General features: G+C 47.7%; 1 protein-coding gene and 1 long non-coding RNA gene across 2 annotated transcripts; both read right to left on the bottom strand.

The window, feature by feature from the left end:
* Nucleotides 1-51018: 51018 nt before the first annotated feature.
* LOC127347928 (uncharacterized) lies at nt 51019-55032 on the bottom strand. The gene is made up of 3 exons (XR_007879655.2): nt 54521-55032; nt 51230-54382; nt 51019-51153 (listed from the first exon to the last, which is right to left on the bottom strand). It is a non-coding gene; the product is annotated as an uncharacterized lncRNA (long non-coding RNA).
* Nucleotides 55033-60219: 5187 nt separating this feature from the next.
* On the bottom strand, nt 60220-62318 carry LOC127347916 (probable F-box protein At4g22165). The gene has a single exon (XM_051374053.2). The coding sequence runs from the start codon at nt 61915-61917 to the stop codon at nt 60400-60402; it is 1518 nt and encodes a 505-aa protein (XP_051230013.1). The 5' UTR covers nt 61918-62318; the 3' UTR covers nt 60220-60399.
* Between the last annotated feature and the right edge of the window lie 9771 nt (nt 62319-72089).

Raw genomic sequence — 72089 nt, 5'->3', positions numbered from 1 at the left:
ATTATCCTACTCATGATCTCGAGCTTGCAGTTGTGATACATGCTCTTAAGCAATGGCGACCTTATCTTTATGGTAATCGTTGCGAGTTATACTCAGATCATCAAAGTCTGAAGTATATTTTCACCCAGCCGGATCTGAATCTCAGACAGAGAAGATGGTTGGAAGTCATCAAAGATTATGACTTGGGTCTCAACTATAAACCCGGCAAAGCCAATGTCGTTGCTGATGCGCTAAGTCGGAAGTCCTATTGCAACAATCTGATGGATAAGCAAGCGCAACCTTCTCTCTATGAGGAACTTGCAAAACTCAACCTTGAGATTGTTCCTAGTGGATACCTTGCTAATCTAGAGGTGAAGCCCTCTCTTGAAGACCAGATCAATAAGACTCAGAAGCAAGATTCTGGCATTACCGAGATCAAGAAGAACATTGCTAGCGGAGTTGCTAAATGTTTCTCCATTGATGATCAAGGTACCGTTTATTTCGGTAAGCGTCTAGTCGTGCCGGATAAATCGGATCTCAAAGAGCTAATCCTTAAAGAAGCTCATGAATCACCACTCTCCATCCATCCTGGTAGTACCAAGATGTATCGGGATCTTCGCCAAAGATTCTGGTGGTCTGGGATGAAGCAAGAGATCGCTAAGTTTGTTGCTGAATGCGATGTTTGTCGTCGTGTAAAAGCTGAACATCAAAGACCTGCTGGCACTCTGCAACCTCTATCAATTCCAGAGTGGAAATGGGATGAAATTGGCATGGATTTCATTACCGGTCTCCCCAAGACCAAAAATGGAAAGGATGCTATATGGGTAGTGGTTGACCGTCTATCCAAGGTTGCTCATTTCCTTCCTATTCGGGAAGATATTCGTGCTAATCAACTGGCCGATCTATACATGTCCCGGATAGTCACTCTTCATGGTGTTCCCAAGAAGATCATCTCTGATCGTGGAAGCTTGTTTACTTCCAAATTTTGGGAAAGTTTTCAGAAAGCTATGGGAACTCGTCTTTCCTTCAGCACCGCCTATCATCCTCAAACCGGTGGTCAAACCGAAAGAGTGAATCAAATTCTTGAAGACATGCTCAGGGCTTGTGTTATATCCTTCGGTAAAGATTGGAAAAAGTGCCTTCCATTTGCCGAGTTCACCTATAACAACAGCTTCCAATCTAGCCTGGGCATGGCACCTTTTGAAGCTTTGTATGGCAGAAGGTGTAGAACTCCTTTGAACTGGTCCGAAACTGGAGAAAGAAAGTTCTTTGGACCAGATATAATCAATGAAGCAGAAGATCAAGTTTGCATCATTCGCGAGCGTCTGAAAACTGCTCAGTCACGTCAAAAGAGCTATTATGATCGCCATCATCAATAAGTGAAGTATGAAATTGGTGATCAAGATTATCTTCGGGTCACTCCTCTCAAGGGTGTCCGTCGCTTCGGTATCAAAGGCAAACTAGCACCTCGCTATGTTGGTCCTTTCCGCGTCCTTGCCAAGCGTGGTAATGTTTCCTACAAGTTGGAGTTACCTTCCAACTTTCCTGAAGTTCATGATGTCTTCCATGTGTCTCAACTCAAGCGTTGCTTCAAAGATCCTATTCGTGGTGTTGATCACGAGACTCTTGACCTTCAAGAGGATCTAACTTATCGAGAACATCCTGTTCGTATCCTTGATGAAGCCGAGCGTAAAACTCGACGTCAGAGCATCAAGTTCCTGAAAGTTCAGTGGTCTAATCATTCTGAGCAAGAAGCAACCTGGGAACGAGAAGATCATTTACGATCTGAGTACCCTTCCTTCTTTTCTAAAATCTAGGAATCTCGAGGACGAGATTCTTGTAAGGGGGGTAGAGTTGTAACATCCCAACCTTGTCTTTATGAATAAATGAGTGTTCATGTGCATTTCATGCATATAGTTTGCATTTGAGTAAAATTTGCATCAAAGTTGAATTGTTTTCCAATTATGCAAATCCCTCTCTATTTCTTCTCCATTCAAAATCTCTCAAGATTTTATAAAATAGACAACATGGCTTTGTTATTGTTCAATGAGCCATGTGTGTTTATTATTCTTGGACAATCTTTGAGTTTTCAAACTCTATTCAAAAACAGATTTGAAAATAGAATTTTGAAAAGAGAAAGAAAATCAGAAAAAGAAAACCAGAAAAAAATAGAGGGAGAAAACCCCCTCTCTCCCTCTCCCTGGGCGCAGCCCACCCCCAGCCCAAGTTTCCCCAGGGGGGTTTTTGGAAAATTGCCGTCTTCCCCGCCGACCGAAGCAGCTCGGTGGAGAGCTGCCGGCCGAGCGATGGCGCCGGCGGCCACGATGCACCCCGCCGCCCTCCGACGGCTATAAAGCCTCTCCGGCCGCCGCCCCAAGCCCTAGCCCCATTCTCCCCCTTCCCCGTGCTCTCCCGACGCCCCCAAATCCCTAACCTAGCTCGCAGTAACCGGCCGGCCGCCGTCCGATTCGCCGCCGGCGAGCCCTCCCCTGCGTCGCCGACCCCTGCCTCGTGCTCGCGGTGAGCTCCGCTCCCTCCTGGTGCCCTCAGCTCTCTCCCTAACCCCCTCTAGCTCCGCCCCCCGCACGCACCTGCCCCCGGCCGCCGCTCGAGCTCGCCGCCGGCCGTGCTCCGGCGGCCAATAATGGGCGGCGCCACCACCAATCGCCTCAGCGCATCGCCCCGCGCCGATTCCCCCTCACGCGAGCCCCAGCAGCCCTCCCAATCAGCCGATTGAGCTCAGCCCGAGCTCAATTTTGAGCTCATGGCGGCTGACATCAGCATGACGTCAGCATGACGCCATAAGTCTTTTTCTTTTATTTCTGTTTTATTTTCTATAATTAATAACTAACTCATATTAATTCAGAAAAATATAAAATTATATATCAAAATGATCAGAAAAACATTTCCTAATTGTTTATCCATGTTTCATACATGTTTGACCCAATTAAATGTGGACCCTTAATGAAACCCTAAATCGACCCCCCTTATGTCGGGATCGATGCCGAACCCCTCTAAATTCCGTCGATGCACCTAGGGTTAACCGAATCTCTTTAATATGACATGTCATCATATTGTATGTGCATTGCATTGTACCTTGTCTTGATCGTGCTATTCTTTTCCGGTGTTTGGTTCTTCACGATAGGGACCGAACGCCAGCCTGAGATCAACGCCCCCGAAGAACAGCACCAGAACAACGAGGGACAAGGCAAGCCCTAACCTAGTTCATATATGGTTTCAAAATGCTTTTACTTCTGGTTCTTACATATTGCATCCGCTTCAAATATGTTTTATCGGCAGTGGTAGATATCCTATGTGTGCATATTCCATCTTTGTAGCCCAAAGTTCCTGATCCACCGCTCCCAGCAAAACTAGGTTGAGCTTTGTTTGCATCGCTAGAGCCATATATATAATATGCTTAGCCATGCTTAGCTGTTGAAGTCTGGTCCATCCGGTTGATGAATTAGAGCTACGAATGAACCTAGTTTGACAGGATGACGTGGTAAGATCAGTGATGATGTTAATAAACATGCTAAAGGCTTGGATGGGCCGCCACATGGGGATGTGGTGATTTGACTCGTTCTCGCCGATACTAGGACCTGAGTTCTTGCCTCTGGAACCAAGACTGAGCGTACAGCCACACGGGGCCCATGGGAACCCCTTGGCCCGAACTTACCTAGCTTACCCATGAGTCAATTAGTTTGCGAGTTCCATTTGCCATACGCATGGGGGGAAGATGGAAAAGGTTTTCAAAGTGCATCATACAGGGCGTGGCCGGGGTGAAGGATGCTGGAGGCATTGAACTGGATCCCCTGCGCACAATGACCGAGACCGCCTCGGAGAATGGCTACCTACGATGATGGAGCTCCCCAGTTAGTTTGACTCATGGAATAGGCGAAGTAAGGGAAAGGTTTTGGTCGACCACCCTCTGCCGGCACACCAAGGAAGTGTGCTAACGTTCTGGCATTAAGAGTCGGTCGGCGCGTGTGGGTAAAGTTGTACACCCCTGCAGGGTAAATCTTTTCGAAAAGCCGTGTCCACGGTTAAGGACGACTTGGGAAAGGACGTGATGATCATAGACAACTTGAACCTGATCGTAAAACTTGATATCTATGTGTGAATAAGGATCCCTTCTCAGGGTGTCGAGGGGTGATCCTAGGTGATAGGTTCAGGTAATGATGAAGATTCGGTGGATTCAACATGATGATCTTAGAGCTAGAGTTGATATCGCGCTCTTACCCCTTTTGAAAATGGTCTGAATAGACGAGCTTCTGCTCCCTCCTGTTTACAAAGGAAAACTGGCTTTCCGCAAAATAAGCTCCACATAAAGCCTCGCATACCCGCTTTGCTAACAGGTTGTACTAAGTCTTGCTGAGTCCCTGTACTCAGCCTTGCATGCTTTGTTTCGGACGAAGTTCTTCCAACTGATGGTGGCTTCTACCTTGACGTCGACGAGTAGTTCGGAGTTCCTCAGGCGGCAGCCTGAGACTTATGGGCTGGGACGTCGCCTTATGTTATGGCCTCTTAGGCCCTTTGCAGTCTTGTTATCTAGATAACATAATTTGCTTTCCGTTGCTTGTTGGATTGTGGTCAGTGACCTCTGCGTGTAATAAATTTGGATCTTAACTCTGCTAAGAGTTGTAATATATTTGTTTTCAGTCGTAGAGTCACTGTTGTGTTACCGATTCTCACCCTGTAGGCCCTAGAGATCTAGGTTAGGCTTATGCCAGATGTGATATCTGGGTTTGTCTAGCCCTGACCTCCGGGGTCGCGACAAGAACAAGTATTGCAGTAGATTGTATTCGATTAAAAGAATAGACCGGGGTCCACAGTTCACTAGAGGTGTCTCTCCCATAAGATAAATAGCATGTTGGGTGAACAAATTACAGTTGGGCAATTGACAAATAGAGAGGGCATGACAATGCACATACATGATATGATGAGTATTGTGAGATTTAATTGGGCATTACGACAAAGTACATAGACCGCTATCCAGCATGCATCTATGCCTAAAAATCCACCTTCAGGTTATCATCTGAACCCCTTCCAGTATTAAGTTGAAAACAACAGACAATTGCATTAAGTATGGTGCGTAATGTAATCAATAACTACATCCTCGGACATAGCATCAATGTTTTATCCCTATTGGCAACAGCACATCCACAACCTTAGAACTTTCTGTCACTGTCCCAGATTTAATGGAGGCATGAACCCACTATCGAGCATAAATACTCCCTCTTGGAGTTAAGAGTAAAAACTTGGCCAGAGCCTCTACCAATAACGGAGAGCATGCAAGATCATAAACAACACATAGGTAATAGATTGATAATCAACATAACATAGGATTCTCTATCCATCGGATCCCAACAAACACAACATATAGCATTACAGATAGATGATCTTGATCATGTTAGGCAGCTCACAAGATCCGACAATGAAGCATAATGAGGAGAAGACAACCATCTAGCTACTGCTATGGACCCATAGTCCAGGGGTGAACTACTCACTCATCACTCCGTAGGCGACCATGGCAGTGAAGAGTCCTCCGGGAGATGATTCCCCTCTCCGGCAGGGTGCCGGAGGAGATCTCCTGAATCCCCCGAGATGGGATTGGCGGCGGCGGCGTCTCTGGAAGGTTTTCCGTATCGTGGCTCTCGGTACTGGGGGTTTCGCGACGAAGACTATATGTAGGCGGAAGGGCAGGTCAGGGGGCCACACGGGGGCCCCACACGCTAGGCTGGCGTGGGCCCCCCTGGGCCGCGCCGCCCTAGTGTGGCGGTGCCCCGTGGCCCCACTTCGTCTTCCCTTCGGTCTTCTGGAAGCTTCGTGGCAAAATAGGCCCCTGGGCGTTGATTATCATCGCAATGCATATGTTTTAAGCAAGTGTCACAAAGGGGTACCTCTATGCCGCCTGTACAAAGGTCTAAGGAGAAAGCTCGCATCGGATTTCTCGCTATTGATTATTCTCAACTTAGACATCCATACCGGGACAACATAGACAACAGATAATGGACTCCTCTTTAATGCTTAAGCATTCAACAATAATTAATTTTCTCATATGAGATTGAGGATGTTTGTCCAAAACTGAAACTTCCACCATGGATCATGGCTTTAGTTAGCGGCCCAATGTTCTTCTCTAACATTATGCATGCTCTAACCATTCTAGCGGTAAATCTCCCTTAATTCAGACAAGACGGACATGCATAGCAACTCACATGATATTCAACAAAGATTAGTTGATGGCGTCCCCAGGAACATGGTTATCGCACAACAAGCAACTTAATAAGAGATAAAGTGCATAAGTACATATTCAATACCACAATAGTTTTTAGGCTATTTATCCCATGAGCTATATATTGCAAAGGTGAAGGATAGAAATTTAAAGGTAGCACTCAAGCAATTTACTTTGGAATAGCGGAGGAATACCATGTAGTAGGTAGGTATGGTGGACACAAATGGCATAGTGGTTGGCTCAAGGATTTTGGATGCATGAGAAGTATTCCCTCTCGATACAAGGCTTAGGCTAGCAAGGTTTATTTGAAACAAACACAAGGATGAACCGGTGCAGCAAAACTCACATAAAAGACATATTGTAAACATTATAAGACTCTACACCATCTTCCTTGTTGTTCAAACTCTTTACTAGAAATTATCTAGACCTTAGAGAGACCAATTATGCAAACCAAATTTTAGCAAGCTCTATGTATTTCTTCATTAATAGGTGCAAAGTATATGATGCAAGAGCTTAAACATGAGCACAACAATTGCCAAGTATCACATTACCCAAGACATTTTAGCAATTACTACATGTATCATTTTCCAATTCCAACCATATAACAATTTAACGAAGAAGAAACTTCGCCATGAATACTATGAGTATAGCCTAAGGACATATTTGTCCATATGCTACAGCGGAGCGTGTCTCTCTCCCACACAAAGAATGCTAGGATCCATTTTATTCAAACAAAACAAAAACAAAAACAAACCGACGCTCCAAGAAAAGCACATAAGATGTGATGGAATAAAAATATAGTTTCAGGGAAGGAACCTGATAATGTTGTCGATGAAGAAGGGAATGCCTTGGGCATCCCCAAGCTTAGACACTTGAGTCTTCTTAGAATATGCAGGGGTGAACCACCGGGGCATCCCCAAGCTTAGAGCTTTCACTCTCCTTGATCATGTTGCATCATCTTCCTCTCTTGATCCTTGAAAACTTCCTCCACACCAAACTCTAAACAACTCATTAGAGGGTTAGTGCACAATCAAAATTTACATGTTCAGAGGTGACGTAATCATTCTTAACACTTCTGGACATTGCACAAAGCTACTGAAAGTTAATGGAATCAAAAAATCCATTAAGCATAGCAAAATAGGCAATGCGAAATAAAAGGCAGAATCTGTCAAAACAGAACAGTTCGTAAAGACGAATTTTATTGAGGCACCAGACTTGCTCAAATGAAAATGCTCAAATTGAATGAAAGTTGCTTACATATCTGAGGATCACGCACGTAAATTGGCATAATTTTCTGAGTTACCTACAGAGAATTTTGCCCAGATTCGTGACAGCAAAGAAATCTGTTTCTGCGCAGTAATCCAAATCTAGTATGAACCTTACTATCAACGACTTTACTTGGCACAACAATGCACAAAACTAAGATAAGGAGAGGTTGCTACAGTAGTAACAACTTCCAAGACTCAAATATAAAATGAAGGTACTGTAGTAAAAACATGGATTGTCTCCCATAAGCGCTTTTCTTTAACGCCTTTCAGCTAGGCGCAGAAAGTGTATATCAAGTATTATCAAGAGACGAAGTGTCAACATCATAACTTGTTCTAATAATAGAATGAAAAGGTAACTTCATTCTCTTTCTAGGGAAGTGTTCCATACCTTTCTTGAGAGGAAATTGATATTAATATTACCTTCCTTCATATCAATGATAGCACCAACAGTTCGAAGAAAAGGTCTTCCCAATATAATGGGACAAGATGCATTGCATTCAATATCCAAGACAACAAAATCAACGGGGACAAGGTTATTGTTAACAGTAATGCGAACATTATCAACTCTCCCTAAAGGTTTCTTTGTAGAATTATCAGCAAGATTAACATCCAAATAACAATTTTTCAATGGTGGCAAGTCAAGCATATTATAGATCTTTCTAGGCATAACGGAAATACTTGCACCAAGATCACATAAAGCATTACAATCAAAGTCATTGACCTTCATCTTAATGATGGGGTCCCAACCATCCTCTAGCTTCCTAGGAATAGAAGTTTCGCGTTCTAGTTTCTCTTCTCTAGCTTTTATGAGAGCATTTGTAATATGTTTCGTGAAAGCCAAATTTATAGCACTAGCATTAGGACTCTTAGAAAGTTTTTGTAAGAACTTTATAACTTCAGAGATGTGGCAATCATCAAAATCCAAACCATTATGATCTAAAGCAATGGGATCATTATCCCCAATGTTGGAAAAAATTTCAGCAGTTTTATCACAAGCAGTTTCAGCAGTTTTAGCAGTTTCAGGCAATTTTTCGCGCTTTGCATTAGAAGTGGAAACATTGCCAACACCAATTCTCTTACCATTAATAATAGGAGGTGCAGCAACATGTGAAGCTTTAGCATTGCTAGTGGTGGTAATAGTCCAAACTTTAGCTATATTATCTTCTTTCTCATTTTCTTCTTTTTCCCACCTAGCACGCAATTCGGCCATCAATCTTATATTCTCATTAATTCTAACTTGGATGGCATTTGCTGTAGTAACAATTTTATTATCTATATCCTCAGGTTTAGCAGCCATTTTATTAATTAAAGAAGATTGTGACGCAGACATGTATGAGATTCGGTTTTCAGCATTTGCAAGTTTAGTTTGTAACCCAGAGATTTCCATATTCAGTTTTTCAAGTTGATTTCCTATATTCTTCAACAAGGTAGATTGCTCATTCATAGTTTTAGTAAACAATTTATTTTGCTCATATTGTGATTGCATAAAGTTCTTGGTGGATCTTTCAATTTCTAACATCTTTTCCTCATTAGGTGAAGCATATCTACCATAAGAGTTACCATTAGCAGGATATGGCCTAGAATTATCATAATTGTTATTTTTAATGAAATTCACATCAACATATTCTTTTTGAGTAACTAATGAAGCTAACGGAACATTATTAGGATCAACATTTGTCCTACCATTCACAAGCATAGACATAATAGCATCAATCTTATCACTCAAGGAAGAGGTTTCTTCGACAGAATTTACCTTCTTACCTTGTGGAGCTCTTTCCGTGTGCCATTCAGAGTAATTAATCATCATATTATCAAGAAGCTTTGTTGCTTCACCAAGATTGATGGACATAAAGGTACCTCCAGCAGCTGAATCCAATAGGTTCCGCGAAGAATAATTCAGTCCTGCATAAAAGGTTTGGATGATCATCCAAGTAGTCAGTCCATGGGTTGGGCAATTTTTAACCAAAGATTTCATTCTTTCCCATGCTTGTGCAACATGCTCATTATCCAATTGTTTAAAATTCATTATGCTACTTCTCAAAGATATAATTTTAGCAGGGGGATAATATTGTCGGGGGGAAGACCCCGGGTAGGGCAATGGACGCGGAGCAGCCGGCTGGCCACTGGCCGGCTCGCGGCAAAGGCCGGCTGAGGAGCAGCCGGCTGGCGCCGTGGCCGGCTGGTCCGGAAGCCGGCTGGCTCTAGGTCCTAGTCGGCCTGGCTACGGCCGCCAATGCTGTAGCTAGGCCGGCTTCTACAAGCCATATCCGACTGGGGGTTTGTACCTCAGACCGACTCGAGGCTGGCGAATCTTGCACTAGAAGGAACCGGGTTGGTGATCCGGGTTCCCGAAGTCCACGCTGACTTCATCTTCCGTAAAGCGCGGGGCACTGTGGAGCAATAGTGCCACGCGCCGGACAGGCCATCATGGTCTACGTCGATCCGTACTGGCTACAGTGGCTGATGGCGACAGGGACACCTCCTCTCCATACCGCTGACCTTGGCAGCCGGATGGGACAGGCCATGAGGCCTCAACGGCTCCTGATGTCACTGCCTCGGGAAGGAGCGGAAGCCGGAGCCGGCCAAGCCGGCCAGTAAACTATAGGGTCTTATATGTAAAGTGCCGGTGCCTATATAAGCCGCACTACCCCCTCTCATGCAGGGGATCGATCATTCTCACTTCACTTCCACCCCTAGCGCTGCCCTGTGAGAGAGACTCTAGTCTTCCTTAGCCTCCCAGGAGCAGCCGGACACAGCTCAAGGAGCAACCTTGTATTGTGTGATCATCATATACACTCTAGCAGGAGTAGAGGTGTTACCTCCATCGGAGGGCCTCGAACCTGGGTACGTCGCCGTGTCGCTCGGCCCCATACCCGCATCCGGATACTGCCGTGAGATCTCTCAGGAACCACCTTCGTTAGCCACCCTATGGCATATGCCGTGACGATACCACGACATTTGGCGCCCACCGTGGGGCCTTCAGCATCCTCGGCCGGTGTCTTCATCCGGACGGGCCTCACCATCACCACCGGCGAGCGAGTCGCCTGTGCTTGATCTGGAGATTCGGCTCCCTCGACTGTGTCAGCGACAACGCTGGCTGCTTCGCCGACCGGCCCTTCCCAGCCGGCGGCAGCGTCATCTCCTTCGGCGGCCACGACGTCTACGTCGCCACCGTCGCACCGCCGCGCTACCCGCGGCAGGTGCTGCGCTGCGCAAGCCCTCCTCCGCGAGCCGGCAGCAGCGCTCCCGCCAGCCCCGCCGTCATGCAAGTCATGATGGCTGGCGAGGAGCTCCCCACCAAGAACCCGCGCACCCGCGGCCCCAACCTGGAGCGCAACGTCGACCCCAACGCCTCCGGCTCGGGCCCAAAGGCGCCTCCACCTCCATCCCGGCTGGACGAAGTCCGGACGAAGTTGAGCTCCCCGCTCACCACAGGCGGCGACGCCGCCACCGTCGAGGCGGACCTGGAAGCACATCGCCAGCTCCTCCTCCAGCAGGCCGAAGAGCTGGCTGCAGCCAAGCGCCAGCTGGCCATCACCCAGCGTGAGTTCGAGCACGCCCACGGCTTCACGCCAGGCGGCAACAACCCCGGCCGAGCCGGCATGATCCGCAAGCGCGGAGGCCTTTTAGGCGCTGAGATCGACCGCGACGGCGTGGAAGTGCCGGCCCCGTCCGCGGAGCTACCCGTCTACAACACCCCCGACAAGAACATCCTCGCAGCCGAAGTGGCTTCGAAGGAGCTAGCCTCCCTCGAAGGAGAAGAGCTACGCCGCCAGACGCAGCGCGTAGCTGACCTGTGCGGGGCTGCAGCTGAGCAGACCAAGGACCCCAGGTATGGTGCTTCGAAAGCCCCTCCCGTCCGCGCTGCTGCAGGCACCAGCAAGGACCCCCACAGAGACACGGCCGAGTCCGCCTCGCCCGCACCAAGCCGGCACAGAGACTCCCGCGACACCCGCGCAGGTTCAAGCCGGACAAGCCGGCTGGACGGCGGCCACAGCGGCCACAGCCGCCCACCACCAAACCGGAACGAGGAGCATGACTCCGAGCTGGCGGCGCCAAGGCGCCAACACAGGCCGGCTCCAGATTGAACCGGCACCCGACAGCCGGCACGTTCCCGGCTGGGCCCCCGAATCGAGCCCGTCGACGCCAGAGACCGCCTCGATCGGCTGGTCGAATCCCGCATTGCGGAAGAGGAGGCGCCGGCTTGCCCCAAGTGCTTTGGGCCCCGCATCACCAACGAGCCCATGCTCGACGGCTTCCAGCTCCCCCGCGACACGCCCAAGTACGACGGCACCGCCAAGCCGGAGGACTGGCTGCAGGACTACTCCACCGCAGTCGGCATCTCCAGAGGCAACAAGCGCTGGGCGGTGCGCTACTCCCCCCTGATGCTGGTCGGCTCCGCCCGCACCTGGCTCAACAACTTGCCAGCCGGCAGCATCAACGGCTGGCTTGATTTCGAGGAGGCCTTCATCAGCAACTTCACCGGCACCTATCGCCGGCCGGGTCGCCCCCAACAGCTCGAGATGTGCAAGCAGGGCCCGGACGAGACGGATCGCGCGTACCTGACGCGCTGGTGCGAAATGCGCAACTCCTGCGAGGGCGTGCACGAGATCCAGGCCATCAACTTCTTCATGGGCGGCTGCCGGCCCAACACCATCCTGTGGCACAAACTGCGCCGCAGCGAGCCCAAGTCCATGGCCGCCCTCATGGCCATTACCGACAAGTACGCGCTGGCTGAAGAAGCCGGCAAGGCGACGGCTGACCCAGCGCCGGCTCCCTCCAGGCGGGACCACCACAAGTCGGCCGAGCACAAGCCGGCAGACGGCGCCTCTCATGGCAGCCGGCGGGACAACTACCGCGGCAAGCGTCACAGCGACCAGCCGGACCGCCGGTACGGCTCCGCCCACGTAGCCGCCGTGGCAGACAACGCGGCAGGCGGCAGCCGCCGCCAGAAGCAAGACCGGCAGTGGAAGCCGAAGTACACCTTCGAGCAGATGCTCGACTCGCCGTGCAAGTACCACAGCGGCAAGAACCCCTCCAACCACACCACCCGCGACTGCCACTTCATGAAGCGGCTGACAAGCGGTGAGCCTCTCCCGCCTCCACCCCAGCGCCCTCCAGCCGGCGGGCCGGGTGGCGCAGCCGGCGCGGAGAACGCCAACCTCGAGCACCACGAGGCTAACCAAGTGCACCATGGCCGATACCTGGCCGAAGATGCTACCTACATCATCTTCACCTCCGAGCCCGAGGACAAGACGAGCCAGCAGAGCCGTTCCCTCGAGGTCAACACGGTCATACCGCCGGTCCCCCAGTACCTAAACTGGTCAGAGCAGGCCATCACCTTTGATCGCCGCGACACACCGGCTGTCCTGCCGAAGCCGGGCAGCTACGCCATGGTCCTCGACCCCACCATCGGCACGACTCGGCGCAGCGTGCGTTTTTCGCGCGTCCTCATCGACGGCGGCAGCAGCATCAACATCCTCTACCGCGACACCGCCCGCAAGCTAGGCATCCAGAAAGCCGAGCTGCGTCCCACCCCCACCGTCTTCCATGGCATCGTGCCGGGCCATTGCTGCCAGCTGATTGGCCGGATCACGCTGGAGGTGATGTTCGGGAAGCCGGATCACTTCCGCACCGAGAAGATCGAGTTCGAGGTGGTGGACCTCGTGAGTCCCTACCACGCGCTCCTAGGCAGGCCGGCCCTGACCAAGTTCATGGCGGTGCCCCACTATGGGTACCTGAAGATGAAGCTACCTGGCCCCAAAGGGGTCATCACCATAGCCGGCGACTATCGTCGCTCCATGGACTGCGCCACGCAGAGCTCCAAGATGGCCCAGACGCTGGTCATCGCCACCGAGAAGCAGCTCATCCACGACGCCGTCGCCCTCGCCAAGGCCGCGCAGACAGACATGCCGGCTGCAGGCAACCCGGCTGGGACGACTCACTTCCAGCCGGCCGACAACACCAAGAAGATCCTGCTGGACCCGGCGCAGCCGGACAAGTACGTCACCATCGGTGCCGGCTTGAGCAGGAAATAGGAAAGCGAGCTCACCAGCTTCCTCCGTGAGAATCGGGACATCTTCGCATGGACTCCAAGAGACATGCCGGGTGTGCCGAGGGAGTTGGCTGAGCACCACCTCCACGTCCGGCCTGAAGCCAAGCCGGTGAAGCAGCCTCTAAGGCGCTTCGCCGAAGAAAGAAGGAAGGCCATCGGTGAAGAAATCGCCCGGCTGCTGGCAGCCGGCTTCATCATGGAAGTGCTGCACCCGGACTGGTTGGCAAACCCGGTCCTGGTTTTGAAGAAGAACGGCTCCTGGCGCATGTGTATCGACTACACCAGCCTGAACAAGGCGTGCCCGAAGGATCCCTTCCCCCTGCCGCGCATAGATCAAGTCATAGACTCGACTGCCGGCTGTGAACTGTTGTCTTTTCTAGATGCCTATTCAGGCTACCACCAGATTCCTTTGAATCCGGATGATCAAATAAAGACTTCGTTCATTACCCCGTACGGGGCTTATTGCTACACGACTATGCCGTTCGGCTTGAAAAATGCAGGCGCCACCTACCAAAGGTGCATGCAAAAATGCTTGCAGGATCAAATCGGCAGAAACGTTCACGCATATGTGGATGATGTCGTTGTAAAGACCAAGGAGACGACTACCCTCCTTGATGACCTGAGAGAAACCTTCACCAATCTGCGAAGATTCCGGATGAAGCTCAACCCGGCCAAGTGCACTTTCGGCGTGCCGTCTGGCCAGCTCCTTGGCTACCTCGTCTCTCAGCGAGGGATCGAAGCCAACCCGGAGAAGATCAGTGCCCTGGAGAAGATGGAACTGCCGAAGTGCCTCAAGGACGTCCAGAAATTCGCTGGCTGCCTGGCTTCCTTGAGCCGCTTCGTCAGCCGGCTGGGGGAGAAGGCACTGCCCCTGTACCAATTGATGAAGAAGGCGGACAAGTTCGTCTGGTCACCGCAGGCGGATGAAGCCTTCCGTGACTTGAAGCGCGTGCTCTCAACCGCGCCAATCCTTGCAACGCCGGCTTCAATGGAGCCGATGCTATTGTACATCGCAGCCACCAACCGAGTGGTTAGCGTTGTCCTGGTGGTGGAGCGCAAACAAGCCGGCAGGGAGCAGCTGGTTCAGCACCCAGTCTACTACCTCAGCGAAGTGCTCTCCCAGTCGAAGCAAAACTACCCCCACTACCAGAAGGTCACCTACGGCGTCTACATGGCGGCCAAGAAGCTCAAGCACTACTTCCAAGAGCACCCCATCAAGGTGGTTGCCACAGCGCCCTTGGCGGAAATCATTGGTAGCAAAGACGCCAACGGCCGGGTTGCCAAGTGGGCTCTAGAGCTAGCCGCCCACACCATCCTCTACGAGCCACGCACAACCATCAAGTCGCAGATCCTCGCGGACTTCTTCGTCGACTGGGCTGAGATGCAGTACCTGCCGCCTGTGCCGGATTCCACACATTGGAAGATGCACTTTGACGGCTCGAAGATGCGCAACGGCTTGGGAGCCGGCATCGTCATCACCTCTCCCAAGGGAGACCGGCTGGACTACGTCCTGCAGATCCACTTCGCCGCATCAAACAATGTGGCGGAGTATGAAGCGCTCATTCATGGGCTGAAGCTGGCCAAGGAGATTGGCGTGCGTCGCATACTCTGCTTCGGCGACTCCGACTTGGTCATACAACAAGCATCTGGCGACTGGGACGCGAAGGACGCCAACATGGCCTCATACCGCTTCCATGTCCAGCAGCTATCCGGCTTCTTCGACGGCTGCGAATTCCACCATGTGCCACGAGCAAACAACGAGGCGGCTGATGCCTTGTCCAAGATTGGCTCAACCCGGCAAGCCATTCCGCCGGGCATCGCCTTGGCGGTTCTCAAGAAGCCGTCCATCATACCGTCACCGAACTCGGATTCAATATTCGTGCCGGCTGACCCGGGGGCTGCTCAGCCGAACCCGGGGGCTTCATCGCCCAAGTCGGGGGCTTCAAAGCCAAACCCGCCGGCTACCATGCCGAACCCGGGGACTTCTCAGTCTAACCCGGGGGCTTCATCGCCAAACTCGGGGGCTAGCAAGCCGAACCCGCCGGCTAGCAAGCCGAACCCGGCGACCATGCAGTCGAATCCGGAAGCTCCCACGCAGGAGGCCCTGTTGGTCAGCGTATTCGAGATAAGATGCGTACCTTCATGGGCACAAGAATTCCTCTCCTACCTCACCGACGGTGTGCTGCCTGATGATAGAGTCCAGGCCAGGCAGATTGAGAGAAGGGCCAAGGCCTATACCATCATCAACCACCAGCTGTACAAACGCAGCGTAAGTGGGGTGTTCCAGCGGTGCGTCGAGCCGGCTGAAGGGATTGAACTCCTACGGGAAATCCATCAAGGAGAGTGCGGACATCACGCCTCATCCAGAGCCATAGTGGCCAAAGCTTTCCGGCACGGTTTTTACTGGCCGACTGCACTCAGAGACGCAGAAGAGTTGGTGAAGAAGTGCAACGGTTGTCAGCGCTTCGCGAAGAAGAGACACCAGCCGGCTTCCGCCTTGAAAACCATCCCCATCACATGGCCGTTCGCCGTATGGGGTTTGGATATGGTGGGCCCGTTCAGAACAGCACGAGGCGGCATGACACATCTCTTGGTGATGATTGACAAATTCACTAAGTGGATCGAAGCCAAGCCAATCAAGAAGCTGGACGGCTCCACAGCCGTCACATTCCTCAAGGAAATCATCGTGAGGTTCGGCTACCCCCACAGCATCATCACCGACAACGGCAGCAACTTCTCCCAAGGCATCTTCTCTCGCTACTGCGGGGAAATGGGGATCCGGATGGCCCTAGCCTCTGTGGCGCACCCGGAGTCCAACGGACAAGTGGAGAAGGCTAACGGCTTGGTCCTAGCCGGCATCCGGCCCCGGCTGGTGGAGCCGCTCGAGCGAGCAGCCGGCTGCTGGATTGAAGAGCTGCCCAATGTGCTGTGGAGCCTGCGCACAACGACAAACCGCTCAGTCGGCTTCACACCTTTCTTCCTCGTATATGGGGCCGAAGCCGTCCTGCCGACTGATATCGAGCACGACGCGCCAAGGATCAAGCTCTACACAGAAGCCGAAGCCAAAGAAGCTCGCGAAGATGGAGTTGACCTGGTCGAAGAGGCCCGGCTGCTGGCTGCGTCCAGATCTACTATCTACCAGCAGAGCCTCCGACGCTATCACAGCCGGAAGGTCCAGCCCTTAGCATTCCGAGAAGGAGACCTAGTGCTCCGGCTGATCCAGCGGACAGCCGGACAGCATAAACTGTCATCCCCATGGGAGGGTCCCTTCATCGTGAGCAAGGCAGTAGGCAATGATTCCTACTATCTCATAGATGCCCAAGAGGCTAGAGAGAACAAGCCGGACAAGGCTGACGAGGAGACTAAACGTCCCTGGAATGTCAACTTGCTTCGCCCATTTTACACTTGAGATCAAGAATGTATGTATCCCTTGTATCCCTTTTGTAAGCTATGAAAAAGCACGCGCCAAGAGCGCCGTTTCCGACAAGTTTTTCGCGTACTCTACTTTGTTTCGCCAATTGGCTTGAACCCTCTCACGTGGCCGGCTCAGTAACGTGATCCGGTTTCCGACAGCCGGCTTCCGATCCAGCTACAGACCGCAACCCGGCTGTCCGGCTGGCGGGAGTAAGGCCTAGGAAGCCGGCACGCGAAAGACGACTAAGGGAAAGAGTAAAAGCGAGTTGACTTGCAACTTTTCATAAAAGTGCCGGACTACCGAATTCGGCTCGTTCGACTGAAATACTGTCGGCCTCACCCAGCGGCCCGCTCTTGATCCGGCGACGGATCGCAAGTCGGACGTACGACCGGCAAGAGCACAGCCAAAGAGTGGGGCGGATGGGAAAAAGCGAACAAGTCGAAAGAAAGCAAGTCGGCACATAAATGACTAACAAACACATTAAAGTGTGACATAATGAAAGGACAATAATATTCATACATATGCACCCGGCATCCCGGGGATTTAACAAATTGTCTTGGCAAAAGCAACAACAAAGACAGGTAAACTAAGCAGCGGCTGGAGAAGGACCAGCCGGAGGAGCATCAGCGGAGCCGGCTGCCGGGTCGTCTTCAGGCGCGTCTTCCGTCTCCTCATCTTCCATCTCGTACTCATCATCAGACTGAGGGTTCGGGTCCGCGATGAAGAGGCCCTTGTCGACGAAGTCGGCGATGGCGCTGGCTCGGGCAAGCCGGGCAGTCTTGTGTTCGGCCGGGAGCTTGTCCTCCACGCCAGCTCGCCGGTACTCGAGCTGCCCCAAGTCCACCTCGTTGTACCAGGAGAGGACAAAGGACAGCGCCATGTCGGCTCCAGCGCGCGTGGCAGACTCCTTCCAGTCGAGGAAGCGATCCGGCGCCTGCTCCATCAGGGAGATGAGGTTGGAGATATCTTGCGGCACCGCCTCCGCGGGCCACAGCATCGGGACCAGCTCCTCAGCCGCCTTCTGGAGCTCCCAGCCAAGCTTGGTGATGGGCTCGACGCGGGCAGCCATGGATGCCATATAATCCTCCATGGTGAAGTACTCCGAGCTGCCCTCGCCAGTCGCCCGCCTCCTAGTCTCGCGCGCAACGCCAACGGCTGCTAACGCCGCATCCTGCGTTTCCGGGAAGGCCGCTACAAGAAGAAGCACGTCAGAAATCATCAAAGCCGAAATGAGCTGAAAAATGCAAATTTTCGAAGTCCTAAAGTAGGCCAGGCGGCAGCCGGCAAGAGCCAACTGCCCCCGGTCGGAAGATGGAAATTCCGAAGGATAAAAGGAAAAGCCTGGCGGCAGCCGGCAAGAACCGACTGCCCCCAACCCGAAGATGGAGATAGCGAAAAAATCAGAGTTTCTGCCGCCGGCTGCCAACCTAAGCCGGCAGCCGACGGCCGAAAGCCGGCAAAGGGAAAGGAAGAAAAAGAAAAAATGCACTCACCCGACAAGCCACGGTCGAGCGCGCCAATCTCGTCCACCCAGCGCTTGGCGGTGGCCGACAGCTCCGTGGTCTTGGTGGTGACCTCCTCCTGAAGCGCAAGCCGCTGCTTCTCCACCTCGGTCAGCCGCCGGCTCAGATCCTCCACCTTCTCCTTCTTAGCCGTCCTGAGGAGGGCAAGTTCCTTGAGGTGGTTCTCCTCAAGCCGGCGCAGCCGCGTTAGCTCCAGCTCAGCCACCTTGAGCTTGGCGGCTGCAGATCGGCCCGCCTCCTCGCTCTCGGCGCACTGAGCGCGAGCAGCCCGAAGATCCGCCTCCAGCCGTGGGACCTTGGCGGCTTCAGCTGCAAGGCAGCCGGAAAGAAGCGTCAGCCAACCAAGACTAAAAAGAAAGAAGACATCGAGTCGGAAGGAGAAAGATCTTACCCTTGACGGCCTCCAGCTCGCGAGCCAAGTCGGCCCGGTCCAGCTTGGCCTTGTGGTAGTGGGTCACGGCGCGGTTGTACAGGTTGGTGCGCCGATCCACCACAGCCTAAGGAAAAAAGAAAATCAGTCAACTAGACGAAACCCGGGCCGGCTCCGAGCAGCCGGCCCATGCCTCGGAGGGCTACCAGGATGATAACCAAATTGAAAGACAGATGAAGCGCTTACCTTGCTGGCTTCCTCCACCTTGGCGACGTTGGCCGCGGCCTCGGCAGCCCTGGCCTTGAGGTTGGCCTGCAAGCTGGAGAAGAACATCTCCACCGACGCTTGGCCTGGATTCCCCTCCCGGCTGGTCACCTCGTAGGAGTCGGCGCGGAGCCACGCCTGCTCCATAGTGCCAGCCGAGCCAAGGCTGGAGTCGGAGGCGGACGGCACATGCAGAAGCCGAGCGCCCTTGGCCACGTGCAGGCCCAGCTGCGGCGTCGATGGGGCTCCCGTCCTCACCAACGCGCGTGAGTCGGCGCCCTCCATACGCGCCGGCTCATCCCTTGCCGGCTCCTGCCTGGCCGGCTCCTCCGTCGTCGGCTCCGGCGGTGGCGGCGCTCCGGGCGAAGCAGCTGGCCCAGTCGGCGCAGCCACCTCCGGCGCCTGAGGTGCCCCCTCCGGGCTCTCCACCAACACCACCACGCTTGGCCCAGCTCCAGCTCCGGTCGCGGGTGGCGCAGCCCTGCTCGCTCCGGCTCCGGTCGAAGGCGGCATGCCCCGGCCGGCCCCAGCGGCTGGGTCTAGAAGACGAGTCCGGCGCGGGAACATGTCGTCCAGCGTCGGTTGGCGCGTCGGCTCGGCCCGCGTGCCGCGGCCAGGCGCTGAGGCCAGTGGCACGGCGAAGGAAGGCGCCCCTGCGGGAGGCGGAGTACCCGCAGGCGGCGGCGGCGTAGATGCGCGCGATGGAGGCTGTGGCGTCGGCTCCCTCCTTTGTCGCGGAAGCGGCGACACGACGCGCGGGGTTTGCCGGGAGCCGCCGCCCTGAGCAAACTTGATGGGGGCCCTAGCCGGACAAATAAGGAAAAGATAAGCATAAAGAGTAAGGAAAGAAAAGGAATCAAACAAGAGAGAAAGAGAACCCACCCGGCCTGCTCCGGAACCTTCTTCGGCTGCTGCCGGCGGAGTTTCTTTGCCTTCGCCTCCAAGGCGGCAGTGGAGCGGGGGTCGCCGACCCGCTTCTTCCCCTTGGGCGCCGAAGTCGCCGTGGTGCTTGGCGGCCTCGCACGCAGGGGCACAGCGGGGATTGGCCCCGTGGCGGACATCGTCGGCTCCTCGTCCTCCTGCTGCTCCTGTGAAGGGGGCGGATTGTGCTCCCCCTGGCCGCCTAGGTCAGGCGCCTGCAGCAGGTCGTCGTCGCCGGCCTGGTCGCCGGCTTGGTCAGCCGGATCGGCGTGATCCGGCGTCCACCTCCTTGTCGCCAGGTCGCCGTCCTCGACGTTCTGGCGGTCGAAGAGCTAGAAAAAACAGAAGACATAAGCAAACAGCAAGACGGAAGTCGGCCGAAAGAAAGGGAAGTCGGCCTCGCAGCCGCAAGCCGGAAGTCGGCCAGAACATAAAGCTTACCAGCTCGGGTTGGTGGTCCCTGTCGTGGGGCGCCAGCCCGTAGTTCCACTCGTCCGGCATGTTCGCCTTGGTGATGTTGTTCACCCGGTGGGCCACCTGGGCCTTGGAGAGCAGCGCCTTGGACGTCCGGTTCGGGTCGAACCGGCCGGACATATGCCCGATCTTGTGGGTGCGCATTTGGAGCGGCAGCACCCGGCGCTCGGCGATGGTGCAGAGGAGGTCCTCGGCGGTCAGCCCGTTCCCGACGGCCGCCCCCAGAAAGTCCCAGAGCTGGTTCACCTCAGCGTCCGGGTCCGTCGTGCGGGCGTTGTAGCTCCAGTTGATCCGGCCGACTGGAGGAGCCGGGTTGAACTCCGGCAGGTTGATCCGGTCGACGAGCTGGCCCTCGTTGCGCACGTAGAAGAATGACATCTGCCAATTCTTCACCGAGTCAACGGTTGGAATTTTGGGGAAGGGCGTACCCTGCCGGGTGTAGATCGAGGCGGCGCCGCAGGCCCGCAGGCGGCCGTCAGTGGTCTGCGCCTTGAGGTAGAAGAGCCGGCTCCAGAAATCTATGTCCGGCCACAAGCCGGCGTAAGCCTCCATGAAGGCCACGTAGCAACTGAGGAGGACACAGGCGTTGGCCGGCAGGTGGTGCGGCTGCAAGCCGAAGTTGTCAAGGAATTGGCGGAAGAAGTTGGACGCCGGCAGGCCCAACCCACGATCGAGGTGCGCGCCGAAGACGACGCGCTCGCCGGCCCTCGGCTCGGGCTTCGTCTCCGCGCCGGGCGCCCTCGTGACCACCGACGACGGGATCCGGCGAAGGCGCACCAGCCGCTCGATGTCGTCGTCCCTAATGTACGACCCCCTCCACGATCCGCTGGCGGAGGCCATCGTCGAAGAAGAAGAAGAAGAGGACCACGAAAGACGGAAAGGTGAAGAAGAACCTCGCGACGGCGGCGGCGGAGGACGCTCCGTTGAAACGCGGGGCCCCGTGGTGCCGGCTCGTCGGAGTAGCGGCGGCGGATCGGCGGAGATGCGCTCGCCAGAGTTCGCTAGTGAGAAAAGCTCGCCGGAGCAGCAAGAGGCTCGAGCGCGAAGAAGAGAGCGAGAGGAGCGGAAGCGCGAGGAAGACGAAGTGAGGCAGTGGCCGCCTCGGTACCCTCCCCCGCGGCATTTATAGCCGCCCGCAGCGGACGGTTAGCCTCCAAGTGGCGATCGTGGCCACGTCGCCCGGATCTTCTGCGCATTAACTCCCCCCACGACCGCTGCCGTTACCGGAAACTGCCACACCACGTCGCCCACGACCGCACCGAATCCGGAGGAGACATTGATGTGACCAGACGAACCGGCGGCAGAGCCCAGACGTCAGACCGGTCAAGTTGGGTGCAGGACCCGAGGCGGCGGAGACTCCGGCGCGTCGCAAGCCGGAGCCGGACATTAAGTTCACCTCGGTCCAAAATTCATCTAGCAAGGCGGAGGCGTCACCAAAACTTGCGAGAAAGCAAAAGCTGCATAAGTGTAAATATTGGCCGGCTAGAAGCAGCCGGCCGAAACGAGCCGGATGAGGGCGCAGCCGGCTGAATGGAAATTCTCAGTCGGCCCCTCCAAGTGCCGTCAAGTATATTCAAGAAGCCAGGAAAACCTGCCTAGGTCCTTCTAAACGCAGGACCTTGCCAGCTTCGGGGGCTAATGTCAGGGGGAAGACCCCGGGTAGGGCAATGGACGCGGAGCAGCCGGCTGGCCACTGGCCGGCTCGCGGCAAAGGCCGGCTGAGGAGCAGCCGGCTGGCGCTATGGCCGGCTGGTCCGGAAGCCGGCTGGCTCTAGGTCCTAGTCGGCCTGGCTACGGCCGCCAATGCTGTAGCTGGGCCGGCTTCTACAAGCCATATCCGACTGGGAGTTTGTACCTCAGACCGACTCGAGGCTGGCGAATCTTGCACTAGAAGGAACCGGGTTGGTGATCCGGGTTCCCAAAGTCCACGCTGACTTCATCTTCCGTAAAGCGCGGGGCACTGTGGAGCAATAGTGCCACGCGCCGGACAGGCCATCATGGTCTACGTCGATCCGTACTGGCTACAGTGGCTGATGGCGACAGGGACACCTCCTCTCCATACCGCTGACCTTGGCAGCCGGATGGGACAGGCCATGAGGCCTCAACGGCTCCTGACGTCACTGCCTCGGGAAGGAGCGGAAGCCGGAGCCGGCCAAGCCGGCCAGTAAACTATAGGGTCTTATATGTAAAGTGCCGGTGCCTATATAAGCCGCACTACCCCCTCTCGTGCAGGGGATCGATCATTCTCACTTCACTTCCACCCCTAGCACTGCCCTGTGAGAGAGACTCTAGTCTTCCTTAGCCTCCCAGGAGCAGCCGGACACAGCTCAAGGAGCAACCTTGTATTGTGTGATCATCATATACACTCTAGCAGGAGTAGAGGTGTTACCTCCATCGGAGGGCCTCGAACCTGGGTACGTCGCCGTGTCGCTCGTCCCCATACCCGCATCCGGATACCGCCGTGAGATCTCTCAGGAACCACCTTCGTTAGCCACCCTATGGCATATGCCGTGACAATACCACGACAAATATCTACCAATAAAAGCATCCTTGCATTTAGTCCATGAATCAATACTATTCGTAGGCAGAGATAGCAACCAATCTTTAGCTCTTCCTCTTAATGAGAAAGGAAACAATTTTAATTTTATTATATCACCATATACATCCTTATACTTTTGCATTTCACATAGTTCAACAAAATTATTGAGATGGGCAGCAGCATCATCAGAACTAACACCAGAAAATTGCTCTCGCATAACAAGATTCAGTAAAGCAGGTTTAATTTCAAAGAATTCCGCTGTAGTAGCAGGTGGAGCAATAGGTGTGCATAAGAAATCATTATTATTTGTGGTTGTGAAGTCACACAACTTAGTATTTTCAGGAGTACCCATTTTAGCAATAGTAAATAAAGCAAACTAGATAAAGTAAATGCAAGTAACTAATTTTTTTGTGTTTTTGATATAGCAAACAAGATAGCAAATAAAGTAAAACTAGCAACTAATTTTTTTGTGTTTTGTTTTAGTGCAGCAAACAAAGTAGTAAATAAAACAAAGCAAGACAAAAACAAATTAAAGAGATTGGGATGTGGAGACTCCCCTTCCAGCGTGTCTTGATCTCCCCGGCAACGGCGCCAGAAAAAGAGCTTGATACGCGTACAGCACGCGTCCGTTGGGAACCCCAAGAGGAAGGTGTGATGCGTACAGCGGCAAGTTTTCCCTCAGTAAGAAACCAAGGTTTATCGAACCAGTAGGAGGCAAGAAGCACGTTGAAGGTTGATGGCGGCGAGATGTAGTGCGGCGCAACACCAGGGATTCCGGCGCCAACGTGGAACCTGCACAACACAACCAAAGTACTTTGCCCAAACGAAACAGTGAGGTTGTCAATCTCACCGGCTTGCTGTAACAAAGGATTAGATGTATAGTGTGGATGATGATTGTTTGCAGAAAACAGTAGAACAAGTATTGCGATGGGATTGTATTCGATTAAAAGAATGGACCGGGGTCCACAGTTCACTAGAGGTGTCTCTCCCATAAGATAAATAGCATGTTGGGTGAGCAAATTACAGTTGGGCAATTGACAAATAGAGAGGGCATGACAATGCACATACATGATATGATGAGTATTGTGAGATTTAATTGGGCATTACGACAAAGTACATAGACCGCTATCCAGCATGCATCTATGCCTAAAAAGTCCACCTTCAGGTTATCATCCGAACCCCTTCCAGTATTAAGTTGAAAACAACGGACAATTGCATTAAGTATGGTGCGTAATGTAATCAATAACTACATCCTCGGACATAGCATCAATATTTTATCCCTAGTGGCAACAGCACATCCACAACCTTAGAACTTTCTGTCACCGTCCCAGATTTAATGGAGGCATGAACCCACTATCGAGCATAAATACTCCCGCTTGGAGCTAAGAGTAAAAACTTGGCCAGAGCCTCTACTAATAACGGAGAGCATGCAAGATCATAAACAACACATAGGTAATAGATTGATAATCAACATAACATAGTATTCTCTATCCATCGGATCCCAACAAGCACAACATATAGCATTACAGATAGATGATCTTGATCATGTTAGGCAGCTCACAAGATCCGACAATGAAGCATAATGAGGAGAAGACAACCATCTAGCTACTGCTATGAACCCATAGTCCAGGGGTGAACTACTCACTCATCACTCCGGAGGCGACCATGGCGGTGAAGAGTCCTCCGGGAGATGATTCCCCTCTCCGGCAGGGTGCCGGAGGCGATCTCCTGAATCCCCCGAGATGGGATTAGCGGCGGCGGCGTCTCTGGAAGGTTTTCCGTATCGTGGCTCTCGGTACTGGGGGTTTCGCGACGAAGACTATATGTAGGCGGAAGGGCAGGTCAGGGGGCCACACGGGGGCCCCACATGCTAGGCCGGCGCGGGCCCCCCTGGGCCGCGCCGCCCTAGTGTGGCGGCGCCCCGTGGCCCCACTTCGTCTTCCCTTCGGTCTTCTGGAAGCTTCGTGGCAAAATAGGCCCCTGGGCGTTGATTTCGTCCAATTCCGAGAATATTTCCTTACTAGGGTTTCTGAAACCAAAAACAGCAGAAAACAGCAACTGGCTCTTCGGCATCTCGTTAATAGGTTAGTGCCGGAAAATGGATAAATATGACATAAAGTATGCATAAAACATGTAGATATCATCAATAATGTGGCATGGAACATAAGAAATTATTGATACGTCGGAGACGTATCATTGCTTCAATACCTTTACTTTGAATTTATTGCTTTATGAGTTAACTCTTATGCAAGACTTATTGATGCTTGTCTTGAAAGTACTATTCATGAAAAGTCTTTGCTATATGATTCAGTTGTTTACTCATTACATTTACCATTGCTTCGAATCGCTGCATTCATTACATGTGCTTACAATAGTATGATCAAGATTATGATGGCATGTCACTTCAGAAATTATCTTTGTTATCATTTACCTACTCGGGACGAGCAGGAACTAAGCTTGGGGATGCTCATACGTCTCCAACGTATCGATAATTTCTTATGTTCCATGCCACTTTATTGATGATACCTACATGTTTTATGCATACTTTATGTCATATTTATGCATTTTCCGGCACTAACCTATTAACGAGATGCCGAAGAGCCAGTTGTTGTTTTCTGCTGTTTTTGGTTTCAGAAATCCTAGTAAGGAAATATTCTCGGAATTGGACGAAATCAACGCCCAGGATCTTATTTTTCCACGAAGCTTCCAGAACACCGGGGGAGAAACGAAGTGGGGCGACGAGGCGGCGACACGCCAGGGCGGCGCGGCCCACCCCCTGGCCGCGCGGCCCTGTTGTGTGGGCCCCTCACGTCGCCCCTAAACCTACCTCCTCCGCCAACTTAAGCCTTCGTCGATAATAACTCCAGTACCGAGAGCCACGATACGGAAAACCTTCCAGAGACGCCGCCGCCGCCAATCCCATCTCGGGGGATTTAGGAGATCGCCTCCGGCACCCTGCCGGAGAGGGGAATCATCTCCCGGAGGACTCTTCACCACCATGGTCGCCTCCGGAGTGATGAGTGAGTAGTTCACCCCTGGACTATGGGTCCATAGCAGTAGCTAGATGGTCGTCTTCTCCTAATTGTGCTATCATTGTTGGATCTTGTGAGCTGCCTAACATGATCAAGATCATCTATCTGTAATGCTACATGTTGTGTTTGTTGGGATCCGATGAATAGAGAATGCTATGTTATGTTGATTATCAATCTATCTATGTGTTGTTTATGATCTTGCATGCTCTCCGTTACTAGTAGAGGCTCTGGCCAAGTTTTTGCTTGTAACTCCAAGAGGGAGTATTTATGCTCGATAGTGGGTTCATGTCTCCATTAAATCTGGGGGAGTGATAGAAACCTCTATGGTTGTGGATGTGCTGTTGCCACTAGGGATAAAACATCAACGCTATGTCTAAGGATGTATTTGTTGATTACATTACGCATCATACTTAATGCAATTGTCTGTTGTTTGCAACTTAATACTGGAGGGGGTTCGGATGATAACCTGAAGGTGGACTTTTTAGGCATAGATGCATGCTGGATAGCGGTCTATGTACTTTGTCGTAATGCCCAATTAAATCTCACAATACTCATCATAACATGTATGTGCATGGTCATGCCCTCTTTATTTGTCAATTGCCCAACTGTAATTTGTTCACCCAACATGCTTATTCTTATGGGAGAGACGCCTCTAGTGAACTGTGGACCCCGGTCCATTCTTTTACATCGAATACAATCAACTGCAATACTCGTTCTACTGTTTTCTGCAAACAATCATCATCCACACTATACATCTAATCCTTTGTTACAGCAAGCCGGTGAGATTGACAACCTCACTGTTACATTGGGACAAAATACTTTGGTTGTGTTGTGTAGGTTCCACGTTGGCACCGGAATCCCTGGTGTTGCGCCGCACTACACTCTGCCGCCATCAACCTTCAACGTGCTTCTTGGCTCCTACTGGTTCGATAAACCTTGGTTTCTTACTGAGGGAAAACTTGCTGCTGTACGCATCATACCTTCCTCTTGGGGTTCCCAACAGTCGCGTGCTGTACGCGTATCAAGACTGTTTTCTGGCGCCGTTGCCGGGGATCTGAAGAAAAGTTACACCAAAAAGATTTCTAACTCCCACGTCAACTGCACGCCAGCAAAGGCCACGTGAAGGTTGTTGGCGGAGGAGTGTAGTGCGGCGCAACACCAAGGATTCCGGCGCCAACGTGGAACCTGCACAACACAATCAAAATATTTTGCCCCAACTTAACAGTGAGGTTGTCAATCTCACTGGCTTGTTGTAAACAAAGGATTAAACGTATGGTGTGGAGAATGATGTTTGTTTGCAAAGAACAGCAGAGAACAATGATTGCAGTAGATTGTATTCAGATGTAAAAGAATGGACCGGGGTCCACAGTTCACTAGTGGTGTCTCTCCAATAAGAAATAGCATGTTGGGTGAACAAATTATAGTTGCGCAATTGACAAATAGAGAGGGCATAACAATGCACATACATATCATGATGACTAATATGATATTTACTTAGGGCATTACGACAAATAACATAGACCGCTATCCAGCATGCATCTATGCCTAAAAAGTCCACCTTCGGGTTAGCATCCGCACCCCTTCCAGTATTAAGTTGCAAACAACAGACAATTGCATTAAGTATGGTGCGTAATGTAATCAACACAAATGTCCTTAGACAAAGCATTGATGTTTTATCCCTAGTGGCAACAGCACATCCACAACCTTAGAACTTTCTGTCACTGTCCCAGATTCAATGGAGGCATGAACCCACTATCGAGCATAAATACTGCCTCTTGGAGTCACAAGTATCAACTTGGCCAGAGCCTCTACTAGCAACGGAGAGCATGCAAGATCATAAACAACACATATATGATAGATCAATAATCAACTTGACATAGTATTCCATATTCATCGGATCCCAACAAACACAACATGTAGCATTACAAATAGATGATCTTCATCATGATAGGCAGCTCACAAGATCTAAACATGATAGCACAAGAGGATAAGACACCCATCTAGCTACTGCTATGGACCCATAGTCCAAGGATGAACTACTCACACATCAGTCCGGAGGCGATCATGGTGATGTAGAGTCCTCCGGGCGATGATTCCCCTCTCCGGCAGGGTGCCGGAGGCGATCTCCTGAATCCCGCGAGATGGTATTGGCGGCGGCGTCTCTGGAACTTTTCTCGTATCGTGGCTCTCGGTAATAGGGTTTTCGCGACGGAGAGTTTAAGTAGCCGGAAGGGCAGAGTCGGGGGCTCACGAGGGCCCCACACCATAGGGCGGCGCGGGCCCCTCCTTGGCCGCGCCGCCAGGTGGTGTCGCCACCTCGTGGCTCCACTTCGTATCTCCTTCGGTCTTCTGGAAAGCTCCGTGGAAAATAAGACCGTGGGCTTTTGTTTCGTCCAATTCCGAGAATATTTCATGTGTAGGATTTCTGAAACCAAAAACGGCAGAAAACAGGAACTGGCGCTTCGGCATCTTGTTAATAGGTTAGTGCCGGAAAATGCATATAAATGATATAAAGTGTGTATAAAACATGTGAGTATTGTCATAAAACTAGCATGGAACATAAGAAAATATAGATACGTTTGAGACGTATCAAGCATCCCCAAGCTTAGTTCCTACTCGCCCTCGAGTAGGTAAACGATAACAAGGATAATTTCTGAAGTGACATGCTACTATCATAATCTTGATCAACACTATTATAAAGCATATGAGATGAATGAAGTGATTCAAAGCAATGGTAAAGATAATGACTAAACAACTGAATCATATAGCAAAGACTTTTCATGAATATTACTTTCAAGACAAGCATCAATAAGTCTTGCATAGGAGTTAACTCATAAAGCAATAAATTCTTAGTAGAAGGTTTTGAAGCAACATAAAGGAAGATATAAGTTTCAGCAGTTGCTTTCAACTTCAACATGTATATCTCATGGATAATTCTCAACACAAAGTAATATGATGAATGCAAATAAGCAAGTATGTAGGAATCAATGCACACAGTTGACATAAGTGTTTGCTTCTAAGATAGAAAGAAGTAGGTAGACTGACTCAACATAAAGTAAAAGAAAGGCCCTTCGCAGAGGGAAGCAGGGATTACTATTTTTGTGCTAGAGCTTTTATTTTGAAATCATAGAAACAATTTTGTCAATGGTAGTAATAATTCATCTGTGTTATGCATAAGACATCCTATAAGTTGCAAGCCTCATGCATCGAATACCAATAGTGCTCGCACCTTGTCCTAATTAGCTTGGATTTTCATGGATTATCATTGCATTACATATGTTTCAACCAAGTGTCACAAAGGGGTACCTCTATGCCACCAGTACAAAGGTCCAAGGAGATAGATCGCATTTGATTTCTCGTTTTTGATAAATCTCAACTTGAGGACATCCATACCGGGAAAGCATAGAAAACAGATAATGGACTCCTCTTTAATTCGTAAGCATCCAACAACAGATAATATTCTCATAAGAGATTGAGGATTAATGTCCAAACTGAAACTTCCACCATGATACATGGCTTTAGTTGGCGGCCCAAAGTTCTTCTCTAACAATATGCATACTCAAACCATTTAATCATGATAAATCACCCTTACTTCAGACAAGACGAACATGCATAGCAACTCACATGATATTCAACAAAGGTGTAATAGTTGATGGCGCCCCAGAAACATGGTTACCGCTCAACAAGCAACTTATAAGAAATAATATACATAAGCACTCCAACAAAGGAAACTTTTATTGTTTATAGAGGATGACATGCGGGACCCATGAGCCAGTAGCTTCCTCAACGTTTCAAAGGCGGCATGAGAACGAAAGAAAAAGGCAAGTGACCAAATATCAGGAGCCAAAAATAATCCAAGAAAAGAAACTTTATTTCACATAGAGGATGACATGCGGGTCCCAATTAGCAGCAGCGGTCTCAACGTTTCAAATGCGGCTTGAGATCAAAAGAAAAAGAAAGTTGATTGTACATAGAGGATGATATGCGGGTCACATGAGTCAGCAGCTTACTCAACGTTTCCAAGGCGGCAGGGGATCAAAAGAAAAAGGAAATAGCCAAAAATCAGAGGGTGAAAAAAATACAAGAAAATAAACTTTTATAGCACATAGAGGATGACATGCGGGTCCCATGAGCCAGCAGGTTCCTCAACGTTTCAAACGTGGCATGAGATCGAAAGAAAAAGACAAGTGACCAAATATGAGGAGCCAAAAATAATTCAAGAAAAGAAAGTTTTATAGTACATAGAGGATGACATGCGGGTCCCATGAGCCTGCAGGTTCCTCAACGTTTCAAACGTGGCATGAGATCGAAAGAAAAAGGCAAGTGACCAAATATCAGGAGCCAAAAATAATTCAAGAAAAGAAACTTAATTATACATAGAGGATGACATGCGGGTCCCATTTAGCAGCAGAGGTATCACCGTTTGAGAGGCTGCACGGGATCGAAAGAAAAAGGCAAGTGACCAAATATCAGGAGCCAAAAATAATCCAAGAAAAGAAATTTTATTGTACATAGAGGATGACATGCGGGTCCCATTTTGCAGCAGCGGTCTCAACGTTTCCAAGGCGGCACAGGACCAAAAGAAAAATGAAGTAGCCAGAAATCAGGGGGTGAAAAAAATCCAAGAAGAAAGATTTCAATTGGGCTGCATCTGGACATCTGGGCCTTCGAACTATCCTGCTTGGCCTTTTGACTCGTACAATTTCAGCCCACTCCAAAACAGGAAAGTTCGGAATTTTCTAAAAAAAACAGGAAAGTCCTATGCTTCGCAAAAATAAAAAAATGAGATTCAACATATAAGTTTGTTTATGTAAAAATAAAGATTTAATTTATCCGTTTGCAATAGCTCAGAGCGCAATACACTGTTTATTGTCTGCAAAATAATCAAGATATCACATGTTTCTTGTACGGGGAGGCTGACATCGGGGACCCATGAGCCAGCAGCGTCGTCAACGTTTTAAAGGTGGCAGGGGATGGAAAGAAAAAAATAAACCAAAAATATGTTGGTACAAAATCCAAGAAAAGAAACATTTTCGTTCTAAGAGGATGACATGTGGGACCCATGAGGCAGCAGCATCCTCCGCGTTTATTGTTCATAGAGGCTGACATGTGGGACCCGTGAGCCAGCAGCGTCCTCGACGTTTTAAAGGCGGCATGAGATCGAAAGAAAAAATAAGCCAAAAATCATTTGGTAAACTAAATCCAAGAAAAGAAACATTTACCGTTTTGAGAGGATGACATGCGGGACCCATGATGCAGCAGCATCCTCAACGATTCCAAGGCGGCAGGGGATCAAAGGAAAAAAAAGGAAATATCTAGAAATTAATTAGGGGTTCAAAATAAATCCATCAAAGGAAACTTTTATTGTTCACAGAGGATGACATGTGGGACCGACCTGCCAACAGCATCCTCATCGTTTCAAAGGGGGCAGGAGATCAAAAGAAAAAGGCAAATAGCCAGAAATTAGGGGCCAAAAATAACTCCAAGAAAGGAAACTTTTATGGTTCGTAGAGGATGACATGCGGGACCCATGAGCCAGCAGCTTACTCAACGTTTCAAAGGCGGCATGAGATCGAAAGAAAAAGGCAAGTGACAAAATATCAGGAGCCAAAGATAATCCAAGAAAAAAACTTTATTGTACATAGAGGATGACATGCGGGTCCCAGTTAGCAGCAGCGGTCTCAACGTTTCAAATGCGGCTTGAGATAAAAAGAAAAAGAAATTTGATTGTACATAGAGGATGACATGCGGGTCCCATGAGTCAGCAGCTTACTCAACGTTTCCAAGGCGGCAGGGGATCAAAAGAAAAAGGAAATAGCCAAAAATCAGAGGGTGAAAAAAACCCAAGAAAATAAACTTTTATAGCACATAGAGGATGACATGCGGGTCCCATGAGCCTATAGGTTCCTCAACGTTTCAAACGTGGCATGAGATCGAAAGAAAAAGGCAAGTGACCAAATATTAGGAGCCAAAAATAATTCAAGAAAAGAAACTTGATTGTACATAGATGATGACATGCGGGTCCCATTTAGCAGCAGCGGTATCACCGTTTGAGAGGCTGCACGGGATCGAAAGAAAAAGGCAAGTGACCAAATATCAGGATCCAAAAATAATTCAAGAAAAGAATGTTTTATAGTACATAGAGGATGACAAGCGGGTCCCATTTAGCAGCAGCGGTCTCACCGTTTGAGAGGCGGCAGGGGATCGAAAGAAAAAGGTAAGTGACCAAATATGAGGTGCCAAAAAAATCCAAGAAAAGAAAGTTTTATAGTACATAGAGGATGACATGTGGGTCCCATTTAGCAGCAGCGGTCTCACCGTTTGAGAGGCGGCAGGGGATCGAAAGAAAAAGGTAAGTGACCAAATATGAGGTGCCAAAAAAAATCCAAGAAAAGAAAGTTTTATAGTACATAGAGGATGACATGCGGGTCCCATTTAGCAGCAGCGGTATCACCGTTTGAGAGGCGGCAGGGGATCGAAAGAAAAAGGTAAGTGACCAAATATGAGGTGCCAAAAAAATCCAAGAAAAGAAAGTTTTATAGTACATAGAGGATGACATGCGGGTCCCATTTAGCAGCAGCGGTATCACCGTTTGAGAGGCGGCAGGGGATCGAAAGAAAAAGGCAAGTGACCAAATTTGAGGTGCCAAAAAAAACTCCAAGAAAAGAAAGTTGATTGCTCATAGAGGATGACATGCGGGTCCCAATTAGCAGCAGCGGTCTCAACGTTTCCAAGGCGGCAAGGGATCAAAAGAAAAAGGAAGTAGCCAGAAATCAGGGGGTCAAAAAAATCCAAGAATAGAAAGAATTTTGGTTCATAGAGGATGACATGTGGGACCCATGATCCTGCATCGTAAACGGCTCGATCGGAGAGCGTTGAACGAGATGGCGCGATCGAGAAAAAAAAAACAATGCCAGAGAGGCTGCCATCTGGGCCCTACATCCCTCGGCGGTGCGGATTTGCGTTGACTCGGCCGGCGAACCCGAGAATTCGAGATGCACCACATCCCGGGCCACCATACGCAACGTTTTGGCCGTTTTCGTCGGGCTAGGTGGCCTCAAAAACGAGAAAAAAAACGTTTTGACATGCACAACGGAGAGACCCAAAATCGTCGGCCATGGTACACCAGCAACCACGGCGCGACTTCAACTTCGTCGGCCATGGCAACTTTTCTTGTAGTGAGTATTAAGCTAGGCAAGGTCTTGATATCCTCGCTTAAGATGTGCAGAATGATCTAGGGTTTCTCATTAGTGGTTTCCCCACGATTTCAAATAATGGATGATATATGCTTATTATATTATGGTTTAACTTGTAATTCTATATCTACAAAGCATAATCATGCAATAGACATGATCAACTTATTCTCACTAGCTTCTTACTTCTAGTTCTTAGATGTTTATGATCCTCACCAAATTGTGATGATCATGGTATGGTTTCCTAGAGTATCACTTGAAGGATTTGGGTCTCACCCCCAAGATCAAGTGTTTTCTCAAACAACTAGAGTATAACACTTCTATTATACTCTTTTAGATAGACATGGATATGGTTAGTATCTATAGCTATCCTTTCTTACTTATCAATGTCTTGGAATATCTAGGGCTCTACTCAAGAGATGATGATATGATTATCTAAATATATGGCCTGCCTACGAATTCTACCTTGCTATCTTATGTAGCTTGTTCGTCTGGAATTCTGATAAACCTACATCTTGTGCTATGCCTCCACCTCCTAGCTGAGTCACCTTGGTCCTATCTAATGTATGGAGTGTCTCAAGGTTTTGGTTTCCTTGCATCATGGTACTAGATGCTCAAATGGCTATCATATGGGGTTCCTTTTATAGGCTTGGGCATGCTCTAATATCATGACACATAGGTGGGTGACTCTTGTTTTGGTTTGACGAGTAAGGTGCTTGATTTTCATGCTCTCATCCATAGCAATCCTTTAAGCATGAGGTGGCATAACTTAGGGTGCAAGGCATGTAGATATTTTCATCATATGTGGCATGGGCATTACTCATCTGATTTGTTTTTGGATAGCCAAGTGAAATTTGTGATGAAATGTCTTGTGGATGGTTTTATACTTGGGAATAATACACCATATCATATATGATTGGCTTTAAATCATAATGGTGGTCAAATGTAAAATTGAAGGTTATTCATAAACTTTGGATGGTTGTGTTGGATTTCACATAGGCATGATCATATGAGTTTCAGAATACTCATAGTTAGTTTTATTCAATAGTTTGAATTATGTAATATAAATGAATTTAGTTTTGTGATATTCCAATAAGAATGTGTGGCTTATATGCACTTAAGACCTTGTGTTTTACAATAGTTGGTAATAAGTTTTAAAGTGAATTAAATTACACACAAAGGTAGTTGCTAACTTTTATTTGTTAATAAGTTAGAGTTTGATTCTTAAATAATGTGTTGTTATCTTAAAATTTAAGTTCCATTTGATCTAACCCATAGATCAAATCACTCTTACCCAAAATAGGTTTTAGCAAAGGTCACATGTAAGTTTATAGAGCTTAACTTGATGATCTACTTTAATTACATCAATTCAAGTGAAACTTCAGTCACCGTGACAAGTTTTATTTAAAAGCGCGAAAATTTCTTGGATTTTCTATGCATGAATGCAATGCACACATCTGTATTCTCTCATTTTGTAGCCTCTAAATCTATGATGTTACATGTTACAATATTTTGTGCATGATATTGCAATGCTGAACATTGCGACTTTATGACATTGCAATACCTTATGGGTGAGTGTCCATCATGTTCTCTAACATGACTCTATTATTAATGACTACAAGTGTCATGATCAGGAAACATTGATCATCCTATTAATCAATGGATTATTCTCAACAGGGACGGGTTTTGTTTACATACCACACATGCATTAATTTTTCCGCTTAATACAGTTATATCATGGCAAAAAACTTATTATGAACAAACATTGATATGATAAAGGAAACAATCTTTATGTATTTATCTCTAGGGCACATATCCAACATTGTGCCCTTTCACTTGTCACACAAAATTTTGACTTTGACTTAGAATTAGTGGCTAAATGACCCAAATGGGTATTTTTGGGGTAACACTTGAAATGACATGGCAAACTTTTCAATCATGAATCCATCTTTCTGCTTAGTTGTGCATCTTTCCATTTCATACAACTTTACAGACTATTGTGTTTTCATTTGGCACAAGAAAAATTGATTTTTCATTTTGTTACTGGTTAAATTGTGTTTTTTGTGAAGTGGCTATCAAGTGCATTGTGCACATCACCGTCACTCCACTTTTTGCAGGAACGGGACATGGTAGGATAGACAAAACCATGGTATGAAGAATTATCTCGGCCTGTATCCATATTTTGAATTTTTTCTAGCTAAATCTGTTTAAATGCAAATTCAAACTAGGGGTACATAAAGTACAATTCGTTTTTTTGGTGAAAATTACAGAAAGGTGTCCTAAAGGTGTGAAACCAAAAGGAATTGCCAACCATCTAATCTGTATCCACTTAGAAAACATGGGAGCCACCACGAGTTTGACCTAAATGTGAAATCCAGTCAAAGGTGGTCTAAAAAATTCAAAAAATGGCAAACATGTGCATGGAGTAATTATATACAAATTAATACCTAGGAAAAATAACAAACATGGCATAACAATTTTTTAATAAGAATTCTTAACAAATTTTGGCATCAAGTAGGAGTTTACTTGGCTTTCTACCCTAAAGAGCTTGCTAAGTGCAAGATCCATAGAAAAAATTCGAATCTTGAGCCCATCTTTTGCAGAGGGGTGCATCTTTGCATTCCCTACAAGTTTGCAACTAATTTTTCTTGGCTTGACAAACAAATTTTTGACTTATACTTAGAATGAGAAGCTAAATGACCCAAAATGGGTGTTTTCGGGGTAATGCCACTTGATTGAAATGACATGTAAAACTTTTGAATCATGAATCCATCTTCTGCAGGTGTTGCATCTTTCCATTTCCTACAACTTTGTAGACTATCGTTTTTTTGTTTGCCACATGCAAATTTGATTTTTCATTTTATTGATTGTGAGATATTACGTAGAGATATATGACTTCACATTTGGCCTCATCTAAAATAATTATCTTCAAAATTATAAACATTGATGCTACTGTTTAGAGGATTTAAACATTTTCCTTTAGCAAAAGTTGTAGGATAACGTTGCATAGAAAAAACAAAAAATTTCCTACCGCGAACACGCAATCCAAGCCAAGATGCAATCTAGAAGACGGTAGCAACGAGGGGTTTATCGAGTCTCACCCTTGAAGAGATTCCAAAGCCTACAAGAGTAGGCTCTTGTTGCTGCGGTAGACGTTCACTTGCCGCTTGCAAAAGCGCGTAGAAGATCTTGATCACGATCGCTTCCGGCGCCACGAACGGGCAGCACCTCCGTACTCGGTCACACATTCAGTTGTTGATGAAGACGACGTCCACCTCCCCGTTCCAGCGGGCAGCGGAAGTAGTAGCTCCTCTTGAATCCGACAGCACGACGGCGTGGTGTCGGTGGTGGTGGAGAAGTCCGGCGGAGCTTCGCTAAGCGTGCGGGATGTGGTGGAGGAGAGAGGCCGCTAGGGTTTGGGGAGAGGGGGCGCCGGCCACTATAGGGGTGCGGCCACCTTGTGGTTCTTGGGTGGCCGGCCCCCTCCCCTTGGCCCCTCATTATATAGGTGGAACCCTGATACGCGTACAGCACGCGTCCGTTGGGAACCCCAAGAGGAAGGTGTGATGCGTACAGCGGCAAGTTTTCCCTCAGTATGAAACCAAGGTTTATCGAACCAGTAGGAGCCAAGAAGCACGTTGAAGGTTGATGGCGGCGAGATGTAGTGCGGCGCAACACCAGGGATTCCGGCGCCAACGTGGAACCTGCACAACACAAACCAAGTACTTTGCCCCAACGAAACAGCGAGTTGTCAATCTCACCGGCTTGCTGTAACAAAGGATTAGATGTATAGTGTGGATGATGATTGTTTGCAGAAAACAGTAGAACAAGTATTGCAGTAGATTGTATTTCAGTATAGAGAATTGGACCGGGGTCCACAGTTCACTAGAGGTGTCTCTCCCATAAGATAAATAGCATGTTGGGTGAACAAATTACAGTTGGGCAATTGACAAATAAAGAGGGCATGACCATGCACATACATATTATGATGAGTATAGTGAGATTTATTTGTGCATTATGACAAAGTACGTAGACCGCTATCCAGCATGCATCTATGCCTAAAAAGTCCACCTTCAGGTTATCATCTGAACCCCTTCCAGTATTAAGTTGCTAACAACAGACAATTGCATTAAGTATTGCGCGTAATGTAATCAGTAACTACATCCTCGAACATAGCACCAATGTTTTATCCCTAGTGGCAACAACACATCCATAATCTTAGAGATTTCTGTCACTTCCCCAGATTCACGGAGACATGAACCCACTATTGAGCATAAATACTCCCTCTTGGAGTTAATAGCAAAAATTTGGCCAGAGCCTCTACTAATAACGGAGAGCATGCAAGATCATAAACAACACATAGATATAAATTGATAATCAACATAACATAGTATTCTCTATTCATCGGATCCCAACAAACACAACATATAGAATTACAGATAGATGATCTTGATCATGTTCGGCAGCTCACAAGACCCGACAATTAAGCACAATGAGGAGAAGACAACCATCTAGCTACTGCTATGGACCCATAGTCCAGGGGTAGACTACTCACACATCACTCCGGAGGCGACCATGGCGGCGTAGAGTCCTCCGGGAGATGATTCCCCTCTCCGGCAGGGTGCCGGAGGTGATCTCCTGAATCCCCCGAGATGGGATTGGCGGCGGCGGCGTCTCTGGAAGGTTTTCCGTATCGTGGCTCTCGGTACTGGGGGTTTCGCGACGAAGGCTTTAAGTAGGCGGAAGGGTAGGTCAGGGGGCGACGCGAGGGGCCCAGGAGACAGGGCGGCGCGGCCAAGGGTGGGGCCGCGCCGCCTGCCCTCCTGGCCACCTCGTGGCCCCACTTCGTTGACTCTTCGGTCTTCTGGAAGCTTCGTGGCAAAATAGGACCCTGGGCGTTGATTTCGTCCAATTCCGAGAATATTTCCTTACTAGGATTTCTGAAACCAAAAACAGCAGAAAACAGCAACTGGCACTTCGGCATCTTGTTAATAGGTTAGTTCCAGAAAATGCACGAATATGACATAAAGTGTGCATAAAACATGTAGATATCATCAATAATGTGGCATGGAACATAAGAAATTATCGATACGTCGGAGACGTATCAAACCCCAAGTGTTGGTCTCCAAGTCTTCGAATAAGACCCGAACCAAAAACCTTCCATATGGTGGGGAAACCTACCCAAGCTAGGACTCCCACTAGAGGTGGGAGTTCCACCTCCCATATGGGGGGTGGCCGGCCCCCTAAGGGGGAGTCCACTTGGGACTCCACCCCCACTAGGGTTGGCCGGCCATGGAGGTGGAGTCCCATGTGGACTCCACCTTCCTTGGTGGTTTCTTCCGGACTTTTCTAGAACCTTCTAGAACCTTCCATAGAACCTTCCGCATCATTTTAATTCACATAAAATGACATCCTATATATGAATCTTATTCTCCGGACCATTCCGGAACTCCTCGTGATGTCCGGGATCTCATCCGGGACTCCGAACAAATATTCGAACTCCATTCCATATTCAAGTTCTACCATTTCAACATCCAACTTTAAGTGTGTCACCCTACGGTTCGTGAACTATGCGGACATGGTTGAGTACTCACTCCGACCAATAACCAATAGCGGGATCTGGAGATCCATAATGGCTCCCACATATTCAACGATGACTTTAGTGATCGAATGAACCATTCACATACGATACCAATTCCCTTTGTCACGCGATATTTTACTTGTCCGAGGTTTGATCTTCGGTATCACTCTATACCTTGTTCAACCTCGTCTCCTGACAAGTACTCTTTACTCGTACCGTGGTATGTGGTCTCTTATGAACTTATTCATATGCTTGCAAGACATTAGACGACATTCCACCGAGAGGGCCCAGAGTATATCTATCCGTCATCGGGATGGACAAATCCCACTGTTGATCCATATGCCTCAACTCATACTTTCCAGATACTTAATCCCACCTTTATAACCACCCATTTACGCAGTGGCGTTTGATGTAATCAAAGTACCTTTCCGGTATAAGTGATTTACATGATCTCATGGTCATAAGGACTAGGTAACTATGTATCGAAAGCTTATAGCAAATAACTTAATGACGAGATCTTATGCTACACTTAATTGGGTGTGTCCATTACATCATTCATATAATGATATAACCTTGTTATTAATAACATCCAATGTTCATGATTATGAAACTAATCATCCATTAATCAACAAGCTAGTTTAAGAGGCATACTAGGGACTTCTTGTTGTCTACATATCACACATGTACTAATGTTTCGGTTAATACAATTATAGCATGATATATAAACATTTATCATAAACATAAAGATATAAATAATAACCACTTTATTATTGCCTCTAGGGCATATCTCCTTCAGTCTCCCACTTGCACTAGAGTCAATAATCTAGATTACATTGTAATATACCTAACACCCATGGCATTCTGGTGTTGGTCATGCTTTGCCCTAGGGAGAGCTTTAGTCAACGGATCTGCTACATTCAGATCAGTGTGTACTTTGCAAATCTTTACTTCTCCATCTTCGATGTACTCGCGAATCGAGTGGTAACGCAGCTTGATATGCTTCAGCCTCTTGTGTGACCTTGGCTCTTGTGCATTGGCGATGGCACCCATGTTATCACAGTATATGATTAATGGGTCCAATGCACTAGGAACCACACCGAGCTCTACAATGAACCTCTTCATCCATACCGCTTCTGATGAAGCCTCTGAAGCCGCTATGTACTCTGATTCTGTTGAAGACTTCGCCACCGTGCACCGCTTCGAGCTTGCCCAGACTTCGCAGCACCATTCAATATAAACACGTACCTGCAGTGTGACTTAGAGTCATCGGGATCGGTGTTCCAACTTGCATCGGTGTAACCGTTTACAACGAGCTCTTGGTCACCTCCATAACAAAGAAACATATCCTTAGTTCTTTTCAAGTACTTCAGGATATTCTTGACCGCTGTCCAGTGTTCCATTCCTGGATCACTTTGATATCTGCTAGTCAAACTAACAGCATGTGCTATATCCGGTCTAGCACATAGCATGGCATACATGATAGATCCTACTGCCGAGGCATAGGGAATATTACTCATCCTTTCTCTTTCTTCTGCCGTAGCCGGTCCTTGAGTCTTACTCAAGACCTTGCCTGGTAACATAGGTAAGAACCCTTTCTTACTTTCGTCCATTCTAAACTTCTTTAGAATCTTGTCCAGATATGTACTCTGTGATAGCCCTATTAGGCGTCTTGATCTATCTCTATAAATCTTGATGCCTAATATATACGATGCTTCACCAAGGTCTTTCATTGAAAAACTATTATTCAAATAACCCTTTACACTGCTTAATAGTTCTATATCATTCCCGATCAATAATATGTCATCTACATATAATATCAGGAATGCTACAGAGCTCCCACTCACTTTCTTGTAAATACAGGCCTCTCCATGACACTGTATAAACCCGAAGTCTTTGATCACCTTATCAAAGCGTCGGTTCCAACTTCTCGATGCTTGCTTCAGTCCATAGATTGAACGCTGAAGTTTGCATACTTTGTCAGCATTTTTAGGATCGACAAAACCTTTGGGTTGTACCATATACAACTCTTCCTCAATGTCTCCATTAAGGAACGCCATTTTGACATCCATCTGCCAAATCTCATAATCAAAAAATGCAGCTAATGCTAACAAAATCCTCACAGATTTTAGCTTCGCTACAGGTGAGAAAGTCTCATCGTAGTCAACTCCTTGAATTTGTCGGAAACCCTTTGCGACAAGTCGAGCTTTATAGACAGTAATATTACCATCAGCATCTGTTTTTCTCTTGAAGATCCATTTATTCTCGACAGCCTTTCGGCTATCAGGTAAGTCTACCAAAGTCCATACTTTGTTATCATACATGGATCCCATTTCGGATTTCATGGCTTCTTGCCATTTGTTGGAATCTGGGCTCATCATCGCTTCTTCATACGTCGCAGGGTCCTCATCATTGTTATCCACAATCATGACATTTAGACAAGGATCATACCAATCAGGAGTGGTACGCTCCCTTGTCGATCTGCGAGGTTCAGTAGTTTCCTCGTTCGAAGTTTCATGATCATTATCATTAGCTTCCTCTGTTGCCGGTGTAGGCGGTACAGGTACAATTTCCGGTACTGCGCTACTCTGATCAACGAGTATAGATTCATCAATCTCATCGAGTTCTACTTTTCTTCCAGTCACTTCTTTAGTGAGAAATTCTTTCTCAAGAAAGGTTCAGTTCTTAGCAACAAAGATTTTGCCTTCGGATTTGTGATAGAAAGTATACCCTATAGTTTCCTTAGGGTATCCTATGAAGACGCATTTCTCCGCTTTGGGTTCTAGCTTGTCCGGTTGTAACTTCTTTACATAGGCTTCGCAACCCCAAACTTTCAGGAATGGCAGCTTAGGTTTCTTATTAAACCATAATTCATACGGTGTCATTTCTACGGATTTTGATGGTGCTCTATTTAAAGTGAATGCGGCTGTCTCTAATGCATAACTCCAAAATGATAATGGCAAATCAATAAGAGACATCATAGAACGAACCATATCTAAGAGAGTTCGATTACGACGTTCGGACACACCGTTACGTTGAGGTGTTCCCGGCGGTGTCAATTGTGAAAGTATTCCGCATTTCTTTAAATGCATGCGAAACTCATAACTCAGATATTCACCTCCACGATCAGATCGTAGAAATTTGATCTTCTTGTTACGTTGATTTTCTACTTCACTTTGGAATTCCTTAAACTTCTCGAAAGTTTCGGATTTATGTTTCATGAAATAGATATACCCATATCTACTCAGATCATCTGCGAAGGTTAGAACATAACGATAACCACCGCGCGATGCTACGCTCATTGGTCCACACACATCGGTATGTATGATTTCCAATAAGTCAGTAGCTCGCTCCATCATACCAGAAAATAGAGTCTTTGCCATTTTTCCCATTAGACATGCTTCGCATCTATCAAGTGACTCAAAGTCAAGTGATTCAAGTAATCCATCAGTATGGAGTTTCTTCATGCGTTTCACTCCAATATGACCAAGGCAGCGATGCCACATATAAGTAGAATTGTCATTCAATTTAATTCGCTTAGCATCAATGTTATGTATATGCGTATCACTACTATCGAGATCTAACAGAAATAAGCCATTCTTTTGTGGTGCTTGACCATAAAAGATATTATTCATAAAAATAGAACAACCATTATTCTCAGACTTGAATGAATAACTGTCTTGCATTAAACAAGATCCAGATATAATGTTCATGCTCAACGCGGGTACAAAATAACAATTATTTAGGCTTAAAACTAATCCCGAAGGTAGATGTAGAGGAAGTGTGCCGACAGCGATCACATCGACTTTGGATCCATTTCCAACGCGCATCGTCACTTCATCTTTCAGTAGTCTTCGTTTATTCTTTAGTTCCTGTTTCGAGTTACAAATATGAGCAACCGAACCAGTATCAAATACCCAGGTACTAGAACGAGAACCAGTGAGATAAACATCTATAACATGTATATCAGATATACCTTCTTTCTTCTTCTTGACAAGGCCGCTCTTCAGATCAGCCAGATACTTGGAGCAATTACGCTTCCAGTGTCCCTTCTCCTTGCAGTAATAGCACTTAGCATCAGGCTTAGGGCCGTTCTTAGGTTTCATAGGAGGCGTGGCAGCTTTCTTGCCACCCTTCTTGAATTTTCCCTTAGACTTGCCTTGTTTCTTGAAACTAGTGGTCTTGTTGACCATCAACACTTGGTGCTCTTTCTTGATCTCAATCTCAGCAGCTTTTAGCATGCCAAAGAGTTCAGGTAACTCCTTGTTCATGTTCTGCATATTGTAGTTCATCACAAAGTTCTTGTAACTTGGTGGCAGTGATTGAAGGACACGATTAATCCCCAGTCTGTTAGGAATCACTATTCCCAAGTCACTGAGTTTCTTCGCATGCCCGTTCATGGCGAGCATGTGCTCACTAACGGAGCTGCCTTCTTCCATCATGCAGCTGAAGAATTGTTTCGATGCTTCATAGCATTCCACGGCCGCATGAGTCTCAAAAATAGCTTTCAGCTCTTTCATCAACTCATGAGGATCGTGGTGCTCAAAACGTTTTTGAAGATCGGATTCCAGACTGCATAGGATGGCACACTGAACTTGAGAGTACCGTATTTTCCGAGTATCGTAAACAGCTTTTACTTCATCGGTTTCAGTTTCTGCAGGAGGGTCACCTAGCGGTGCATCAAGCACATATTGCAGATTTCCGCCAGAGAGGAAGATCCTCACATGACGAAACCAGTCGGTGAAGTTGCTACCGTTGCTCTTAAGTTTTTCTTTCTCTAGGAACTGGTTAAAATTGATTGGGGACGCCATCTCTACAACATATATTTGCAAAAGTTTAGACTAAGTTTATGACAAATTGAGTTCAAATTTTAATTCAACATAATTAAAAATCTAGGTGAACTCCCACTCAAAACAATATCCCTCGCATTGTCTTAGTGATCACACGAACCAAATCCACCGCACCTATGTCCGATCATCACGAGACAAAGTGTGATTTCAATGGCGAACACTCAAAGTGTTCATCATATCAACCATATGATTCATGCTCTACCTTTCGGTATCACGTGTTCCGAGACCATGTCTGTACATGCTAGGCTCGTCAAGACCACCTTAGTATCCGCATGTGCAAAACTGTCTTGCACCCGTTGTATGCACTTGTTGATTCTATCACACCCGATCATCACGAGATGCTTCAAAACGACAAGTCTTGGCAACAGTGCTACTAAGGATGAACACTTTATTATCTTGAGATTTTAGTGAGGGATCATCTTATAATGCTACCATCGCGATCTAAGCAAAATAAGATGCATAAAAGGATTAACATCACATGCAGTTCATATGTGATATGATATGGCCCTTTTGTCTTTGCGCCTTTGATCTTCATCTCCAAAGCACGGACATGATCTCCATCATCTTCGGGCATGATCTCTATCATCGTCGGCGTAGCGTCAAGGTCAATGGCGCCGTCTTCATGATTGTCCTCCATGTAGCAACTATTACAACTAATACTACTCAACATGAAATTTAAAGACAACCATAAGGCTCCTGCCGGTTGCCACAATACAATAATGATCATCTCATACATATTCATCATCACATTATGGCCATATCACATCACCAAACCCTGCAAAAACAAGTTAGACGTCTCTAATTTGGTTTGCATATTTTACGTGGCTTAGGGTTTTCGAGAGAGATCTAATCTACCTACGAACATGAACCACAACGTTGATACTAATGTTTTCAATAGAAGAGTAAATTGAATCTTCACTATAGTAGGAGAGACAGACACCCGCAAAGCCTCTTATGCAATACAAGTTGCATGTCGAACGAGGAACAAGTCTCATGAACGCGGTCATGTAAAGTTAGTCCGAGCCGCTTCATCCCACTATGCCACGAAGATGCAAAGTACTCAAACTAAAGATAACAAGAGCATCAACGCCCACAAAACCATTGTGTTCTACTCGTGCAACCATCTATGCATAGACACGGCTCTGATACCACTGTAGGATAACGTTGCATAGAAAACAAAAAATTTCCTACCGCGAACACGCAATCCAAGCCAAGATGCAATCTAGAAGACGGTAGCAACAAGGGGTTTATCGAGTCTCACCCTTGAAGAGATTCCAAAGCCTACAAGAGTAGGCTCTTGTTGCTGCGGTAGACGTTCACTTGCCGCTTGCAAAAGCGCGTAGAAGATCTTGATCACGATCGCTTCCGGCGCCACGAACGGGCAGCACCTCCGTACTCGGTCACACGTTCGGTTGTTGATGAAGACGACGTACACCTCCCCGTTCCAGCGGGCAGCGGAAGTAGTAGCTCCTCTTGAATCCGACAGCACGACGGCGTGGTATCGGTGGTGGTGGAGAAGTCCGGCGGAGCTTCGCTAAGCGTGCGGGATGTGGTGGAGGAGAGAGGCCGCTAGGGTTTGGGGAGAGGGGGCGCCGGCCACTATAGGGGTGCGGCCACCTTGTGGTTCTTGGGTGGCCGGCCCCCTCCCCTTGGCCCCTCATTATATAGGTGGAACCCCAAGTGTTGGTCTCCAAGTCTTCGAATAAGACCCGAACCAAAAACCTTCCATATGATGGGGAAACCTACCCAAGCTTGGACTCCCACTAGAGGTGGGAGTTCCACCTCCCATATGGGGGGGTGGCCGGCCCCCTAAGGGGGAGTCCACTTGGGACTCCACCCCCACTAGGGTTGGCCGGCCATGGAGGTGGAGTCCCATGTGGACTCCACCTTCCTTGGTGGTTTCTTCCGGACTTTTCTAGAACCTTATAGAACCTTCCATAGAACCTTCCGCATCATTTTAATTCACATAAAATGATATCCTATATATGAATCTTATTCTCCGGACCATTCCGGAACTCCTCGTGATGTCCGGGATCTCATCCGGGACTCCGAACAAATATTCAAACTCCATTCCATATTCAAGTTCTACCATTTCAACATCCAACTTTAAGTGTGTCACCCTACGGTTCGTGAACTATGCGGACATGGTTGAGTACTCACTCCGACCAATAACCAATAGCGGGATCTGGAGATCCATAATGGCTCCCACATATTCAACGATGACTTTAGTGATCGAATGAACCATTCACATACGATACCAATTCCCTTTGTCACGCGATATTTTACTTGTCCGAGGTTTGATCTTCGGTATCACTCTATACCTTGTTCAACCTCGTCTCCTGACAAGTACTCTTTACTCGTACCGTGGTATGTGGTCTCTTATAAAATTATTCATATGCTTGCAAGACATTAGACGACATTCCACCGAGAGGGCCCGGAGTATATCTATCCGTCATCGGGATGGACAAATCCCACTGTTGATCCATATGCCTCAACTCATACTTTCCGGATACTTAATCCCACCTTTATAACCACCCATTTACGCAGTGGCGTTTGATGTAATCAAAGTACCTTTCCGGTATAAGTGATTTACATGATCTCATGGTCATAAGGACTAGGTAACTATGTATCGAAAGCTTATAGCAAATAACTTAATGACGAGATCTTATGCTACGCTTAATTGGGTGTGTCCATTACATCATTCATATAATGATATAACCTTGTTATTAATAACATCCAATGTTCATGATTATGAAACTAATCATCCATTAATCAACAAGCTAGTTTAAGAGACATACTAGGGACTTCTTGTTGTCTACATATCACACATGTACTAATGTTTCGGTTAATACAATTATAGCATGATATATAAACATTTATCATAAACATAAAGATATAAATAATAACCACTTTATTATTGCCTCTAGGGCATATCTCCTTCAAAAGTAACCAATTAAAATAATTTACGGATTTAAAGTTATGCAAAAATTACTCAATTTTCACATTTGGCATTCGAATAATTTGTTCCATGAAAACTTAGGAACTAATGATGTGAAAGTATTTTGCATGTTGAAACGATTAGAGGGATAACTTATTTGATAAATTTGGACAAACAAAACTCCAGATATGAATTTGTGAAATTTCTTTGTTTTTGTGTTCAAAATGTGAGAAAATATAAAGAAGATATGAACTGGAGCAGATTGTGGCTGATATAAAAGGACACACAATTTAGATGCTAACGTTGACATGGATTTGGCCATACTCAACACGACACATGCTCGTCGAGGATGGTGCAGATGGCAGCAATGGCTCAGAATTCCTCATTCTCATGAGAGAGGTGCTGTCGGGGTAGATGAAGATATCCTAGGTGTAGAGGACGTCGCATGCGACGATGGTGAAGTCATTGGAGTTCTTCCTGAAAGCTCCTTGTGGTGGAGGTTGACCACATGAATGGCATGGCTTTGGTGTCATCGGTTTGGTTTCGATGCACAGCCTTATCCTGAGGCAGTTCAAGAGGGAAACTCTCGTAGAAGTAATCGAACAAAAGATCAATGTACGCGACGTACCGGTCCCATAAAATCGCCACAACTCGAACAAGACGCCGAGAGCATGAGCAGTTGAGGGCTTCTCTAGGGCATATTTGATAACCAAAGTGTTCGAGGAGGACAAGGTACACATGGTTACCTCCTCGGTTTGTGTTCATATGGCCCGAGGAGGGATAACCGGAGACGTATGCCAACGGGTTGGTTCACCATGCCGATCTAACAGATTAAGATATCTACTTGTAAAAATTATTTCTCAAATCATCAACGATCGCAAGAGCCTCTCTCGAAGCCATAGCTTTGAACTAGGAGGAAGAGGAAGTCATTCTGAATGGATCGACTAGATGAGCCAGGGAACTACGACCCAATATACAGAGGAGAAAAAGGGAGGGGGACGTGGAATTGGTGCACCGCCGGTGGCTGGGTTGGCCCGGTTGGTCGGTTTATATTTTTTCTTTCATTTTATTTTTCCTGATTTTTGATTAGGCTTTATATTACCTCAGTAACACTTTAAACATTTTTGTATCAAATAAAAATAGGTATACTGCATCTAGGAAAATAGTTTTCAGTCCCCATAGAGGATTAAACAACGGGGAAGGAACGCATGAACTACTTTCTTATGTGCTTCAGCGGAAGAACAAAGACGCCGCCCAATGTTAGCATGGAAACATGCTGAGAGCAGTATTGGGTTTACAAGGAGATGTTGATTTGGCAATGTGCATCGTAACGACAAGGAGCGCCTCCGGCCTCCGGGGATCAGGAGGAGCAGTAGCGTCATGGGCGCGTCCGGGCGTGGTGAGCTCTCGTTGCGCAGCTGATCGACTCGCCGCAGCGCACGCACGTCGTTAGAGCGGAACCTGCTGCCGCCGCCCGCCGATGCCGCCGCAGGGGGGCGCGTGTGCTGCTCCCGGGCGTACCAGTCCAACTGTCCAAGTACCACGGCAACGCCACCACCGACGCGACGAGCAGCAGCGACGGCGGCAGTGTGGAGAACACCTTCTCCGACGGGCTCCACAGGAGTACAGGATCGCGTGTCGCGGCGCCTGTGGAGCTTCCTCCCTTCCGGTAACGCCGTCGCCACGACGTCCACAGGGAAGCGCGCGAAGAAGGCCCCGTGCCGCTCCAAGGCTCCAACCACGACGACGAGCGGCATCTTCCGCTCTCCAGTGGGAGGACACGCCGCCGCGATAGAACTCAGAAGGTGCGCAGCACGCGCGGCGCCACGACGAGGACGCGCGAGGCGGCGAGATGTCATGTCTCCGAGGGCGCCCTCGGACGCTCACGCCCCGCGCCTCCCCATCTCGTCGGAGCGACGTCCTGGTGAAGGAAGGCGGGCGACAGAACGGCGACGTGTCGCACTGACACGGGGAGAAGATCAGCGATGGCGCGTCGGCAAGGTGGTATCCTCGCCGCCGTCTGAGTCGCGGCTCGGCGACAAGGCTCCAAACACGACGACGTTGCGCCCGCCCCGACCCACGACCACGAGCGGCACGTTCCCGCTCTCCAGGGGCGCAGTACGCGCGGCGCCACGACGAAAGCGTCCTCAGACGATCACGCCCCGCGGGAGCGACGTCCTGGACCTCCTGGTGAAGGAATGCGGGCGGAACGGCGACATGTCTGCATTGACACGGGGAGAAGATCAGCGGCATGCACGGCGGCGATGATGATGAATTGATGGGAAGGTATCTAAGTGTTTCTTTGTTTACCCGCTAATAAAAGTGTTTCTTAGTTGCTTTATTTAAGAAATGTCTTCTCCACATAGTATCTCTTGCCTAAACCGTTGAGAAAAAATCACTTCGCATTTGAAACTACATTCACAACTGCTAGCATATCCTTACAAGATTTGGAGGATTTTACTATTTCCTCCGAACCATAATGTCATGGTTTTAGTTTAAGTTTGAACTAAAACCATGACACTTGTTCTAGACCGGAGGTAGTAGTAAAAGTGAACAAGAAATCTAGTAATGAATGAAAAAAAATAGCGAGTTCCGTGCAGTGCAGGCACATCTAAAACCATACGGCCTGGGCCAAGGAGCAAGACCATCGAACTGGACAAATTTCTATGTTCCTTTCTATCAAAAGGACGGAATTGCTGCAAGGCAATTCCACGATGGACTATAATTCTCTACAATCGGAGAATTTAAAGTTCTGCCCACCACAATGCGCTATTCCTTGGGGATCGACTGAACCCAGTGATCTCTTGCACCCTTCTAGCTACCTCTGCCACTATCGGTCTCAGCCAGGGGTTACCATTTATGCACGATTTTACCAGCTCTGTCAGTGTTCTGACCCGCTACTCGGGGACTGATTCGGGTCTACCATACATGTCATAGGCTCATAGAATCAGGAGTCTGCTGTTGGAAAACGGGACTGATTCGGGTCTACCAAACCATAGTCGTCAGGCACATTGAGTCCATCTTCGATGTCAGTCTTTCTTGTCACAACCAAAACTCATGTCTGAAACCTTTGCAGCGTTGTCTTGCGGTCAGGCTCACTGAGTCCATCTTCGCTGTCAGTCTTTCTAGTCACCACCAAAACTCATATCTGAAACATTTGCAGTGTTGTCTTGCGGTCAGGTATATGCATCAAGATCCAAGAATTTAAATATCTTAGGTTCATAGGAGCCCTCTGCTGGTGCATGTGTGGTTCAGATAGTAAGCTACTCCCATGCATCACTGTCCTTAGGCGCGACTGCCAATTCAGTTAACCCTCCCATGCTACCTTATTCTTGAATTGTGCTTCGACTGAAGGAGACCACACTGTGGGCCTGTTTTATCAATGTAGACGCAAAAGCTATTTCCGTTTCGCATAGGAAGGTTCCTTCATACAATGTACATCCGGGTAGTGTACCAGTTACGCATGTTGCTGAAATCTTCAGAAGCTGTTTCCAGTTCTAACCGTCTGTACCAAGTTATGCCTGCAAAACACAAGTTAGAAGTTGACTCTAAACCTTTGTGTCATTGGTTAGAGAAAACACACACGATTGCAAAATATGGAAAAATCGTAGGAATGCCAGTTTACTATGGTATTTAATACAATTAAACCAAGAAAAAGAAAATCCATCAGCATACCAGGATAGTGGTCTGGAATTGCCTACTTGAAGACAAGGGCACGACAATGCTAGTCTTCCTGCGGTGGTAACAAAAAAAATATTGCAGCTGACAAGGATAGAACCAGAGAACAAATCGCTGCCCCTATTAATGGTGTCTCATGCCATAGACTAGAGTATTGAACTCCAGAGATGCTTTATATAATTAGTCCTCCTGACAAAATATTCACACCGGTCTTCATAGTTACTGCCTTATTGGTGTTCAAGTAAAAGGAGGTCCATACATCAATTTTCCGTATCGAGGTAGCTATAAGACTGCTACAGAAGACTAGAATGCGATTTATCATTTTTGCAGAGGGTCATTTTTTAGAAGAAGTTTTAACTTTTTCTGAGACTTTAAGTTGAAACAGATATTTTGAGATATTTCAGATATCATTGACATCATATGGTTGCAGGTTTTCTTTTACCCAAGATCAAGCTGCCCTAACCTCTGCTTTATTTGAACTTCATCTCAATCCTTGCATGAATTACAAGTTTAACACTCACATATGCGTTTAGACAAACCTTGCAGTGGAGATCCTACTTGACGAAGTCCTGTCTTGGTAAGCCTGAAACTCACACAGACTGATCAGCTCATTTAACTCGAGAGGCATCGGCGGAGCCAGGTTTCAACTAATGGGTGTACAAAGCTTGAAAAAATAGGCAAACTTTCAGTACTATATTTAGCATGTTGTCAATTAGTATGTATAATACATTGGAAATGCATTTCTCCTCAAAATATTGGGTATACATCTGTACACCCAAGTACCCATCTGGCTCCGCCCGTGTCGAGAGGTAATCTACCATAAAATCTGTTTCCTTTAAGAAAGCTGTAATTGAAGTACTAAAGTTGATCAATATTTGAAGTTAAACTGAGGCGAAAAAAATATCAAAGTTCTCACGCACATGAACTCCAGGAATAAAATGTTTATTTATCTCTGACGGAACCTCAGATCCAACACCTTCAGCTCCCGTAAATCACCTATTATCTGTAGGGATAATACCATAGAAAAAGTTATTGTGCAGTAAGCCATATGGACGGAAGAAAAATATATCTGAATAGATTGAAGCCTAAACACCATTTCACAAGTAACCCAAGTACATAACATACACACAAATAATGCATGTAGATATAAGACGCGTTTTTGGTGAATGCCTGATTGGGCACACATAATTGAATTAGAAAAAGCTGTATTTCTGACTCTTTTTTAGAGAAAAGGCAAATACTTGCCCTGCTTTATAAAGAAAGCACAATATACTGGGATCACCAGTTATTACAGACACACACACCACCAAGCAACCAGCCACAAAAAACAACAGGCTAACAAAAAGCTACAAGTTTAGAGCCCGCACATCAGCAGAAACCAACTAGCCTAAACACCACCAGAAGAAGAACAGAGTCAACTGATCCCACCACACGGTCTGACAAGGAAATAGGAGGTCTTCGCAGCCAGCTTCACACGGTCCATCATCTTCATCCACTCTGTCCTACGCCTTGCTGGTATCAGCACCGTCCACTGTGAAAGGAAGGAGATCATCTTGAAAATATTAGCAAAAGGAGACCCGCAGGTTTTGTTGTTGAATACCAAATCATTTCGAGCCAACCAACTAGACCAGGCAATAGCTCCAAAAATAGCCCAACCCACAAGATTAGAATGAGCACCAGGTTTATTAAGACCTAAAGTGATGAAATCATCAAAGCAAACAGGCGGCCTCTCCCAGCCCATAGCCTCTTTGATCCACCACCAATTGAAATGAGATAAAGGACAATTAAAAATAAGATGACCTGCAGTTTCTAACTCTCCACACAGCTTACAACAAGGATCACCCGGCCAATTCTTTGCCTTCAAATCCGCCGCCACCTGAATCCTACCTCTAAAACACATCCACACAAAGATTTTGATCTTCATAGGCATGTTACTCTTCCACATATCCATCATATGCACATCTTTCACACCAGAATTCGTTAACTCGTCATACAAGGATTTAGAGGAAAAGGTACCAGATTTGGTAAGTGCCCAAAGACCCACGTCTTGGGCACTCGAAAGACTGATCCCCTGCAACAACAGACGTAATTCATCTCATTCCCTAAGCTCCCTTGGTCCAAAAGACCGACGGAAGGTAAGTGCAAGGCCTCCATGCCTCACCACATCAGCCACCAGCGCCTCCGGATCATCAAAATGTTGAAAGAGAATGGGAAAACACACACTCAACGGCACCTGTCCTAACCACACATCTTTCCAAAAACAAATCTTCCTACTAGCGCCAAGCTGATATGTGATGCCTCTACGCACCCAATGTTTGATGGAATGCAAACCTTTCCAGAACTGAGACGTCCCCGCTGCCTCCGATTGGAAAAGGCTTCCATTACCAAGATATTTCTTCCTCAAAATTTGACAGCACAAACGTTGATATCCTTTCTCTAACTTCATAATCCACTTTGCCAAGAGAGAGATATTACGCACTCTGCTATCAACAAAACCCATACCACCATATTGTTTCAGACAGCAGAGATTGGCCCACTTGACCATATGGTACTTATGTTCACTACCATTACCCTCCCAATAAAAAGTAGCTCTGATCATATCAGCTTTGTGATGAACAACATCAGCCAGTAGGTAAACCCCCAAAATATGATTTGGAACATTATCTAAACACGCATCGATCAAGATCTTCCGCCTACCGGTAGAGACCGGCTGCCAGGTCCCCAACCACTTTTGAATCTTAATATGCCAGAACTCGAAGTCAGGCGCTAAAAGCTTCTTATCAGACACAGGAACACAAAGATATTTCATCGGGAAAGAACCCATTTGACAATGGAAGAGATCCGCTACTCTTTCCTGCTCTTCCTTGTCCACACCAAGGACAAAAATCTCACATTTCTGATAGTTAGTCCTCAAGCCAGACATCGCTTCATAACAATACAACAAAAATTTCATTGTGATCATAGATTGTTCATAAAGCTCCAGGAACATCACAGTATCATCTGCGTACTGCAAATGGGTAAATATTTCTGACTCTAGTAACTGTCATATACATGAATTAGATCCATGCATACTCCTATGGCCCCAAACTCATTTTGCTTCTTTATTTTGAATTGAGGCGTTCTTCTTGGTTTGTCAGAATAAGAACAGAGAAAATAACAGCTTGAAACCTGACAGACCATTTCACACCCTTTATCACTAAAATATTTTATAAGTCCCTAAGAATCAAGAAGAAACACATGCCATGTATCCAAGTAGATTCCAAGAAAAATCATGCTACATTCAAACGGATGTGCCTAAATCGATAGCTCAAAAGTCTCAGGTCATGTGCTTCCTCAACATACATGCTACAAACTTTCAGACTTTTTGCTAACAGAGAATGCATATAAGCAAGCTGTCCAATCTCTCGAGGTAAAATGACCTTCAGCCCAATATTTGCTAAGTTCCTAGAGTAACTGCACACATAAATGTAGGGCAAAACATCAATCAAGCATCTAAGAAATAAAATAGATGCTACTTTAAACAGGAGCAAGCAGAGCTGCATAAGATGCATATCCTGTACCAAACAGCCCCAGCATGTCAGTGGAACAAAATCTGGCCACAAGCAGATGGCTGATGCTCAAGAGACCGCAATCGTGGATTGAATCCACTCCCCAGCGTGCGCACACCACGAACTCGTTCACCAGCTCGGGCACTCCTTTGGAAGTGCTGCAACCCTAGCTTCACGATGGAGTGCCATCCGGCGAGCGTCGCGGGACGCTAGGAGCTAGGAGGCCACCTGGCAGCTGCACGTCAGCAGTCAACGCCTGGGCAGGTGGCGGGAAAGCCCCGGCGGTCGCGGCGTCTTTGGCCGGGAGGACGGCGCCGGAGAAGTGGATTTCGCATGAGACCTTATTCTTCAATTGTGCTTCAGCTATACGAGACCATGCACAGGAATGTTTTAGACGCAAGAGTTATCTCCGCTCCACATGCAGAGGGCTCCTTTATACAATGTACATCGAGGTAGTGTACCAATTACATTGCTGAAATCTTGAGAAGCAGCTTCCAGTTCTGACCCATCTGTACCAAGTTGTGCCTGCAAAACACAAGTTAGAAGTTGACTCTTGATTTTGCTTCATTGGTTACAAAAAACACAAACTATTGCAAAATATGGCAAAACCTGGTATTGAATAAAACTTAAACCAAGAAAAAGAAAATCCGTCAGCATATTGACCTCTCAGTACAGTGCTCTGCAATCTGCTGGCTTGAACATTCCGTCGAACACGTCGCAGGCGCCACACAGATGGAGTTCAAGTGAGCAGCTCCGAGATGGGGACCGTAGCCGGGTGCTCCGGCAGCCCTACCGTGAGCTCGCCTGCACGTGCCTGAGGAGACCGTGTGCGTTGTCGACGGCTGGAGGTTGAGGTCGGCCTGGAGCACGCGGCGGCTGAAAAAGAGGAGAAGCTAGAGGAAGCGGTGGGGAGATGGGCGTGTGCGTGGACGAGGACGAGGACGAGGAAGAGAGCGAGGTGGCGAGCGCGGCGTCTTGGCCGGGAGGAGGGCGCCGGAGAGGCGGAGTTCGCCGGCGGCGGCGCCGGAATGCGGCTAGGCTAGGTGTGAGGTGCGGCTCGACCTGGGAGTCGGTCTGGTCTAGTCCGGTGCGGTCCGGTCGGGTCGACCGTTTAGTTTTAGTGTCAGCTGGCGGTGGACCGGCGAGCCTCCGCCCACCACCGGCATCGCCGGCGGCAGAGAAGACAGAAGAAGAAGAATTTAAAATAATAAAAATCAAACAGAAACAGAAAAAAGAAAAAAAAATCCCCCAAATAAAATCCCCTCCCTTTTTTATAAATAGCCAAACGTTCCCGGCTCCCGCTCGTCCTCGCTTCCTCTTTCCCCTGCTCGACACCAAGAACCTCTCGGCGCCTCCCTCCGGCCAAGAACGTCAAGACCGGAGGAGCAAGATGTTGCAATCAATCCGGCGCATCCTCTCCTTCGGCTACTCCGACGTCCGATCCTCCCCGCCGCCCAACCACGGGCCAACGACGCCTCGCCGGCGCATGGCCTCGCCCGAGCGCGCCAAGTGCTCCGACGCCGACGGCGTCTGCCCCTCGGCGGAGCTCTGCGCGACCGTCTCCTCCACCGGTGTCCAAGCCAGGAGACGAAGGAAGCACCAACGCCGCAAGCTCAAGCTCAAGCCAGGAGATGACGATTCAGACCAAGAACCGGCGGCGGACCACCTCGACGTCACCAAGGCCAGCGTCTCCGACCCCAAGAACGACTTCGACCTCCAAGACCTCCAAGACCACGCGCCTGCGCCTTCGATCGCACCCTCCGATGACCTCAAGAACAAGCCCGACGGAGTCGACCCCTCGCCGGAGGTCGACGCGACCGCGGCCAGGAGACAACGCCAGCGCGAGAAGCGACGGGAGCGGAAGCGCGTGGCCACCGACACCAAGAACGTCGGCACGGCCACGGGCCAAGAACACTCGGCGTCCGACGAGCATTCGACGACGACCGACACCGACCGCAAGAACGTCTCCAAGGGGCTACAAGAACCAGCGGCGTCCCACCCGAAGCCGCCCCAACTCGAGCACTCCACCAAGGGCATCGTCCTCGACGACCACGCGCCGCTCCAAGCTCCGCCCGTCGACGACCGCGACGGCCTGCAAGGCGCTGCTCTGAGCGCCGCGGGCACGTCCATCACCGAAGACTGGAACACGGTGCTGCGCAAGAAAAGGCGGCCGCCCCCTGTTCTACCAAGGCCTGGCCTGGCATCCGCCCCTGCTGCGCCGCCGCGGCGCAGAAATCCGTCCACCTCTGCTTTGGGACATCGTTCCCCTGCTGTCGCCATCATGGGACGGCAGTGCCCGGCTGAGTCTGTGGGCCTTCTCGACGACCTCGCCGGAGTAGAGAGCTTCTTCTACAAGCTCTTTGACGAACCAGTGGACGAATGCAGAGCGAGGCATCAGCGGTACATGGCGTCCTGTTCCTCCGTCAAGAGCAGCCTCACCTTCTGCTTAGCTTGTTTCCTCAAAGATGAGAAGGAAGACCTTGCCCCGATTGCAAATAGCTTCTTAGAGGTTGGCATTTTCGAATTGAAATTGTCTAATTTTGCTTGTAACAAAGATTGTGTTGCTGTTTCAACTAACGGTTCTTAATTTCTTTTCAGGTGATGAAGCATATGAGGAGTTCTCACAAGGGCGGACGCTGGTTCAAGTGCGAGAAGAGCGGGTGCTACGCAATGGCAACCACAGCCCAGGACATTGGCCTTCACCACCTCTACGCTCACCGCGCATGATATTTCGTATAGAGTAGCATCATTGGGTTTGTCTCCTTAGTTCTTCAAACTGTGCATTTCGTATTGTTTTGCTCATGTATTCTGGTAACAAAACTCTTATTGTTTGTTGAATTGCACTACATTTCATCGGAAAAGTTGGTGCTTTATGAGAAACGGAACATCAATCATCAGTGGTACAAATATTCATTACATACACCGCATTATTACACATGGATAATTAACCAACACTTAGACGCCCTAGCACATTCTAGTTACTGTAACTTGTCAATGCAGCGATCCATATATAGCCGAAGTTCCTCCTTGCGCCATCTTCACAAAGTCCCAGTAAGATCTGTCCATACAAACCCCTAGAACAAAAAGAAAAGGCATTCCTTTAGCTTCCACAACAAAAATAGATACTCATAAGTTTCCCAAGTCTATTTGCTAACTTCTTGCAAAAGTTAGTAATAAACCTGCAAATTGTTGCATTTGGATAAATCCCAGGCTTTACAAGTAATCTAGTTCTCTAGTTGATGGCAGATGTATGTTATTATTTTTTTTGTCTTATCCAGTAGCATCCTAGTGTTCGCAGTTATTGCAATGATTTTTTGAAGCACTAGCTATTGAATATCTTATGCTATCTGCTGGACAATTCGTAAAACAAAATGCTCGAGTTTTTATGTAAAGAGTGCCAATTTGAACAATATGCTGTGGCAGAAGAGAATCAAGAGAGAAATTACTAAAAGAAGCATCTCCCCAAACGCTAAGAGAATCATATTTAGTTTTCCATATGTCCACTGAGATGCCTGTTACCCTCTTACAGCCGCAAACTCGTTTATATTGGTCATAGGAAATACGTCGTAGCAAATGAATAGAAAGAATTAGATCAACCTTGCAACACAAATCAAATACAAAAACTATTTGCGTTATGTATGCTGTTTAGAAAGGAATATGGATTTGTGCCTTTTCCGGAAGAGGATATCATGCTATCATCTTCAAGTACCTCACCGTTGATCCCTTCATGATAATGCCCAAAGAAAATGTTATGGAGGTAAAGACACTTCCAAATAGACAGGTGATTCAACAGTCAGGTGCCTCATTAAGTTGACGAGGAACGGAATGCTTCTGTTGAACCTATAAGTTAGTTCTCCAGTCTAACAATGAAACACCGAATATGTCGGCACAACTCCTTGCATACTATGCGTCCATAGAAGTAGAAGTACCTAGAACAAAAAAAATTATCAGCTTCCGCAACAAAAAAAATATACATCCCATTACAGAAAGGCAACATATGATCTTTTGTGTATTTTCTACAAGCATTTATATGCTGCAGGGCATATAGTGCTGATAACATAGTCCCTGGAAACGTGCAACTTAAGTAGGCAGTTCATGGATTATGTAACTTAGGAATTAGGTCCATATATCTTTTTAGATAATGAGCTCAGCTCCACATGCAGGATCCACTAGAGAACTGCTCTTATTTATATTCTGAATGTAAAGAGCATAGGTGTTATGCCGGCAAGTGGTATGGAAACACCACCGATCATGTGGTTATGATATTACTGGAATAGCAACAGGTCTTGTACAAAAATGTAACTGGGAGTAATGAAGTAGCAACTTACAGCTATTGTAGCATGAGAAGAGTTCTAGTGCTATACTGTCTTATCATCCAACCTGAACCATCGAGGTCTCGATCTGGACCCGCAGTTGTATCTGTGCCGCCACAGCCAGTTCCGGATCTGCAGATGTATATCTCCACCTTGGCAGCCAAGATGTATGGCCATGATGCGCCAAACTGGTTAACAAGGTGTTTACGGATTTCAGTGGTTTGTTTATGAGAATCGCCGCAACATGGTTTTATTCAGTAACACATTTTATTAACGTCTGCTGAATTTTGCTCTTGGAATCTACTTTGGACTTCTGTATTCAAGTCCATGCTGAAACTTTGTTCTCAAAGACTCGGTTCAACAAGTACTGAAATTTCTAGAACAGTTGGACAGGAAAGCGAGTGTACGATTCAGTAAAACCAGAAGTTATTGTAGAAAAAGAGATTTTGAGAGAGATTCATTTTTCAAAGTTCAGAGTGCTCTTGGGTTAAATTTGAGATAAACTACAGCTCACTATTTATTTTAGATATAACGTTTATACTCCATCAGAATACATTGTGGTCCCAAAATTCACCGCATTTTCCTTTCGTGCATATACATAATATTCCTTGTATCTGATAAAATCTGAACCAAGAGAAAGTATGAAACATAATACAGCCTGATGTCTGAAGCTACTTGAAGTTCATAAAAAGGATAGATGAATCTCTAGGACTTCAATTGAATTGACATCATTGACCCAACAAAAAATTAGAAACTTCAGTAAAGTTTAGGCTAGACAGGGAAAATTAGAATATTTATTCTCTTTGGAAATTGAGGTGTCCATGACTTTTGAGCATAAATGTCAGGAAACTAATAGAGTATAGAGTTTCTGAAAATCATCCAACAGCGCAACTTAACTTTTCTGAAGAAGATTCAAGAGGACAGACATGAATGGGGCAATTGGTTCAGTTCTAAAAAGGGCTACATTTTGCAGCAGGCAAATTACGAGGTCATGGCTGTCCCATTCAGTTCCACACGAAAACCAATCAAAATAAGCTCTAGGGTCGCCACTGGACAGTGCCGTTGCTGAAATTCAACACGTTTGTCATGTACTCTGTGTGTTGCCATTATCCTGCACAGTGATCTGCCACTGGCACTAACTGGGAAAGCAGCCCAAATCAGGAGAAGGCAGCAGAGTTGCAGTTAGAATTCCTTAACCCTGGTAGCGCTTTGGGGAAGAGGTTTGGGATGTGATGTCTCTGCAAAGAACATGATATTTGTGGGTGCGAATGCAAAAAAAAACAGCTAATTGACCTCATCTTATCCATTTGTTTGGATCCAATGGTCCAGAACTGACTGGAAGATGGTAGTATCCGAAGCGCTTGTTGCACTGGATCTTCTCATTGTAGAACAGGGCATGCGCCCCAATGATTTCTGGTGCTTATATTTCATCTTTTTGTAGAATTACAGTACAGCTGATACTGGTATCTCAAGATGAGACAGGTGGTTATAGAGCCAAGCTAGTAATGAGCTCAGAGCATACCAAATATATTCTTATAAGTTTATCTAGGATAATGCCCTTGCTAAATTATGTAAGCGAACTTGGAAGGACATTTGCAAGGCTTAGCACAAATCATTAAGTCCATACTTCTTTTTTATTTCCTGAAACTTCCAAAGTTTTGGAGATTTGCACATGTGACATGTGGGGACTAGCTATTCATTGCGCATTAGGTTTTCATCATATCAGGCCATGAGTGTTACAGAAAACCACACAAGCCCGAGAAGATACCGTCAGCCACAGTATGCCCCGTTAGTGGATCACCGATTAACAAGCATGTAGAGGACATGTAGGCTTGGGCTTGCATGGTATCTCCGTGCCATGTGTGAGCTGACATATGAAGTCTAAATTCTAGTTTTTTTGTTAGGCACGACCAAATCGTAGGCCGTGTTAGATGAAAGGAATCACCTCAGAACATTGTGGTTAAAATCTAAAATTGTGGTTCCATGTTAGACTATCCTGAATGTAGAAGATAGTATGTGAACCGTGAACAACACATATTGGACAGTTCAGAAAATAAAAGCCTTTTATAAAATATAAGAGACCAGGTATATGAAGAACAGAGAAACAGAACACGCCTCTGTGTCATAGCAGTTGCCCCCCAAATTAGAAAATTTTGTCGACATGGTCCTATTGGACATTCTCTAATAGCATTCGAGAAGGTAGATACTCAAATAAATACAGTACATTAACTATTTGTACACCCCCATGTTCATCCTTGTGATATTGGGTGTTATCCATATGGGATTTGGCCAGTTGCACCAAAGCTTGGATGCAATTTCTTCCCTGCCACCATTTTCTAAGTTGAGAATACCAATATCCCGGCGATCATTCTTATACCTCGAAATATATGTATCGTCATCAGTGAAATAAACACAATTTGTCTTCAGCTGCGGATATTGTTCAGCACTAAGGCACTGTGACTGACTACGGCCAAGAAACAACACATGATCATGCAAGCCGTTCATTTTCACAAGCTTTTTTGCTGACATATCAGCTTTATATACCATTATTTTGTCAGTCTCTACCAGGATATCTTCTGTGACTTCAGCACCCCTGCAAACTTGCAATAGATCACCACATGGGGCCTGAACAACATACATCAACCCATCCATCCCACTGATGTGATTCTCCATCTCGTCTGCAATAACATTCCTCGTGAAGGTAGGACCAGTGAGATCAAAAGCATCGATTTGCCCGGTTCTTGTGAACGCATACAATAGACCATCCATGTGGATGCATTGTTCATAGTCCTCACCTGGTGGCAGCAAGGTCCACTTACAATCACCTACCCTTGCAAACAAAAGCTGGCGGTATGGAAAGATGATTAAAACCACAATGTAGCTTCCCGTAGATGGATCAGGAAACACAAATGCCCGGAAGTAGAGGCAGTCACGGAGCTTGTCCAGATCATGGATTTCCACATCCAAGTCATCCCACAACTCATATTTACTAATTGCACCGGCATCGTCTAAGATCGGCTTTACATGCTCAATGGTGATCACGGGCGGGAGAGCTATCTGTTGGCCAGTTATCGGATTAAGAAGATGAAGCTCGGACTTGTCATCGGCGGTAACTAACCAGCCATGGGAGGACCCAATCAGATACCTACTACGGATGGGTGGATCCGGAAGGGTAATATTGTAGACCCTTTTTTCTGCGAGGCTGTAGAGACAAGCTACGTTGTCAGCAACAGACTCAGAGGTGTAGAGGAGGCAAGGTGTCTGGCGCCGTTTGTACTGCTCAATCTGGCTGTGTAGGATGGTATACGCGGAGCGCCAGGCGGAGCAGACAGAGCCAGCGCGTATGAAGTCAGGGATCTCTAGTTGGGCAAAGATATCTATTAATACATCCAGCGGCAGCTCCGGCGAATTTTGTACCATGGTCTCGGCTTCCATCAGCGATGGGTCTTCTCTGAATTTCCTGTCCGAAATTTGCACGAGCGTCCTGGTCTCCATCAGCGGCGGTTCTTTTCTGAACTTCCTGTACGAATTTGGTACCACGGTCTCGGCCTCCATCAGCGGCGGGTCTTTTCTGAACTTCCTGTGAGAATCTTGCACCACGGTCTCGGTCTCGGTCTCGGTCTCCACGAGCGGCGGGTCTATTCTGAATTTCATGTGTGAACCGGGAGAAAGAGCCAGCAGCTTATGCAAAATTGTCAAGTCCAGATGCCCTAAGCTCATTATCCTGGCGACACTACACGCCTCCATTGGGGCAATTGCACAACCGATGCCCTAAGTCTAGATACGGATTGCTTCTCGCGCTACCAAGCAACACTTAATTCAACCGAGGGGGCAGGGCAGCACTTATAGGGCCGCTGAACCAACTCTAATAATCCGAGTAGGATATGAGTCCCAATCCATGACCGACAAGGCAACACCTGAATTTGATGCACAGTAGCCAGTAGAGAGTCCGGAGAGATTTCGAACTTCAAATCCGACTAGTTGGACAGGCAGAACAAACTAACCAGCGGAAATGTGCAGTGCAAAGGCGGGAGGCCAGCTGGGGGCGGAGGCCGTATTGGTTGCCGGCGGCGCCGTTGCATTTCGGCGTTGCTGGAACCGCGGCTTCGTCGGCGGCGACCCGCGCCTCACATAACAGGGGATTGACTTTCCGAAGCTCATGAGGCCCAACCAGCGCAGTTCCCTAACATGCCGAAATTCGGAGCTATTTAGCACCGGATTGATGCACATAGACCGAATTTATAATATACGGAGTAGTTGAATTCGGCCTGACGAAAACATAAACTAAAATTAAAACACGGCATTCTACATGCCGAAATGACGGCAGAACATCGTGTAGTCGCTGTCGTCGTCGTCGTCGCTGGAGTTGCCGGCGTCCTTGGGTGGCAACGCCTGCTGGCTGCTCTGGCCGGCGTTTGCGTACCAACGGTTGGAACCCTGGCAAGGGTCGCCGTGTGGCGGCGGCGACCGATACAGCTCGGCCGGGTCCAGCAGACGCCTCTGCTGCTCCGCCTGCCTCTCCCAGTCATGCCTGGTCCAAGCGAGTGCGGCGTCCATCGGGAGGGCGTTGTCGGCGGGGACGAGGTCGGTTAGCGAACTCGCGATCGCCTCGGCCACCGCCGCGTCCTAGGCCCGCTTGGCCTCCTCTTCTGCGAGCTTTTTGGACGCGGCGGCCTTCTTGGACGTCTTCCTCTTGCGGCCGCGCGAAGGAGACACGACCGGTGCCCCCCCTCCTCGCGGATGACAAGGGCGCCACTGCTGCGCCCTATGGTCGGTGGTGGAGAGGTCGGCTCCTTCTTGATGACCGTCGGCGTCGCTGGTGGAGGAGCCGACCCGCCGGACCTCGACGCCGACCCAGACGACGAGGACGACGACGCCATTCGTCGCGGCGTCCACGAGCTACAGTGTCGGCGCAACACGGTAGGCACCACCCGCGGCGGCATCTCCAGTACGGGGAGTTGCCACCCTCGATGTGCGGGAGCATGTTCTCGAGGGTGCGGCCAGGCCCGCTCCACCAGCGGCGGCCGGCGGCGTTGTTTCACGCAGGAGGAGGGTGAGGGCCGTCGTAGGCGGCGAGTTCGCGCTCGTACATCTGCCGGAAGAATTCCGTCCAGGCCTCGTAGTTGTTGGGAAAGAACCTCTCCTCCGCGCGCTGCTCGTCGTTGAGGGTGACAAGCACCGCGTCGATCTCCGCCTCGAGGGCGGCGCGTCCGATTGGTGGCGGCGGGATCGGGACGCCTGAAAGGATCGTATGCCGCACCTAGAGGGGGGGTGAATAGGTGCTACCCAATTTTTAGTTCTTTTTCAATTTAGGCTTGACACAAAGGTAAATTCTCTAGGTATGCAACTAAGTGAATTTACCTATATGACAAGGTAATCAACTACACAAGATATAGCTACACAATATAAGAGATATAATAGGATAGAGGTAACGGAGAGTGGAGCACGCGATGACACGGAGATGATTCCCGTAGTTCCCTTCCTTTGCAAGAAGGTACGTCTACATTTGGAGGAGTGTGGTTGCTACGAAAGCCAAACCAACAGCCAGGAAGGCTTCACTCAGATCTCCTGTGAGCAACGCCACGAAGACCTAGCCCACTTCCACTAAGGGATTTCCTCGAGGCGGAAACCGGGCCTTTACAAGGTTCTTGGGGCACACATCCACAACCGAATTGGAGGCTCCCAAATCTGTTACAACACAACAATCAACAACAATACATCAATACAAATCAACTAGGGATCCAAAGAGGAACACTAGCAAGGGGGCCCTCAAGCATATGAGGGGGAAATGTAAATCGCTTCGGTGAGGATGTAGATCGGTGTCTTCTCCTTCGAATCTCCAAAGATCAAGAGCTTTGGTTGGGGGAGGAAGGAGATCTTGCAAATCTTGTGTTCTTGAGGTGGCTCTAATGGTGATGAAGGCTTGGCAGATTTTTGTGCAATGATTGAGCAACTTGTCCCTTTGGAGAAGAGAGCTATTTATATGATTGGAGCTCTCAGATCTGACCGTTGGGACGAATTTCAGTAACACCGGAAGTTCCGGCTGGCACCGGAAGTACCGGCCAAGAGGGCCGGAAGTTCCGCCAGGAAGAATCTGCGTCAGACGTCCAGGTCAGAAGATATTGGGGCGGAACTAGGGCGGAACTTCCGGCGACCGGAAGTTCCGGCCAAGTTCCGGCCAAGTTCCGGAATTGCGAGAAAACCATACTGGACATTACTGAGCCACAATGCGACGATTCCGGAACTTGCCCGGAAGTTGGGCGGAAGTTCCGCTGACCGGAACTTCCGGCCATCTTCACCGGAACTTCCAGTCAGGGAACAAAGACTTCAGATAGAACTGCGCTGAGAGGCCACTGCTGGAAGCACCAGGGTGGAAGTTCCGCCAACTTGGGCCGAAACTTCCGCCAGAGATAAAAAGCCTTCAGAAACCTCAGAACATCCATACCAAACCACCGGACAAATATATCTCTTGAAAACTTGTACCTGTCTACATCAACACACATAAATATATACCTAGTGTTGACATCAAACACACAAAACCCAAAAGGGCGGGAAATGTTCTTTCAATCTCCCCTTTTTTGGTGTTTGATGACAACACAAGTATTTGCAAGGAATGAATAATGTAAACAACAAGAATGTGAGAGATATAGAGGAGCTCCCCCTATATATGAGCATTGATACATAAGAAGCTCCCCCTATATCTTGCATCCGTCTTCCATGGGTTAGCAATACAACATAGTGATAAGCATATAGATAATAAGATCATGCACACATAGATAACCATAGAAGACTCACATCCGGAGTTTACCAAACACATAGATAAGGTTCCAAACACATCGATAAAGTTTACAAACCACATAAACTAAGAACATAGTTCGACACCACAAAGATAAATAGAATCACAAGCGATAAAAATCAAAGTCCAACACGAGCTTGTGACTCCCCCATGCAAATACCCAACGGAGAGCAACCTAATAAGGTCTCACTCTCCCCCTTTGGCACCAAGGCACCAAAAAGGGACAGGAGAAACTACACGTCCCAAGGGTCGGCGTTAGCCCAGCCGGGAGGGAGGTTCGATGGAGCGCCGGGGTAGGGTGGAGTGTGAGGAGGAGACTCGATCTCAAGACCATCTGGAGGGAGAGGAACACCATGATGAGAAACCCACTCAGCCTCCGGAGTGATATTCTCCTCGGATCCGGGAGGAGACACTTCCACATCAAGAGCCCTCATGATGCTCTTCTGACGAACCCGAGACTTCTTGGCTTCTGCATGCTGCTGATACTGACGGTGATTGACTGCAGAGGTGAGGCAAAAAACGGTCTCATGCGGCGAGCAAGCTTAGAAGCCCAGCTAGGTGGCTTCTCATCCATGGGGGGAACATCTTCTATGGGCAAGTTGTGGCGCTTGGTCCTCAGCACCTTCACTTCATGAGATGTGATGTTGAGAGGAATAGAGTGAAGGAGGGTAGTCTCACAAGTATCAACCCAAGTGTCCTCAATGAGCTTCATAATGTACGGAGCAAATGAGGGAAGCTTTTTCTCCATCACACATGACCACATCTCATTGTAGATATAATCCATCACATCAAGCCTCTCACCGGTGCCCTTCTTAGCAAAGGAGTTTGCCATAAGATCCACTTCATATAAATGTAACTCATCAAGGTTGCCACCCTTGGGTCCAATGGTTTCCCGGTAGACTCTAAGCATAATGTCCCAAGTAGGGAGAAGATCCGCACTCTTGCCCGGAATACCCCAACCTTTGATGTAGAGGTGCTCCAAGACTTCCTTGGTTTGAGCAAATGAACTATCATGGCACCTCCAACCATTTTCATCTACGCCCGGATAGCGAGGGTATCCAAGGGAATTTCCAAACTTTGCCAAGTTAGACTCAAGGAGTCTTTCATGAGTCATCCACCGAAAAGTTTTAGCTTCATCTTGTTCAAAGTGAACGGTGGCATAGAATTGTTGAATCAACCCGATGTCATCCTTGTTGAGCTCCATAATGGGATAGAGCCCAAACTCACCACACATAGCATAGGCTTCTTCAAAGTACCTTGTAGCGGCCATCTTGCCGGTGTCAATAGCATGTTGAGGAGCTACCCCCTTCTTGAATGGCACATAGATCTCATAGAAGATCTCCTCTTGAGTATTATTGTGGAACCGCTTATCCCCAACCCTATTGTTCCGAGGGGTGAGGTAAGGGTTCATATCCCGGAGCTACTTGTACTCAAGATACTGCATGTTCTTCACGGACACATGAATGTTCTTGCCTCGAACTGCGGGTGACTTAAGCCTTTGAGCCGATTGCTGACGAGCCGTGAGCTTGGATGGTCGAGTTTGCTCAAATTCTTCTTCAATCTCATCCACATGAGCCTTGCCTCTCTTCTTGGAACCACCTGGGATGCAATCAACAGGATAGGAATGATAAATGAGTGCACACAAGCAAGGAGACCAAAACCAGAGCCTGCACAGGATATTGAGTAAACAGCAGAAAACTGGCCAGGCTGGAAGTTCCGGTGAGAACCGGCAGAAGTTCTGCCCCGGGGCGGAAGTTCCGGCGTGCAGGGCCGGAACATCCGGCTGTTCGAAAACACCAGCATTTTCTCACCAGATCTGCGGCAATGGCTTGGTGAACTGCATTACCACAACATACTATGCAAGATCTAGTAGGGAAAAGGCATCTAGAGATGTTCTACCATAGCTTAGCCTAGAGTATGCCCTATAGTTCATCTAGTGAGGTCTACCCACACATAGAGAGGGAAAGGGCACAAACCGGGGGGAGCCATGGTGGAGGAGAGGGAGGGGATGCCAATCCACGGAGTCGATCCGGCGGAGGTCGCCGGAGGAGGGAGATCCGGCCGGAGAGGGTGCAGCCGCCACAGGGAGAGAGAGAGCTCCAAACAGATCTTGGATGGGGGAAAAGTGGGGGGCAGGAACTGCCTCCCCGTTCCCGACCGGTTAAGTGGTGGAATCGTAAGGGCGGAAGTTCCAGAAACCACACCAACCCGATCAGGAACAGCGGGCAGGATCTGGCAGACAAAGTCCAGCCGGAAGTACCGGCCGAAACGACCGAAACTTCCGGTGAAGCAGAAAAACATGCCAGAAACAGGAATTGACATGGAATTGGTGCACTCGGGGAGGGAAGAGGATATGGCTTAGATGAGATAGGCTTAGGACAGATGATCCAAACTGTAAGATGGTACATGATCACTCATTTTTGCAAATAATGCTAATGAAGGCCAAAAGTGAGTGATTTCCCATAAACAAGGAGATGTCAATAAAATCCAATGAAGATCCAAATAACTCCAACTCTTCACAAAGAAGAGTGTGGTGGCCTAGGCCACCATATATGAGTGTTATGGTATGGCACCGCGAAGATATATCTTGGGTCCAAACCAGTACTCATCATTGAAGCTCACATATCAACATATGATATAACGAGAATGATATTTTTAATGTTTGCATTATGGGGGGAGGGATAGCTCAATAATTTAAACCGCACTCCCGCTATTTCCATGCCCACATCTAAACCAAATAAAGTTTTGAGACAAAGGTGTGTTTGCAAGATGGTCAAGCTATACTCCTTGAATCAATGATATTTAGCTCATTCCTCAAATAAGAGAACCTTGCTTCATCAAGAGGCTTCGTGAATATATCGGCAAGTTGATCTTTGGTAGGAACATAGATAAGCTCAATATCACCGCGGGCAACATGATCCCTAATGAAATGATTCCGGATCTCAATATGCTTCGTTCTTGAATGTTGCACCGGATTATAGGCAATCTTGATGGCACTTTCATTGTCACATAATAGAGGCACTTTGTCACAAATGACACCGTATTCCTTTAAAGTTTGCCTCATCCATAACAATTGAGTGCATCCACTTGCGGCGGCAACATATTCGGCTTCGGCGGTGGAGAGAGGTATACAATTTTGCTTCTTAGAAGACCAACACACCAAGGACCTACCAAAAAATTGGCAAGCCCCGGAAGTTGATTTCCTATCATCCTTGTCTCCCGCCCAATCCGCATCAGTGTATCCATTGAGAATAAAACTTGAGCCTTTGGGGTACCAAATACCATATCTTGGGGTTGATACGTCTCCAACGTATCTATAATTTCTGATGTTCCATGCTTGTTTTATGACAATACCTACATGTTTTGTTCACACTTTATGATGATTTTATGCGTTTTCCGGAACTAACCTATTGACGAGATGCCGAAGTGCCAGTTCCTGTTTTCTGCTGTTTTTGGTTTCAGAAATCCTAGTAAGGAAATATTCTCGGAATTGGACGAAATCAACGCCCAGCATCTTATAATTCCACGAAGCTTCCAGAACACCCGAGAGGCACCAGAGGGGATCCCTGTGGGCCCCACACATGTGGCCGGCGCGGCTAGAGGGGGGGTCGCGCCCCCCTATTGTGTGGCGGCTCCGTAACCCTTCCGACTCCGCCTCTTCGCCTATAAGAAGCCCCCTGACCTAAATATTCGATACGGAAAAGCCACGGTACGAGAAACCTTCCAGAGCCGCCGCCATCGCGAAGCCAAGATTTGGGGGACAGAAGTCTCTGTTCCGGCACGCCGCCGGGACGGGGAAGTGCCCCCGGAAGGCATCTCCATCGACACCACCGCCATCTTCATCAACGCTGTTGTCTCCCATGAGGAGGGAGTAGTTCTCCATCGAGGCCAAGGGTTGTACCGGTAGCTATGTGGTTAATCTCTCTCCTATGTACTTCAATACAATGATCTCATGAGCTGCCTTACATGATTGAGATTCATATGAGTTTTGTATCACTATTCATCTATGTGCTACTCTAGTGATGTTATTAAAGTAGTCTATTCCTCCTCCATGATGTAATGTTGACAGTGTGTGCATCATGAAGTACTTGGTATATGCTATGATTGTGATCTCTTGTAGATTATGAAGTTAACTATTACTATGATGGTATTGATGTGATCTATTCCTCCTTTCATAGTGTGATGGTAACAGTGTGCATGCTATGTTAGTACTCGGTATAATTGCGTTGGTCTATCATGCACTCTAAGGTTATTTAAATATGAATATCGAATGTTGTGGATCTTGTTAACTCCGGCATTGAGGTGCTCTTGTAGCCCTACACAATTAGTGGTGTTCATCATCCAACAAGAGAGTATAGAGTATAGCATTTATCTATTCAGTTATGTGATCAATGTTGAGAGTGTCCACTAGTGAAAGTATGATCCCTAGGCCTTGTTTCCAAATACTGCAATCACCGCTTGTTTACTGTTTTACTGCATCTCTACTTCCTACAATATTACTACTGCACGCCAGCAAGCTATTTTCTGTCGCTGTAGACAGTCAAGTATTTTCTGGCACCGTTACTACTGCTCATATTCATTCATACCACCAGTATTTCACTATCTCTTCGCCGAACTAGTGCACCTATACATCTGACAAGTGTATTGGGTGTGTTGGGGACACAAGAGACTTCTTGCATTGTGATCGCAGGGTTGCTTGAGAGGAATATCTTTGACCTCTTCCTCCCTGAGTTCGATAAATCTTGGGTGATCCACTTAAGGGAAAACTTGCTGCTGCTCTACAAACCTCTGCTCTTGGAGGCCCAACATTGTCTACAGGAAAAGGAGTGTGCGTAGACATCAAGCTATTTTCTGGCGCCGTTGCCGGGGAGGAAAGGTAAAAGGTACTCACACTCCGGATCTCGGCAACTGATACGCGTACAACACGCGTCCGTTGGGAACCCCAAGAGGAAGGTGTGATGCGTACAGCGGCAAGTTTTCCCTCAGTATGAAACCAAGGTTTATCGAACCAGTAGGAGCCAAGAAGCACGTTGAAGGTTGATGGCGGCGGGATGTAGTGCGGCGCAACACCAGAGATTCCGGCGCCAACGTGGAACCTGCATAGCACAACCAAAGTACTTTACCCCAACGAAACAGTGAGGTTGTCAATCTCACCGGCTTGCTGTAACAAAGGATTAGATGTATAGTGTGGATGATGATTGTTTGCAGAAAAACAGTAGAACAGTATTGCGATGGGATTGTATTTCGAGATAGAGAATTGGACCGGGGTCCACAGTTCACTAGAGGTGTCTCTCCCATAAGATAAACAACATGTTGGGTGAACAAATTACAGTTGGGCAATTGACAAATAAAGAGGGCATGACCATGCACATACATATTATGATGAGTATAGTGAGATTTAGTTGGGCATTACGACAAAGTACATAGACCGCTATCCAGCATGCATCTATGCCTAAAAAGTCCACCTTCAGGTTATCATCCGAACCCCCTCCAGTATTAAGTTGCTAACAACAGACAATTGCATTAAGTATTGCGCGTAATGTAATCAGTAACTACATCCTTGAACATAGCACCAATGTTTTATCCCTAATGGCAACAACACATCCATAATCTTAGAGATTTCTGTCACTTCCCCAGATTCACGGAGACATGAACCCACTATCGAGCATAAATACTCCCTCTTGGAGTTACAAGCATCTACTTGGCCAGAGCATCTACTAGTAACAGAGAGCATGCAAGATCATAAACAACACATAGACATAACTTTGATAATCAACATAACAAGTATTCTCTATTCATCGGATCCCAACAAACGCAACATATAGAATTACAGATAGATGATCTTGATCATGTTAGGCAGCTCACAAGATCCGACAATTAAGCACAATGGGGAGAAGACAACCATCTAGCTACTGCTATGGACCCATAGTCCAGGGGTAGACTACTCACTCATCACTCCGGAGGCGACCATGGCGGTGTAGAGTCCTCCGGGAGATGATTCCCCTCTCCGGCAGGGTGCCGGAGGCGATCTCCTGAATCCCCCGAGATGGGATTGGCGGCGGCGGCGTCTCAGTAAGGTTTTCCGTATCGTGGCTCTCGGTACTGGGGGTTTCGCAACGGAGGCTTTAAGTAGGCGGAAGGGCAGGTCAGGGGGCCACACGAGGGGCCCACACCATAGGGTCGCGCGGCCAGGGCAGGGGCCGCGCCGCCCTAGGGTTTGGCCGCCTCGTGGCCCCACTTCGTCTCCTCTTCGGTCTTCTGGAAGCTTCGTGGCAAAATAGGACCCTGGGCGTTGATTTCGTCCAATTCCGAGAATATTTCGTTACTAGGATTTCTGAAACCAAAAACAGCGAGAAAACGAATCGGCACTTCGGCATCTTGTTAATAGGTTAGTTCCAGAAAATGCACGAATATGACATAAAGTGTGCATAAAACATGTAGATAACATCAATAATGTGGCATGGAACACAAGAAATTATCGATACGTCGGAGACGTATCAGCATCCCCAAGCTTAGTTCTGCTCATCCCGAGCAGAACTAAGCTTGGGGATGCTGATACGTCTCCGACGTATCGATAATTGTAAAACGATAACAAAGATAATTTCTGGAGTGACATGCCATCATAACCTTGATCATACTATTTGTAAAGCATATGTAGTGAATGCAGCGATCAAAACAATGTATATGACATGAGTAAACAAGTGAATCATAAAGCAAAGACTTTTCATGAATAGTACTTCAAGACAAGCATCGATAAGTCTTGCATAAGAGTTACTCATAAAGCAATAAATTCTTAGTAAAGGTATTGAAGCAACACAATGGAAGATTAAGTTTCAGCGGTTGCTTTCAACTTGTAACATGTATATCTCATGGATAGTTGTCAATGCAAAGCAATATAACAAATGCAATATGCAAATATGTAGGAATCAATACACAGTTCACACAAGTGTTTGCTTCTTGAGATGGAGAGAGATAGGTGAACTGACTCAACAATAAAAGTAAAAGAATGGTCCTCCATAGAGGAAAAGCATCGATTGCTATATTTGTGCTAGAGCTTTAATTTTGAAAACATGAAACAATTTTGTCAACGGTAGTAATAAAGCATATGTATCATGTAAATTAT

Source organism: Lolium perenne, chromosome 1 (assembly GCF_019359855.2).
Source record: "Lolium perenne isolate Kyuss_39 chromosome 1, Kyuss_2.0, whole genome shotgun sequence".
Lineage (NCBI taxonomy): Eukaryota > Viridiplantae > Streptophyta > Magnoliopsida > Poales > Poaceae > Lolium > Lolium perenne.
Note: the sequence above shows the minus strand (reverse complement) of the source record. Positions and strands in the feature narration are given on the sequence as shown.

Excerpts from the sequence above, each read along its gene's own strand:
- LOC127347916 (XM_051374053.2), bottom strand. The coding sequence starts at position 61,917 with ATGGAGGCGTGTAGTGTCGCCAGGATAATGAGCTTAGGGCATCTGGAC.